General features: G+C 41.4%; 9 non-coding genes across 9 annotated transcripts; all 9 read left to right on the top strand.

The window, feature by feature from the left end:
• Nucleotides 1–2,326: 2,326 nt before the first annotated feature.
• TRNAY-GUA (transfer RNA tyrosine (anticodon GUA)) lies at nt 2,327–2,412 on the top strand. The gene is given in 2 exon segments: nt 2,327–2,363; nt 2,377–2,412. It is a non-coding gene; the product is annotated as a tRNA-Tyr (tRNA).
• A 4,430-nt stretch (nt 2,413–6,842) lies between these two features.
• Nucleotides 6,843–6,928, top strand: TRNAY-GUA (transfer RNA tyrosine (anticodon GUA)). Its single transcript is given in 2 exon segments — nt 6,843–6,879; nt 6,893–6,928. It is a non-coding gene; the product is annotated as a tRNA-Tyr (tRNA).
• A 1,833-nt stretch (nt 6,929–8,761) lies between these two features.
• On the top strand, nt 8,762–8,847 carry TRNAY-GUA (transfer RNA tyrosine (anticodon GUA)). Its single transcript is given in 2 exon segments — nt 8,762–8,798; nt 8,812–8,847. It is a non-coding gene; the product is annotated as a tRNA-Tyr (tRNA).
• Nucleotides 8,848–11,983: 3,136 nt separating this feature from the next.
• Nucleotides 11,984–12,069, top strand: TRNAY-GUA (transfer RNA tyrosine (anticodon GUA)). Its single transcript is given in 2 exon segments — nt 11,984–12,020; nt 12,034–12,069. It is a non-coding gene; the product is annotated as a tRNA-Tyr (tRNA).
• Nucleotides 12,070–19,074: 7,005 nt separating this feature from the next.
• On the top strand, nt 19,075–19,160 carry TRNAY-GUA (transfer RNA tyrosine (anticodon GUA)). Its single transcript is given in 2 exon segments — nt 19,075–19,111; nt 19,125–19,160. It is a non-coding gene; the product is annotated as a tRNA-Tyr (tRNA).
• Nucleotides 19,161–25,521: 6,361 nt separating this feature from the next.
• TRNAY-GUA (transfer RNA tyrosine (anticodon GUA)) lies at nt 25,522–25,607 on the top strand. Its single transcript is given in 2 exon segments — nt 25,522–25,558; nt 25,572–25,607. It is a non-coding gene; the product is annotated as a tRNA-Tyr (tRNA).
• Nucleotides 25,608–26,805: 1,198 nt separating this feature from the next.
• TRNAY-GUA (transfer RNA tyrosine (anticodon GUA)) lies at nt 26,806–26,891 on the top strand. The gene is given in 2 exon segments: nt 26,806–26,842; nt 26,856–26,891. It is a non-coding gene; the product is annotated as a tRNA-Tyr (tRNA).
• Nucleotides 26,892–31,968: 5,077 nt separating this feature from the next.
• On the top strand, nt 31,969–32,054 carry TRNAY-GUA (transfer RNA tyrosine (anticodon GUA)). Its single transcript is given in 2 exon segments — nt 31,969–32,005; nt 32,019–32,054. It is a non-coding gene; the product is annotated as a tRNA-Tyr (tRNA).
• Nucleotides 32,055–33,253: 1,199 nt separating this feature from the next.
• TRNAY-GUA (transfer RNA tyrosine (anticodon GUA)) lies at nt 33,254–33,339 on the top strand. Its single transcript is given in 2 exon segments — nt 33,254–33,290; nt 33,304–33,339. It is a non-coding gene; the product is annotated as a tRNA-Tyr (tRNA).
• Nucleotides 33,340–61,054: the final 27,715 nt, after the last annotated feature.

Raw genomic sequence — 61,054 nt, 5'->3', positions numbered from 1 at the left:
AGGTGTTTTTTTGATCCCCATCTCTTGCTATGAACTGGCAAAACAGCATAATCCCCTTGACAATCTTGATTTCTCAAGGAAAATGAGAGAACACTATACACCATCCAAGATATTAAAATATTGTCAAGGCCCAACGCAGCTGAATACTCTGAGGAGATGGCCTGTGAGGTGCCGCCTTTCAACTTTTCCCCCTTAGTATGGTGGTCAGTAACATGCGGGAGACTGCGGAGGGGGTCATTTTTTTAATTGGGAACTGATGTGCTTTTACTCAATTCGGGAACCTCACAAGCCAAATTTGTAGTATTTTGCACGAATTGCAAGAGATGTTTACAAGTCGACGGTTGAAGTGGAAGCTCGTATTGAGTTTGCTAGAGAATGATTTGCCAAGCCTTCGAAAGCTCAGTTGGTAGAGCGGAGGACTGTAGTGGTACAACAGGCATCCTTAGGTCGCTGGTTCAAATCCGGCTCGAAGGACTTTTGCCAAATGCAAATTTTATTGAATACTTGGAAAGTAAAATACTTGGAAAGTAATATAACAGACAATTTATAATTATATTATATTTCATCACTGAAAATAGATGCCTTTTGCTTTGAGGCTGTGGCCACGTTATGTTTCTGTCCAACACGAATCTTCATTGGTTTCATGTGAGGTGTTTTGGATCCCCATCTCTTGCTATGAACTGGCAAAACAGCAGAATCCCCTTGACAATCTTGATTTCTCAAGGGAAATGAGAGAACACTATACACCATCCAAGATATTAAAATATTGTCAAGGCCCAACGCGGCTGAATACTCTGAGGAGATGGCCTGTGAGGTGCCGCCTTTCAACTTTTCCCCCTTAGTATGGTGGTCAGTAACATGCGGGAGACTGCGGAGGGGGTCATTTTTTTAATTGGGAATTGATGTGCTTTTACTCAATTCGGGAACCTCACAAGCCAAATTTGTAGTATTTTGCACGAATTGCAAGAGATGTTTACAAGTCGACGGTTGAAGTGGAAGCTCGTATTGAGTTTGCTAGAGTTGATTTGCCAAGCCTTTGATCGCTCAGTTGGTAGAGCAGAGGACTGTAGTGGTAAAACAGGCATCCTTAGGTCGCTGGTTCAATTCTGGCTCAAAGGACTTTTGCCAAATGCACATTTTATTGAATACTTGGAAAGTAAAATACTTGGAAAGTAAAATAACAGACAATTTATAATGATATTATATTTCATCACTGAAAATAGATGCCTTTTGCTTTGAGGCTGTGGCCACGTTATTTTTCTGTCCAACACGAATCTTCATTGGTTTCCTGTCAGGTGTTTTGGATCCCCATCTCTTGCTATGAACTGGCAAAACAGCAGAATCCCCTTGACAATCTTGATTTCTCAAGGGAAATGAGAGAACACTATACACCATCCAAGATATTAAAATATTGTCAAGGCCCAACACGGCTGAATACTCTGAGGAGATGGCCTGTGAGGCGCCGCCTTTCAACTTTTCCCCCTTAGTATGGTGGTCATTAACAGGCGGGAGACTGCGAAGGGGGTCATTTTTTTAATTGGGAACTGATGTGCTTTTACTCAATTCGGGAACCTCACAAGCCAAATTTGTAGTATTTTGCACGAATTGCAAGAGATGTTTGAATGTCGACGGTTGAAGTGGAAGCTCGTATTGAGCTTGCTAGAGACTGATTTGCCAAGCCTTCGATAGCTCAGTTGGTAGAGCAGAGGACTGTAGTGGTAAAACAGGCATCCTTAGGTCACTGGTTCAAATCCAGATTGAAGGACTTTTGCCAAATGATAATTTTATTGAATACTTGGAAAGTAAAATGCTTGGAAAATAAAATAACAGACAATTTATAATTATATTATATTTCATCACTGAAAATAGATGCCTTTTGCTTTGAGGCTGTGGCCACGTTATGTTTCTGTCCAACACCAATCTTCATTGGTTTCCTGTGAGGTGATTCGGATCCCCATCTCTTGCTATGAACTGGCAAAACAGCAGAATCCCCTTGACAATCTTGATTTCTCAAGGGAAATGAGAGAACAGTATACACCATCCAAGATATTAAAATATTGTCAAGGCCCAACACGGCTGAATACTCTGAGGAGATGGCCTGTGAGGCGCCGCCTTTCAACTTTTCCCCCTTAGTATGGTGGTCAGTAACATGCGGGAGACTGCGGAGGGGGTCATTTTTTTTCATTGGGAACTGATGTGCTTTTACTCAATTCGGGAACGTCACAAGCCAAATTTGTAGTATTTTGCACGAATTGCAAGAGATGTTTACAAGTCGACGGTTGAAGTGGAAGCTCGTATTGAGTTTGCTAGAGAACAATTTGCCAAGCCTTCGATAGCTCAGTTGGTAGAGCGGAGGACTGTAGTGGTAAAACAGGCATCCTTAGGTCGCTGGTTCAAATCCGGCTCGAAGGACTTTTGCCAAATGCACATTTTATTGAATACTTGGAAAGTAAAATACGTAAAATAACAGACAATTTATAATTATATTATATTTCATCACTGAAAATAGGTGCCTTTTGCTTTGAGGCTGTGGCCACGTTATTTTTCTGTCCGACACCAATCTTCGTTGGTTTCCTGTGAGGTATTTTGGATCCCCATCTCTTGCTATGAACTGACAAAACAGCAGAGTCCCCTTGACAATCTTGATTTCTCAAGGGAAATGGGAGAACACTATACACCATCCAAGATATTAAAATATTGTCAAGGCCCAACACAGCTGAATACTCTGAGGAGATGGCCTGTGAGGCGCCGCCTTTCAACTTTTCCCCCTTAGTATGGTGGTCATTAACATGCGGGAGACTGCGGAGGGGGTCATTTTTTTAATTGGGAACTGATGTGCTTTTACTCAATTCGGGAACCTCACAAGCCAAATTTGTAGTATTTTGCACGAATTGCAAGAGATGTTTACAAGTCGACGGTTGAAGTGGAAGCTCGTATTGAGTTTGCTAGAGTTGATTTGCCAAGCCTTTGATAGCTCAGTTGGTAGAGCAGAGGACTGTAGTGGTAAAACAGGCATCCTTAGGTCGCTGGTTCAAATCTGGCTCAAAGGACTTTTGCCAAATGCACATTTTATTGAATACTTGGAAAGTAAAATACTTGGAAAGTAAAATAACAGACAATTTATAATTATATTATATTTCATCACTGAAAATAGATGCCTTTTGCTTTGAGGCTGTGGCCACGTTATTTTTCTGTCCAACACGAATCTTCATTGGTTTCCTGTCAGGTGTTTTGGATCCCCATCTCTTGCTATGAACTGGCAAAACAGCAGAATCCCCTTGACAATCTTGATTTCTCAAGGGAAATGAGAGAACACTATACACCATCCAAGATATTAAAATATTGTCAAGGCCCAACACGGCTGAATACTCTGAGGAGATGGCCTGTGAGGCGCCGCCTTTCAACTTTTCCCCCTTAGTATGGTGGTCATTAACATGCGGGAGACTGCGGAGGGGGTCATTTTTTTAATTGGGAACTGATGTGCTTTTACTCAATTCGGGAACCTCACAAGCCAAATTTGTAGTATTTTGCACGAATTGCAAGAGATGTTTGAATGTCGACGGTTGAAGTGGAAGCTCGTATTGAGCTTGCTAGACACTGATTTGCCAAGCCTTCGATAGCTCAGTTGGTAGAGCGGAGGACTGTAGTGGTAAAACAGGCATCCTTAGGTCGGTGGTTCAAATCCGGCTCGAAGGACTTTTGCCAAATGCACATTTTATTGAATACTTGGAAAGTAAAATACTTGGAAAGTAAAATAACAGACAATTTATAATTATATTATATTTCATCACTGAAAATAGATGCCTTTTGCTTTGAGGCTGTGGCCACGTTATTTTTCTGTCCGACACCAATCTTCGTTGGTTTCCTGTGAGGTGTTTTGGATCCCCATCTCTTGCTATGAACTGACAAAACAGCAGAATCCCCTTGACAATCTTGATTTCTCAAGGGAAATGGGAGAACACCATACACCATCCAAGATATTAAAATATTGTCAAGGCCGAACACTGATGAATACTCTGAGGAGATGGCCTGTGAGGCGCCGCCTTTCAACTTTCCCTCCTTAGTATGGTGGTCAGTAACATGCGGGAGACTGCAGAGGCGGTCACTTTTTTAATTGGGAACTGATGTGCGTTTACTCAATTCGGGAACCTCACAAGCCAAATTTGTAGTATTTTGCACGAATTGCAAGAGATGTTTGCATGTCGACGGTTGAAGTGGAAGCTCGAATTGAGCTTGCTAGAGAACGGTTTGTCAAGCCTTAGATAGCTCAGTTGGTAGAGGATAGGACTGTAGTGGTAAAACAGGCATCCTTAGGTCGCTGGTTCAAATCCGGCTCGAAGGACTTTTGCCAAATGCAAATTTTATTGAATACCTGGAAAGTAAAATACTTGGAAAATAACATAACAGACAATTTATAATTATATTATATTTCATCACTGAAAATAGATGCCTTTTGTTTTGAGGCTGTGGCCACATTATTTTTCTGTCCAACACCAATCTTCTTTGGTTTCCTGTGAGGTGTTTTTTTGATCCCCATCTCTTGCTATGAACTGGCAAAACAGCATAATCCCCTTGACAATCTTGATTTCTCAAGGAAAATGAGAGAACACTATACACCATCCAAGATATTAAAATATTGTCAAGGCCCAACGCAGCTGAATACTCTGAGGAGATGGCCTGTGAGGTGCCGCCTTTCAACTTTTCCCCCTTAGTATGGTGGTCAGTAACATGCGGGAGACTGCGGAGGGGGTCATTTTTTTAATTGGGAACTGATGTGCTTTTACTCAATTCGGGAACCTCACAAGCCAAATTTGTAGTATTTTGCACGAATTGCAAGAGATGTTTACAAGTCGACGGTTGAAGTGGAAGCTCGTATTGAGTTTGCTAGAGAATGATTTGCCAAGCCTTCGAAAGCTCAGTTGGTAGAGCGGAGGACTGTAGTGGTACAACAGGCATCCTTAGGTCGCTGGTTCAAATCCGGCTCGAAGGACTTTTGCCAAATGCAAATTTTATTGAATACTTGGAAAGTAAAATACTTGGAAAGTAATATAACAGACAATTTATAATTATATTATATTTCATCACTGAAAATAGATGCCTTTTGCTTTGAGGCTGTGGCCACGTTATGTTTCTGTCCAACACGAATCTTCATTGGTTTCATGTGAGGTGTTTTGGATCCCCATCTCTTGCTATGAACTGGCAAAACAGCAGAATCCCCTTGACAATCTTGATTTCTCAAGGGAAATGAGAGAACACTATACACCATCCAAGATATTAAAATATTGTCAAGGCCCAACGCGGCTGAATACTCTGAGGAGATGGCCTGTGAGGTGTCGCCTTTCAATTTTTCCCCCTTAGTATGGTGGTCAGTAACATGCGGGAGACTGCGGAGGGGGTCATTTTTTTAATTGGGAATTGATGTGCTTTTACTCAATTCGGGAACCTCACAAGCCAAATTTGTAGTATTTTGCACGAATTGCAAGAGATGTTTACAAGTCGACGGTTGAAGTGGAAGCTCGTATTGAGTTTGCTAGAGTTGATTTGCCAAGCCTTTGATCGCTCAGTTGGTAGAGCAGAGGACTGTAGTGGTAAAACAGGCATCCTTAGGTCGCTGGTCCAATTCTGGCTCAAAGGACTTTTGCCAAATGCACATTTTATTGAATACTTGGAAAGTAAAATACTTGGAAAGTAAAATAACAGACAATTTATAATTATATTATATTTCATCACTGAAAATAGATGCCTTTTGCTTTGAGGCTGTGGCCACGTTATTTTTCTGTCCAACACGAATCTTCATTGGTTTCCTGTCAGGTGTTTTGGATCCCCATCTCTTGCTATGAACTGGCAAAACAGCAGAATCCCCTTGACAATCTTGATTTCTCAAGGGAAATGAGAGAACACTATACACCATCCAAGATATTAAAATATTGTCAAGGCCCAACACGGCTGAATACTCTGAGGAGATGGCCTGTGAGGCGCCGCCTTTCAACTTTTCCCCCTTAGTATGGTGGTCATTAACAGGCGGGAGACTGCGAAGGGGGTCATTTTTTTAATTGGGAACTGATGTGCTTTTACTCAATTCGGGAACCTCACAAGCCAAATTTGTAGTATTTTGCACGAATTGCAAGAGATGTTTGAATGTCGACGGTTGAAGTGGAAGCTCGTATTGAGCTTGCTAGAGACTGATTTGCCAAGCCTTCGATAGCTCAGTTGGTAGAGCAGAGGACTGTAGTGGTAAAACAGGCATCCGTAGGTCACTGGTTCAAATCCAGATTGAAGGACTTTTGCCAAATGCAAATTTTATTGAATACTTGGAAAGTAAAATGCTTGGAAAATAAAATAACAGACAATTTATAATTATATTATATTTCATCACTGAAAATAGATGCCTTTTGCTTTGAGGCTGTGGCCACGTTATGTTTCTGTCCAACACCAATCTTCATTGGTTTCCTGTGAGGTGATTCGGATCCCCATCTCTTGCTATGAACTGGCAAAACAGCAGAATCCCCTTGACAATCTTGATTTCTCAAGGGAAATGAGAGAACAGTATACACCATCCAAGATATTAAAATATTGTCAAGGCCCAACACGGCTGAATACTCTGAGGAGATGGCCTGTGAGGCGCCGCCTTTCAACTTTTCCCCCTTAGTATGGTGGTCAGTAACATGCGGGAGACTGCGGAGGGGGTCATTTTTTTTCATTGGGAACTGATGTGCTTTTACTCAATTCGGGAACGTCACAAGCCAAATTTGTAGTATTTTGCACGAATTGCAAGAGATGTTTACAAGTCGACGGTTGAAGTGGAAGCTCGTATTGAGTTTGCTAGAGAACAATTTGCCAAGCCTTCGATAGCTCAGTTGGTAGAGCAGAGGACTGTAGTGGTAAAACAGGCATCCTTAGGTCGCTGGTTCAAATCCGGCTCGAAGGACTTTTGCCAAATGCACATTTTATTGAATACTTGGAAAGTAAAATACGTAAAATAACAGACAATTTATAATTATATTATATTTCATCACTGAAAATAGATGCCTTTTGCTTTGAGGCTGTGGCCACGTTATTTTTCTGTCCGACACCAATCTTCGTTGGTTTCCTGTGAGGTATTTTGGATCCCCATCTCTTGCTATGAACTGACAAAACAGCAGAATCCCCTTGACAATCTTGATTTCTCAAGGGAAATGGGAGAACACTATACACCATCCAAGATATTAAAATATTGTCAAGGCCCAACACAGCTGAATACTCTGAGGAGATGGCCTGTGAGGCGCCGCCTTTCAACTTTTCCCCCTTAGTATGGTGGTCATTAACATGCGGGAGACTGCGGAGGGGGTCATTTTTTTAATTGGGAACTGATGTGCTTTTACTCAATTCGGGAACCTCACAAGCCAAATTTGTAGTATTTTGCACGAATTGCAAGAGATGTTTACAAGTCGACGGTTGAAGTGGAAGCTCGTATTGAGTTTGCTAGAGTTGATTTGCCAAGCCTTTGATTGCTCAGTTGGTAGAGCAGAGGACTGTAGTGGTAAAACAGGCATCCTTAGGTATCTGGCTCAAAGGACTTTTGCCAAATGCACATTTTATTGAATACTTGGAAAGTAAAATACTTGGAAAGTAAAATAACAGACAATTTATAATTATATTATATTTCATCACTGAAAATAGATGCCTTTTGCTTTGAGGCTGTGGCCACGTTATTTTTCTGTCCAACACGAATCTTCATTGGTTTCCTGTCAGGTGTTTTGGATCCCCATCTCTTGCTATGAACTGGCAAAACAGCAGAATCCCCTTGACAATCTTGATTTCTCAAGGGAAATGAGAGAACACTATACACCATCCAAGATATTAAAATATTGTCAAGGCCCAACACGGCTGAATACTCTGAGGAGATGGCCTGTGAGGCGCCGCCTTTCAACTTTTCCCCCTTAGTATGGTGGTCATTAACATGCGGGAGACTGCGGAGGGGGTCATTTTTTAATTGGGAACTGATGTGCTTTTACTCAATTCGGGAACCTCACAAGCCAAATTTGTAGTATTTTGCACGAATTGCAAGAGATGTTTGAATGTCGACGGTTGAAGTGGAAGCTCGTATTGAGCTTGCTAGAGACTGATTTGCCAAGCCTTCGATAGCTCAGTTGGTAGAGCAGAGGACTGTAGTGGTAAAACAGGCATCCTTAGGTCGCTGGTTCAAATCCAGATTGAAGGACTTTTGCCAAATGCAAATTTTATTGAATACTTGGAAAGTAAAATGCTTGGAAAATAAAATAACAGACAATTTATAATTATATTATATTTCATCACTGAAAATAGATGCCTTTTGCTTTGAGGCTGTGGCCACGTTATGTTTCTGTCCAACACCAATCTTCATTGGTTTCCTGTGAGGTGATTCAGATCCCCATCTCTTGCTATGAACTGGCAAAACAGCAGAATCCCCTTGACAATCTTGATTTCTCAAGGGAAATGAGAGAACAGTATACACCATCCAAGATATTAAAATATTGTCAAGGCCCAACACGGCTGAATACTCTGAGGAGATGGCCTGTGAGGCGCCGCCTTTCAACTTTTCCCCCTTAGTATGGTGGTCAGTAACATGCGGGAGACTGCGGAGGGGGTCATTTTTTTTCATTGGGAACTGATGTGCTTTTACTCAATTCGGGAACGTCACAAGCCAAATTTGTAGTATTTTGCACGAATTGCAAGAGATGTTTACAAGTCGACGGTTGAAGTGGAAGCTCGTATTGAGTTTGCTAGAGAACAATTTGCCAAGCCTTCGATAGCTCAGTTGGTAGAGCGGAGGACTGTAGTGGTAAAACAGGCATCCTTAGGTCGCTGGTTCAAATCCGGCTCGAAGGACTTTTGCCAAATGCACATTTTATTGAATACTTGGAAAGTAAAATACGTAAAATAACAGACAATTTATAATTATATTATATTTCATCACTGAAAATAGATGCCTTTTGCTTTGAGGCTGTGGCCACGTTATTTTTCTGTCCGACACCAATCTTCGTTGGTTTCCTGTGAGGTATTTTGGATCCCCATCTCTTGCTATGAACTGACAAAACAGCAGAATCCCCTTGACAATCTTGATTTCTCAAGGGAAATGGGAGAACACTATACACCATCCAAGATATTAAAATATTGTCAAGGCCCAACACAGCTGAATACTCTGAGGAGATGGCCTGTGAGGCGCCGCCTTTCAACTTTTCCCCCTTAGTATGGTGGTCATTAACATGCGGGAGACTGCGGAGGGGGTCATTTTTTTAATTGGGAACTGATGTGCTTTTACTCAATTCGGGAACCTCACAAGCCAAATTTGTAGTATTTTGCACGAATTGCAAGAGATGTTTACAAGTCGACGGTTGAAGTGGAAGCTCGTATTGAGTTTGCTAGAGTTGATTTGCCAAGCCTTTGATAGCTCAGTTGGTAGAGCAGAGGACTGTAGTGGTAAAACAGGCATCCTTAGGTCGCTGGTTCAAATCTGGCTCAAAGGACTTTTGCCAAATGCACATTTTATTGAATACTTGGAAAGTAAAATACTTGGAAAGTAAAATAACAGACAATTTATAATTATATTATATTTCATCACTGAAAATAGATGCCTTTTGCTTTGAGGCTGTGGCCACGTTATTTTTCTGTCCAACACGAATCTTCATTGGTTTCCTGTCAGGTGTTTTGGATCCCCATCTCTTGCTATGAACTGGCAAAACAGCAGAATCCCCTTGACAATCTTGATTTCTCAAGGGAAATGAGAGAACACTATACACCATCCAAGATATTAAAATATTGTCAAGGCCCAACACGGCTGAATACTCTGAGGAGATGGCCTGTGAGGCGCCGCCTTTCAACTTTTCCCCCTTAGTATGGTGGTCATTAACATGCGGGAGACTGCGGAGGGGGTCATTTTTTTAATTGTGAACTGATGTGCTTTTACTCAATTCGGGAACCTCACAAGCCAAATTTGTAGTATTTTGCACGAATTGCAAGAGATGTTTACAAGTCGACGGTTGAAGTGGAAGCTCGTATTGAGTTTGCTAGAGAATGATTTGCCAAGCCTTCGAAAGCTCAGTTGGTAGAGCGGAGGACTGTAGTGGTACAACAGGCATCCTTAGGTCGCTGGTTCAAATCCGGCTCGAAGGACTTTTGCCAAATGCAAATTTTATTGAATACTTGGAAAGTAAAATACTTGGAAAGTAATATAACAGACAATTTATAATTATATTATATTTCATCACTGAAAATAGATGCCTTTTGCTTTGAGGCTGTGGCCACGTTATGTTTCTGTCCAACACGAATCTTCATTGGTTTCATGTGAGGTGTTTTGGATCCCCATCTCTTGCTATGAACTGGCAAAACAGCAGAATCCCCTTGACAATCTTGATTTCTCAAGGGAAATGAGAGAACACTATACACCATCCAAGATATTAAAATATTGTCAAGGCCCAACGCGGCTGAATACTCTGAGGAGATGGCCTGTGAGGTGCCGCCTTTCAACTTTTCCCCCTTAGTATGGTGGTCAGTAACATGCGGGAGACTGCGGAGGGGGTCATTTTTTTAATTGGGAATTGATGTGCTTTTACTCAATTCGGGAACCTCACAAGCCAAATTTGTAGTATTTTGCACGAATTGCAAGAGATGTTTACAAGTCGACGGTTGAAGTGGAAGCTCGTATTGAGTTTGCTAGAGTTGATTTGCCAAGCCTTTGATCGCTCAGTTGGTAGAGCAGAGGACTGTAGTGGTAAAACAGGCATCCTTAGGTCGCTGGTTCAATTCTGGCTCAAAGGACTTTTGCCAAATGCACATTTTATTGAATACTTGGAAAGTAAAATACTTGGAAAGTAAAATAACAGACAATTTATAATTATATTATATTTCATCACTGAAAATAGATGCCTTTTGCTTTGAGGCTGTGGCCACGTTATTTTTCTGTCCAACACGAATCTTCATTGGTTTCCTGTCAGGTGTTTTGGATCCCCATCTCTTGCTATGAACTGGCAAAACAGCAGAATCCCCTTGACAATCTTGATTTCTCAAGGGAAATGAGAGAACACTATACACCATCCAAGATATTAAAATATTGTCAAGGCCCAACACGGCTGAATACTCTGAGGAGATGGCCTGTGAGGCGCCGCCTTTCAACTTTTCCCCCTTAGTATGGTGGTCATTAACAGGCGGGAGACTGCGAAGGGGGTCATTTTTTTAATTGGGAACTGATGTGCTTTTACTCAATTCGGGAACCTCACAAGCCAAATTTGTAGTATTTTGCACGAATTGCAAGAGATGTTTGAATGTCGACGGTTGAAGTGGAAGCTCGTATTGAGCTTGCTAGAGACTGATTTGCCAAGCCTTCGATAGCTCAGTTGGTAGAGCAGCGGACTGTAGTGGTAAAACAGGCATCCTTAGGTCACTGGTTCAAATCCAGATTGAAGGACTTTTGCCAAATGCAAATTTTATTGAATACTTGGAAAGTAAAATGCTTGGAAAATAAAATAACAGACAATTTATAATTATATTATATTTCATCACTGAAAATAGATGCCTTTTGCTTTGAGGCTGTGGCCACGTTATGTTTCTGTCCAACACCAATCTTCATTGGTTTCCTGTGAGGTGATTCGGATCCCCATCTCTTGCTATGAACTGGCAAAACAGCAGAATCCCCTTGACAATCTTGATTTCTCAAGGGAAATGAGAGAACAGTATACACCATCCAAGATATTAAAATATTGTCAAGGCCCAACACGGCTGAATACTCTGAGGAGATGGCCTGTGAGGCGCCGCCTTTCAACTTTTCCCCCTTAGTATGGTGGTCAGTAACATGCGGGAGACTGCGGAGGGGGTCATTTTTTTTCATTGGGAACTGATGTGCTTTTACTCAATTCGGGAACGTCACAAGCCAAATTTGTAGTATTTTGCACGAATTGCAAGAGATGTTTACAAGTCGACGGTTGAAGTGGAAGCTCGTATTGAGTTTGCTAGAGAACGATTTGCCAAGCCTTCGATAGCTCAGTTGGTAGAGCGGAGGACTGTAGTGGTAAAACAGGCATCCTTAGGTCGCTGGTTCAAATCCGGCTCGAAGGACTTTTGCCAAATGCACATTTTATTGAATACTTGGAAAGTAAAATACATAAAATAACAGACAATTTATAATTATATTATATTTCATCACTGAAAATAGATGCCTTTTGCTTTGAGGCTGTGGCCACGTTATTTTTCTGTCCGACACCAATCTTCGTTGGTTTCCTGTGAGGTATTTTGGATCCCCATCTCTTGCTATGAACTGACAAAACAGCAGAATCCCCTTGACAATCTTGATTTCTCAAGGGAAATGGGAGAACACTATACACCATCCAAGATATTAAAATATTGTCAAGGCCCAACACAGCTGAATACTCTGAGGAGATGGCCTGTGAGGCGCCGCCTTTCAACTTTTCCCCCTTAGTATGGTGGTCATTAACATGCGGGAGACTGCGGAGGGGGTCATTTTTTTAATTGGGAACTGATGTGCTTTTACTCAATTCGGGAACCTCACAAGCCAAATTTGTAGTATTTTGCACGAATTGCAAGAGATGTTTACAAGTCGACGGTTGAAGTGGAAGCTCGTATTGAGTTTGCTAGAGTTGATTTGCCAAGCCTTTGATAGCTCAGTTGGTAGAGCAGAGGACTGTAGTGGTAAAACAGGCATCCTTAGGTCGCTGGTTCAAATCTGGCTCAAAGGACTTTTGCCAAATGCACATTTTATTGAATATTTGGAAAGTAAAATACTTGGAAAGTAAAATAACAGACAATTTATAATTATATTATATTTCATCACTGAAAATAGATGCCTTTTGCTTTGAGGCTGTGGCCACGTTATTTTTCTGTCCAACACGAATCTTCATTGGTTTCCTGTCAGGTGTTTTGGATCCCCATCTCTTGCTATGAACTGGCAAAACAGCAGAATCCCCTTGACAATCTTGATTTCTCAAGGGAAATGAGAGAACACTATACACCATCCAAGATATTAAAATATTGTCAAGGCCCAACACGGCTGAATACTCTGAGGAGATGGCCTGTGAGGCGCCGCCTTTCAACTTTTCCCCCTTAGTATGGTGGTCATTAACATGCGGGAGACTGCGGAGGGGGTCATTTTTTTAATTGGGAACTGATGTGCTTTTACTCAATTCGGGAACCTCACAAGCCAAATTTGTAGTATTTTGCACGAATTGCAAGAGATGTTTGAATGTCGACGGTTGAAGTGGAAGCTCGTATTGAGCTTGCTAGAGACTGATTTGCCAAGCCTTCGATAGCTCAGTTGGTAGAGCAGAGGACTGTAGTGGTAAAACAGGCATCCTTAGGTCGCTGGTTCAAATCCAGATTGAAGGACTTTTGCCAAATGCAAATTTTATTGAATACTTGGAAAGTAAAATGCTTGGAAAATAAAATAACAGACAATTCATAATTATATTATATTTCATCACTGAAAATAGATGCCTTTTGCTTTGAGGCTGTGGCCACGTTATGTTTCTGTCCAACACCAATCTTCATTGGTTTCCTGTGAGGTGATTCAGATCCCCATCTCTTGCTATGAACTGGCAAAACAGCAGAATCCCCTTGACAATCTTGATTTCTCAAGGGAAATGAGAGAACAGTATACACCATCCAAGATATTAAAATATTGTCAAGGCCCAACACGGCTGAATACTCTGAGGAGATGGCCTGTGAGGCGCCGCCTTTCAACTTTTCCCCCTTAGTATGGTGGTCAGTAACATGCGGGAGACTGCGGAGGGGGTCATTTTTTTTCATTGGGAACTGATGTGCTTTTACTCAATTCGGGAACGTCACAAGCCAAATTTGTAGTATTTTGCACGAATTGCAAGAGATGTTTACAAGTCGACGGTTGAAGTGGAAGCTCGTATTGAGTTTGCTAGAGGACGATTTGCCAAGCCTTCGATAGCTCAGTTGGTAGAGCAGAGGACTGTAGTGGTAAAACAGGCATCCTTAGGTCGCTGGTTCAAATCTGGCTCGAAGGACTTTTGCCAAATGCACATTTTATTGAATACTTGGAAAGTAAAATACGTAAAATAACAGACAATTTATAATTATATTATATTTCATCACTGAAAATAGATGCCTTTTGCTTTGAGGCTGTGGCCACGTTATTTTTCTGTCCGACACCAATCTTCGTTGGTTTCCTGTGAGGTATTTTGGATCCCCATCTCTTGCTATGAACTGACAAAACAGCAGAATCCCCTTGACAATCTTGATTTCTCAAGGGAAATGGGAGAACACTATACACCATCCAAGATATTAAAATATTGTCAAGGCCCAACACAGCTGAATACTCTGAGGAGATGGCCTGTGAGGCGCCGCCTTTCAACTTTTCCCCCTTAGTATGGTGGTCATTAACATGCGGGAGACTGCGGAGGGGGTCATTTTTTTAATTGGGAACTGATGTGCTTTTACTCAATTCGGGAACCTCACAAGCCAAATTTGTAGTATTTTGCACGAATTGCAAGAGATGTTTACAAGTCGACGGTTGAAGTGGAAGCTCGTATTGAGTTTGCTAGAGTTGATTTGCCAAGCCTTTGATAGCTCAGTTGGTAGAGCAGAGGACTGTAGTGGTAAAACAGGCATCCTTAGGTCGCTGGTTCAAATCTGGCTCAAAGGACTTTTGCCAAATGCACATTTTATTGAATACTTGGAAAGTAAAATACTTGGAAAGTAAAATAACAGACAATTTATAATTATATTATATTTCATCACTGAAAATAGATGCCTTTTGCTTTGAGGCTGTGGCCACGTTATTTTTCTGTCCAACACGAATCTTCATTGGTTTCCTGTCAGGTGTTTTGGATCCCCATCTCTTGCTATGAACTGGCAAAACAGCAGAATCCCCTTGACAATCTTGATTTCTCAAGGGAAATGAGAGAACACTATACACCATCCAAGATATTAAAATATTGTCAAGGCCCAACACGGCTGAATACTCTGAGGAGATGGCCTGTGAGGCGCCGCCTTTCAACTTTTCCCCCTTAGTATGGTGGTCATTAACATGCGGGAGACTGCGGAGGGGGTCATTTTTTTAATTGGGAACTGATGTGCTTTTACTCATTTCGGGAACCGCACAAGTCAAATTTGTAGTATTTTGCACGAATTGCAAGAGATGTTTGAATGTCGACGGTTGAAGTGGAAGCTCGTATTGAGCTTGCTAGACACTGATTTGCCAAGCCTTCGATAGCTCAGTTGTTAGAGCGGAGGACTGTAGTGGTAAAACAGGCATCCTTAGGTCGCTGGTTCAAATCCGGCTCGAAGGACTTTTGCCAAATGCACATTTTATTGAATACTTGGAAAGTAAAATACTTGGAAAGTAAAATAACAGACAATTTATAATTATATTATATTTCATCACTGAAAATAGATGCCTTTTGCTTTGAGGCTGTGGCCACGTTATTTTTCTGTCCGACACCAATCTTCGTTGGTTTCCTGTGAGGTGTTTTGGATCCCCATCTCTTGCTATGAACTGACAAAACAGCAGAATCCCCTTGACAATCTTGATTTCTCAAGGGAAATGGGAGAACACCATACACCATCCAAGATATTAAAATATTGTCAAGGCCGAACACTGATGAATACTCTGAGGAGATGGCCTGTGAGGCGCCGCCTTTCAACTTTCCCTCCTTAGTATGGTGGTCAGTAACATGCGGGAGACTGCAGAGGCGGTCACTTTTTTAATTGGTAACTGATGTGCGTTTACTCAATTCGGGAACCTCACAAGCCAAATTTGTAGTATTTTGCACGAATTGCAAGAGATGTTTGCATGTCGACGGTTGAAGTGGAAGCTCGAATTGAGCTTGCTAGAGAACGGTTTGTCAAGCCTTAGATAGCTCAGTTGGTAGAGGATAGGACTGTAGTGGTAAAACAGGCATCCTTAGGTCGCTGGTTCAAATCCGGCTCGAAGGACTTTTGCCAAATGCAAATTTTATTGAATACCTGGAAAGTAAAATACTTGGAAAATAACATAACAGACAATTTATAATTATATTATATTTCATCACTGAAAATAGATGCCTTTTGCTTTGAGGCTGTGGCCACATTATTTTTCTGTCCAACACCAATCTTCTTTGGTTTCCTGTGAGGTGTTTTTTTGATCCCCATCTCTTGCTATGAACTGGCAAAACAGCATAATCCCCTTGACAATCTTGATTTCTCAAGGAAAATGAGAGAACACTATACACCATCCAAGATATTAAAATATTGTCAAGGCCCAACGCAGCTGAATACTCTGAGGAGATGGCCTGTGAGGTGCCGCCTTTCAACTTTTCCCCCTTAGTATGGTGGTCAGTAACATGCGGGAGACTGCGGAGGGGGTCATTTTTTTAATTGGGAACTGATGTGCTTTTACTCAATTCGGGAACCTCACAAGCCAAATTTGTAGTATTTTGCACGAATTGCAAGAGATGTTTACAAGTCGACGGTTGAAGTGGAAGCTCGTATTGAGTTTGCTAGAGTTGATTTGCCAAGCCTTTGATAGCTCAGTTGGTAGAGCAGAGGACTGTAGTGGTAAAACAGGCATCCTTAGGTCGCTGGTTCAAATCTGGCTCAAAGGACTTTTGCCAAATGCACATTTTATTGAATACTTGGAAAGTAAAATACTTGGAAAGTAAAAAACAGACAATTTATAATTATATTATATTTCATCACTGAAAATAGATGCCTTTTGCTTTGAGGCTGTGGCCACGTTATTTTTCTGTCCAACACGAATCTTCATTGGTTTCCTGTCAGGTGTTTTGGATCCCCATCTCTTGCTATGAACTGGCAAAACAGCAGAATCCCCTTGACAATCTTGATTTCTCAAGGGAAATGAGAGAACACTATACACCATCCAAGATATTAAAATATTGTCAAGGCCCAACACGGCTGAATACTCTGAGGAGATGGCCTGTGAGGCGCCGCCTTTCAACTTTTCCCCCTTAGTATGGTGGTCATTAACATGCGGGAGACTGCGGAGGGGGTCATTTTTTTAATTGTGAACTGATGTGCTTTTACTCAATTCGGGAACCTCACAAGCCAAATTTGTAGTATTTTGCACGAATTGCAAGAGATGTTTACAAGTCGACGGTTGAAGTGGAAGCTCGTATTGAGTTTGCTAGAGAATGATTTGCCAAGCCTTCGAAAGCTCAGTTGGTAGAGCGGAGGACTGTAGTGGTACAACAGGCATCCTTAGGTCGCTGGTTCAAATCCGGCTCGAAGGACTTTTGCCAAATGCAAATTTTATTGAATACTTGGAAAGTAAAATACTTGGAAAGTAATATAACAGACAATTTATAATTATATTATATTTCATCACTGAAAATAGATGCCTTTTGCTTTGAGGCTGTGGCCACGTTATGTTTCTGTCCAACACGAATCTTCATTGGTTTCATGTGAGGTGTTTTGGATCCCCATCTCTTGCTATGAACTGGCAAAACAGCAGAATCCCCTTGACAATCTTGATTTCTCAAGGGAAATGAGAGAACACTATACACCATCCAAGATATTAAAATATTGTCAAGGCCCAACGCGGCTGAATACTCTGAGGAGATGGCCTGTGAGGTGCCGCCTTTCAACTTTTCCCCCTTAGTATGGTGGTCAGTAACATGCGGGAGACTGCGGAGGGGGTCATTTTTTTAATTGGGAATTGATGTGCTTTTACTCAATTCGGGAACCTCACAAGCCAAATTTGTAGTATTTTGCACGAATTGCAAGAGATGTTTACAAGTCGACGGTTGAAGTGGAAGCTCGTATTGAGTTTGCTAGAGTTGATTTGCCAAGCCTTTGATCGCTCAGTTGGTAGAGCAGAGGACTGTAGTGGTAAAACAGGCATCCTTAGGTCGCTGGTTCAATTCTGGCTCAAAGGACTTTTGCCAAATGCACATTTTATTGAATACTTGGAAAGTAAAATACTTGGAAAGTAAAATAACAGACAATTTATAATTATATTATATTTCATCACTGAAAATAGATGCCTTTTGCTTTGAGGCTGTGGCCACGTTATTTTTCTGTCCAACACGAATCTTCATTGGTTTCCTGTCAGGTGTTTTGGATCCCCATCTCTTGCTATGAACTGGCAAAACAGCAGAATCCCCTTGACAATCTTGATTTCTCAAGGGAAATGAGAGAACACTATACACCATCCAAGATATTAAAATATTGTCAAGGCCCAACACGGCTGAATACTCTGAGGAGATGGCCTGTGAGGCGCCGCCTTTCAACTTTTCCCCCTTAGTATGGTGGTCATTAACAGGCGGGAGACTGCGAAGGGGGTCATTTTTTTAATTGGGAACTGATGTGCTTTTACTCAATTCGGGAACCTCACAAGCCAAATTTGTAGTATTTTGCACGAATTGCAAGAGATGTTTGAATGTCGACGGTTGAAGTGGAAGCTCGTATTGAGCTTGCTAGAGACTGATTTGCCAAGCCTTCGATAGCTCAGTTGGTAGAGCAGCGGACTGTAGTGGTAAAACAGGCATCCTTAGGTCACTGGTTCAAATCCAGATTGAAGGACTTTTGCCAAATGCAAATTTTATTGAATACTTGGAAAGTAAAATGCTTGGAAAATAAAATAACAGACAATTTATAATTATATTATATTTCATCACTGAAAATAGATGCCTTTTGCTTTGAGGCTGTGGCCACGTTATGTTTCTGTCCAACACCAATCTTCATTGGTTTCCTGTGAGGTGATTCGGATCCCCATCTCTTGCTATGAACTGGCAAAACAGCAGAATCCCCTTGACAATCTTGATTTCTCAAGGGAAATGAGAGAACAGTATACACCATCCAAGATATTAAAATATTGTCAAGGCCCAACACGGCTGAATACTCTGAGGAGATGGCCTGTGAGGCGCCGCCTTTCAACTTTTCCCCCTTAGTATGGTGGTCAGTAACATGCGGGAGACTGCGGAGGCGCTCATTTTTTTAATTGGGAAACTGATGTGCTTTTACTCAATTCGGGAACGTCACAAGCCAAATTTGTAGTATTTTGCACGAATTGCAAGAGATGTTTACAAGTCGACGGTTGAAGTGGAAGCTCGTGTTGAGTTTGCTAGAGAACGATTTGCCAAGCCTTCGATAGCTCAGTTGGTAGAGCGGAGGACTGTAGTGGTAAAACAGGCATCCTTAGGTCGCTGGTTCAAATCCGGCTCGAAGGACTTTTGCCAAATGCACATTTTATTGAACACTTGGAAAGTAAAATACATAAAATAACAGACAATTTATAATTATATTATATTTCATCACTGAAAATAGATGCCTTTTGCTTTGAGGCTGTGGCCACGTTATTTTTCTGTCCGACACCAATCTTCGTTGGTTTCCTGTGAGGTATTTTGGATCCCCATCTCTTGCTATGAACTGACAAAACAGCAGAATCCCCTTGACAATCTTGATTTCTCAAGGGAAATGGGAGAACACTATACACCATCCAAGATATTAAAATATTGTCAAGGCCCAACACAGCTGAATACTCTGAGGAGATGGCCTGTGAGGCGCCGCCTTTCAACTTTTCCCCCTTAGTATGGTGGTCATTAACATGCGGGAGACTGCGGAGGGGGTCATTTTTTTAATTGGGAACTGATGTGCTTTTACTCAATTCGGGAACCTCACAAGCCAAATTTGTAGTATTTTGCACGAATTGCAAGAGATGTTTACAAGTCGACGGTTGAAGTGGAAGCTCGTATTGAGTTTGCTAGAGTTGATTTGCCAAGCCTTTGATAGCTCAGTTGGTAGAGCAGAGGACTGTAGTGGTAAAACAGGCATCCTTAGGTCGCTGGTTCAAATCTGGCTCAAAGGACTTTTGCCAAATGCACATTTTATTGAATATTTGGAAAGTAAAATACTTGGAAAGTAAAATAACAGACAATTTATAATTATATTATATTTCATCACTGAAAATAGATGCCTTTTGCTTTGAGGCTGTGGCCACGTTATTTTTCTGTCCAACACGAATCTTCATTGGTTTCCTGTCAGGTGTTTTGGATCCCCATCTCTTGCTATGAACTGGCAAAACAGCAGAATCCCCTTGACAATCTTGATTTCTCAAGGGAAATGAGAGAACACTATACACCATCCAAGATATTAAAATATTGTCAAGGCCCAACACGGCTGAATACTCTGAGGAGATGGCCTGTGAGGCGCCGCCTTTCAACTTTTCCCCCTTAGTATGGTGGTCATTAACATGCGGGAGACTGCGGAGGGGGTCATTTTTTTAATTGGGAACTGATGTGCTTTTACTCAATTCGGGAACCTCACAAGCCAAATTTGTAGTATTTTGCACGAATTGCAAGAGATGTTTGAATGTCGACGGTTGAAGTGGAAGCTCGTATTGAGCTTGCTAGAGACTGATTTGCCAAGCCTTCGATAGCTCAGTTGGTAGAGCAGAGGACTGTAGTGGTAAAACAGGCATCCTTAGGTCGCTGGTTCAAATCCAGATTGAAGGACTTTTGCCAAATGCAAATTTTATTGAATACTTGGAAAGTAAAATGCTTGGAAAATAAAATAACAGACAATTCATAATTATATTATATTTCATCACTGAAAATAGATGCCTTTTGCTTTGAGGCTGTGGCCACGTTATGTTTCTGTCCAACACCAATCTTCATTGGTTTCCTGTGAGGTGATTCAGATCCCCATCTCTTGCTATGAACTGGCAAAACAGCAGAATCCCCTTGACAATCTTGATTTCTCAAGGGAAATGAGAGAACAGTATACACCATCCAAGATATTAAAATATTGTCAAGGCCCAACACGGCTGAATACTCTGAGGAGATGGCCTGTGAGGCGCCGCCTTTCAACTTTTCCCCCTTAGTATGGTGGTCAGTAACATGCGGGAGACTGCGGAGGGGGTCATTTTTTTTCATTGGGAACTGATGTGCTTTTACTCAATTCGGGAACGTCACAAGCCAAATTTGTAGTATTTTGCACGAATTGCAAGAGATGTTTACAAGTCGACGGTTGAAGTGGAAGCTCGTATTGAGTTTGCTAGAGGACGATTTGCCAAGCCTTCGATAGCTCAGTTGGTAGAGCAGAGGACTGTAGTGGTAAAACAGGCATCCTTAGGTCGCTGGTTCAAATCTGGCTCGAAGGACTTTTGCCAAATGCACATTTTATTGAATACTTGGAAAGTAAAATACGTAAAATAACAGACAATTTATAATTATATTATATTTCATCACTGAAAATAGATGCCTTTTGCTTTGAGGCTGTGGCCACGTTATTTTTCTGTCCGACACCAATCTTCGTTGGTTTCCTGTGAGGTATTTTGGATCCCCATCTCTTGCTATGAACTGACAAAACAGCAGAATCCCCTTGACAATCTTGATTTCTCAAGGGAAATGGGAGAACACTATACACCATCCAAGATATTAAAATATTGTCAAGGCCCAACACAGCTGAATACTCTGAGGAGATGGCCTGTGAGGCGCCGCCTTTCAACTTTTCCCCCTTAGTATGGTGGTCATTAACATGCGGGAGACTGCGGAGGGGGTCATTTTTTTAATTGGGAACTGATGTGCTTTTACTCAATTCGGGAACCTCACAAGCCAAATTTGTAGTATTTTGCACGAATTGCAAGAGATGTTTACAAGTCGACGGTTGAAGTGGAAGCTCGTATTGAGTTTGATAGAGTTGATTTACCAAGCCTTCGATAGCTCAGTTGGTAGAGGGGAGGACTGTAGTGGTAAAACAGGCATCCTTAGGTCGCTGGTTCAAATCTGGCTCAAAGGACTTTTGCCAAATGCACATTTTATTGAATACTTGGAAAGTAAAATACTTGGAAAGTAAAATAACAGACAATTTATAATTATATTATATTTCATCACTGAAAATAGATGCCTTTTGCTTTGAGGCTGTGGCCACGTTATTTTTCTGTCCAACACGAATCTTCATTGGTTTCCTGTCAGGTGTTTTGGATCCCCATCTCTTGCTATGAACTGGCAAAACAGCAGAATCCCCTTGACAATCTTGATTTCTCAAGGGAAATGAGAGAACACTATACACCATCCAAGATATTAAAATATTGTCAAGGCCCAACACGGCTGAATACTCTGAGGAGATGGCCTGTGAGGCGCCGCCTTTCAACTTTTCCCCCTTAGTATGGTGGTCATTAACATGCGGGAGACTGCGGAGGGGGTCATTTTTTTAATTGGGAACTGATGTGCTTTTACTCATTTCGGGAACCGCACAAGTCAAATTTGTAGTATTTTGCACGAATTGCAAGAGATGTTTGAATGTCGACGGTTGAAGTGGAAGCTCGTATTGAGCTTGCTAGACACTGATTTGCCAAGCCTTCGATAGCTCAGTTGTTAGAGCGGAGGACTGTAGTGGTAAAACAGGCATCCTTAGGTCGCTGGTTCAAATCCGGCTCGAAGGACTTTTGCCAAATGCACATTTTATTGAATACTTGGAAAGTAAAATACTTGGAAAGTAAAATAACAGACAATTTATAATTATATTATATTTCATCACTGAAAATAGATGCCTTTTGCTTTGAGGCTGTGGCCACGTTATTTTTCTGTCCGACACCAATCTTCGTTGGTTTCCTGTGAGGTGTTTTGGATCCCCATCTCTTGCTATGAACTGACAAAACAGCAGAATCCCCTTGACAATCTTGATTTCTCAAGGGAAATGGGAGAACACCATACACCATCCAAGATATTAAAATATTGTCAAGGCCGAACACTGATGAATACTCTGAGGAGATGGCCTGTGAGGCGCCGCCTTTCAACTTTCCCTCCTTAGTATGGTGGTCAGTAACATGCGGGAGACTGCAGAGGCGGTCACTTTTTTAATTGGGAACTGATGTGCGTTTACTCAATTCGGGAACCTCACAAGCCAAATTTGTAGTATTTTGCACGAATTGCAAGAGATGTTTGCATGTCGACGGTTGAAGTGGAAGCTCGAATTGAGCTTGCTAGAGAACGGTTTGTCAAGCCTTAGATAGCTCAGTTGGTAGAGGATAGGACTGTAGTGGTAAAACAGGCATCCTTAGGTCGCTGGTTCAAATCCGGCTCGAAGGACTTTTGCCAAATGCAAATTTTATTGAATACCTGGAAAGTAAAATACTTGGAAAATAACATAACAGACAATTTATAATTATATTATATTTCATCACTGAAAATAGATGCCTTTTGCTTTGAGGCTGTGGCCACATTATTTTTCTGTCCAACACCAATCTTCTTTGGTTTCCTGTGAGGTGTTTTTTTGATCCCCATCTCTTGCTATGAACTGGCAAAACAGCATAATCCCCTTGACAATCTTGATTTCTCAAGGAAAATGAGAGAACACTATACACCATCCAAGATATTAAAATATTGTCAAGGCCCAACGCAGCTGAATACTCTGAGGAGATGGCCTGTGAGGTGCCGCCTTTCAACTTTTCCCCCTTAGTATGGTGGTCAGTAACATGCGGGAGACTGCGGAGGGGGTCATTTTTTTAATTGGGAACTGATGTGCTTTTACTCAATTCGGGAACCTCACAAGCCAAATTTGTAGTATTTTGCACGAATTGCAAGAGATGTTTACAAGTCGACGGTTGAAGTGGAAGCTCGTATTGAGTTTGCTAGAGAATGATTTGCCAAGCCTTCGAAAGCTCAGTTGGTAGAGCGGAGGACTGTAGTGGTACAACAGGCATCCTTAGGTCGCTGGTTCAAATCCGGCTCGAAGGACTTTTGCCAAATGCAAATTTTATTGAATACTTGGAAAGTAAAATACTTGGAAAGTAATATAACAGACAATTTATAATTATATTATATTTCATCACTGAAAATAGATGCCTTTTGCTTTGAGGCTGTGGCCACGTTATGTTTCTGTCCAACACGAATCTTCATTGGTTTCATGTGAGGTGTTTTGGATCCCCATCTCTTGCTATGAACTGGCAAAACAGCAGAATCCCCTTGACAATCTTGATTTCTCAAGGGAAATGAGAGAACACTATACACCATCCAAGATATTAAAATATTGTCAAGGCCCAACGCGGCTGAATACTCTGAGGAGATGGCCTGTGAGGTGCCGCCTTTCAACTTTTCCCCCTTAGTATGGTGGTCAGTAACATGCGGGAGACTGCGGAGGGGGTCATTTTTTTAATTGGGAATTGATGTGCTTTTACTCAATTCGGGAACCTCACAAGCCAAATTTGTAGTATTTTGCACGAATTGCAAGAGATGTTTACAAGTCGACGGTTGAAGTGGAAGCTCGTATTGAGTTTGCTAGAGTTGATTTGCCAAGCCTTTGATCGCTCAGTTGGTAGAGCAGAGGACTGTAGTGGTAAAACAGGCATCCTTAGGTCGCTGGTTCAATTCTGGCTCAAAGGACTTTTGCCAAATGCACATTTTATTGAATACCTGGAAAGTAAAATACTTGGAAAGTAAAATAACAGACAATTTATAATTATATTATATTTCATCACTGAAAATAGATGCCTTTTGCTTTGAGGCTGTGGCCACGTTATTTTTCTGTCCAACACGAATCTTCATTGGTTTCCTGTCAGGTGTTTTGGATCCCCATCTCTTGCTATGAACTGGCAAAACAGCAGAATCCCCTTGACAATCTTGATTTCTCAAGGGAAATGAGAGAACACTATACACCATCCAAGATATTAAAATATTGTCAAGGCCCAACACGGCTGAATACTCTGAGGAGATGGCCTGTGAGGCGCCGCCTTTCAACTTTTCCCCCTTAGTATGGTGGTCATTAACAGGCGGGAGACTGCGAAGGGGGTCATTTTTTTAATTGGGAACTGATGTGCTTTTACTCAATTCGGGAACCTCACAAGCCAAATTTGTAGTATTTTGCACGAATTGCAAGAGATGTTTGAATGTCGACGGTTGAAGTGGAAGCTCGTATTGAGCTTGCTAGAGACTGATTTGCCAAGCCTTCGATAGCTCAGTTGGTAGAGCAGAGGACTGTAGTGGTAAAACAGGCATCCTTAGGTCACTGGTTCAAATCCAGATTGAAGGACTTTTGCCAAATGCAAATTTTATTGAATACTTGGAAAGTAAAATGCTTGGAAAATAAAATAACAGACAATTTATAATTATATTATATTTCATCACTGAAAATAGATGCCTTTTGCTTTGAGGCTGTGGCCACGTTATGTTTCTGTCCAACACCAATCTTCATTGGTTTCCTGTGAGGTGATTCGGATCCCCATCTCTTGCTATGAACTGGCAAAACAGCAGAATCCCCTTGACAATCTTGATTTCTCAAGGGAAATGAGAGAACAGTATACACCATCCAAGATATTAAAATATTGTCAAGGCCCAACACGGCTGAATACTCTGAGGAGATGGCCTGTGAGGCGCCGCCTTTCAACTTTTCCCCCTTAGTATGGTGGTCAGTAACATGCGGGAGACTGCGGAGGGGGTCATTTTTTTTCATTGGGAACTGATGTGCTTTTACTCAATTCGGGAACGTCACAAGCCAAATTTGTAGTATTTTGCACGAATTGCAAGAGATGTTTACAAGTCGACGGTTGAAGTGGAAGCTCGTATTGAGTTTGCTAGAGAACGATTTGCCAAGCCTTCGATAGCTCAGTTGGTAGAGCGGAGGACTGTAGTGGTAAAACAGGCATCCTTAGGTCGCTGGTTCAAATCCGGCTCGAAGGACTTTTGCCAAATGCACATTTTATTGAATACTTGGAAAGTAAAATACGTAAAATAACAGACAATTTATAATTATATTATATTTCATCACTGAAAATAGATGCCTTTTGCTTTGAGGCTGTGGCCACGTTATTTTTCTGTCCGACACCAATCTTCGTTGGTTTCCTGTGAGGTATTTTGGATCCCCATCTCTTGCTATGAACTGACAAAACAGCAGAATCCCCTTGACAATCTTGATTTCTCAAGGGAAATGGGAGAACACTATACACCATCCAAGATATTAAAATATTGTCAAGGCCCAACACAGCTGAATACTCTGAGGAGATGGCCTGTGAGGCGCCGCCTTTCAACTTTTCCCCCTTAGTATGGTGGTCATTAACATGCGGGAGACTGCGGAGGGGGTCATTTTTTTAATTGGGAACTGATGTGCTTTTACTCAATTCGGGAACCTCACAAGCCAAATTTGTAGTATTTTGCACGAATTGCAAGAGATGTTTACAAGTCGACGGTTGAAGTGGAAGCTCGTATTGAGTTTGCTAGAGTTGATTTGCCAAGCCTTTGATAGCTCAGTTGGTAGAGCAGAGGACTGTAGTGGTAAAACAGGCATCCTTAGGTCGCTGGTTCAAATCTGGCTCAAAGGACTTTTGCCAAATGCACATTTTATTGAATACTTGGAAAGTAAAATACTTGGAAAGTAAAATAACAGACAATTTATAATTATATTATATTTCATCACTGAAAATAGATGCCTTTTGCTTTGAGGCTGTGGCCACGTTATTTTTCTGTCCAACACGAATCTTCATTGGTTTCCTGTCAGGTGTTTTGGATCCCCATCTCTTGCTATGAACTGGCAAAACAGCAGAATCCCCTTGACAATCTTGATTTCTCAAGGGAAATGAGAGAACACTATACACCATCCAAGATATTAAAATATTGTCAAGGCCCAACACGGCTGAATACTCTGAGGAGATGGCCTGTGAGGCGCCGCCTTTCAACTTTTCCCCCTTAGTATGGTGGTCATTAACATGCGGGAGACTGCGGAGGGGGTCATTTTTTTAATTGGGAACTGATGTGCTTTTACTCAATTCGGGAACCTCACAAGCCAAATTTGTAGTATTTTGCACGAATTGCAAGAGATGTTTGAATGTCGACGGTTGAAGTGGAAGCTCGTATTGAGCTTGCTAGACACTGATTTGCCAAGCCTTCGATAGCTCAGTTGGTAGAGCGGAGGACTGTAGTGGTAAAACAGGCATCCTTAGGTCGCTGGTTCAAATCCGGCTCGAAGGACTTTTGCCAAATGCACATTTTATTGAATACTTGGAAAGTAAAATACTTGGAAAGTAAAATAACAGACAATTTATAATTATATTATATTTCATCACTGAAAATAGATGCCTTTTGCTTTGAGGCTGTGGCCACGTTATTTTTCTGTCCGACACCAATCTTCGTTGGTTTCCTGTGAGGTGTTTTGGATCCCCATCTCTTGCTATGAACTGACAAAACAGCAGAATCCCCTTGACAATCTTGATTTCTCAAGGGAAATGGGAGAACACCATACACCATCCAAGATATTAAAATATTGTCAAGGCCGAACACTGATGAATACTCTGAGGAGATGGCCTGTGAGGCGCCGCCTTTCAACTTTCCCTCCTTAGTATGGTGGTCAGTAACATGCGGGAGACTGCAGAGGCGGTCACTTTTTTAATTGGGAACTGATGTGCGTTTACTCAATTCGGGAACCTCACAAGCCAAATTTGTAGTATTTTGCACGAATTGCAAGAGATGTTTGCATGTCGACGGTTGAAGTGGAAGCTCGAATTGAGCTTGCTAGAGAACGGTTTGTCAAGCCTTAGATAGCTCAGTTGGTAGAGGATAGGACTGTAGTGGTAAAACAGGCATCCTTAGGTCGCTGGTTCAAATCCGGCTCGAAGGACTTTTGCCAAATGCAAATTTTATTGAATACCTGGAAAGTAAAATACTTGGAAAATAACATAACAGACAATTTATAATTATATTATATTTCATCACTGAAAATAGATGCCTTTTGCTTTGAGGCTGTGGCCACATTATTTTTCTGTCCAACACCAATCTTCTTTGGTTTCCTGTGAGGTGTTTTTTTGATCCCCATCTCTTGCTATGAACTGGCAAAACAGCATAATCCCCTTGACAATCTTGATTTCTCAAGGAAAATGAGAGAACACTATACACCATCCAAGATATTAAAATATTGTCAAGGCCCAACGCAGCTGAATACTCTGAGGAGATGGCCTGTGAGGTGCCGCCTTTCAACTTTTCCCCCTTAGTATGGTGGTCAGTAACATGCGGGAGACTGCGGAGGGGGTCATTTTTTTAATTGGGAACTGATGTGCTTTTACTCAATTCGGGAACCTCACAAGCCAAATTTGTAGTATTTTGCACGAATTGCAAGAGATGTTTACAAGTCGACGGTTGAAGTGGAAGCTCGTATTGAGTTTGCTAGAGAATGATTTGCCAAGCCTTCGAAAGCTCAGTTGGTAGAGCGGAGGACTGTAGTGGTACAACAGGCATCCTTAGGTCGCTGGTTCAAATCCGGCTCGAAGGACTTTTGCCAAATGCAAATTTTATTGAATACTTGGAAAGTAAAATACTTGGAAAGTAATATAACAGACAATTTATAATTATATTATATTTCATCACTGAAAATAGATGCCTTTTGCTTTGAGGCTGTGGCCACGTTATGTTTCTGTCCAACACGAATCTTCATTGGTTTCATGTGAGGTGTTTTGGATCCCCATCTCTTGCTATGAACTGGCAAAACAGCAGAATCCCCTTGACAATCTTGATTTCTCAAGGGAAATGAGAGAACACTATACACCATCCAAGATATTAAAATATTGTCAAGGCCCAACGCGGCTGAATACTCTGAGGAGATGGCCTGTGAGGTGCCGCCTTTCAACTTTTCCCCCTTAGTATGGTGGTCAGTAACATGCGGGAGACTGCGGAGGGGGTCATTTTTTTAATTGGGAATTGATGTGCTTTTACTCAATTCGGGAACCTCACAAGCCAAATTTGTAGTATTTTGCACGAATTGCAAGAGATGTTTACAAGTCGACGGTTGAAGTGGAAGCTCGTATTGAGTTTGCTAGAGTTGATTTGCCAAGCCTTTGATCGCTCAGTTGGTAGAGCAGAGGACTGTAGTGGTAAAACAGGCATCCTTAGGTCGCTGGTTCAATTCTGGCTCAAAGGACTTTTGCCAAATGCACATTTTATTGAATACTTGGAAAGTAAAATACTTGGAAAGTAAAATAACAGACAATTTATAATTATATTATATTTCATCACTGAAAATAGATGCCTTTTGCTTTGAGGCTGTGGCCACGTTATTTTTCTGTCCAACACGAATCTTCATTGGTTTCCTGTCAGGTGTTTTGGATCCCCATCTCTTGCTATGAACTGGCAAAACAGCAGAATCCCCTTGACAATCTTGATTTCTCAAGGGAAATGAGAGAACACTATACACCATCCAAGATATTAAAATATTGTCAAGGCCCAACACGGCTGAATACTCTGAGGAGATGGCCTGTGAGGCGCCGCCTTTCAACTTTTCCCCCTTAGTATGGTGGTCATTAACAGGCGGGAGACTGCGAAGGGGGTCATTTTTTTAATTGGGAACTGATGTGCTTTTACTCAATTCGGGAACCTCACAAGCCAAATTTGTAGTATTTTGCACGAATTGCAAGAGATGTTTGAATGTCGACGGTTGAAGTGGAAGCTCGTATTGAGCTTGCTAGAGACTGATTTGCCAAGCCTTCGATAGCTCAGTTGGTAGAGCAGAGGACTGTAGTGGTAAAACAGGCATCCGTAGGTCACTGGTTCAAATCCAGATTGAAGGACTTTTGCCAAATGCAAATTTTATTGAATACTTGGAAAGTAAAATGCTTGGAAAATAAAATAACAGACAATTTATAATTATATTATATTTCATCACTGAAAATAGATGCCTTTTGCTTTGAGGCTGTGGCCACGTTATGTTTCTGTCCAACACCAATCTTCATTGGTTTCCTGTGAGGTGATTCGGATCCCCATCTCTTGCTATGAACTGGCAAAACAGCAGAATCCCCTTGACAATCTTGATTTCTCAAGGGAAATGAGAGAACAGTATACACCATCCAAGATATTAAAATATTGTCAAGGCCCAACACGGCTGAATACTCTGAGGAGATGGCCTGTGAGGCGCCGCCTTTCAACTTTTCCCCCTTAGTATGGTGGTCAGTAACATGCGGGAGACTGCGGAGGGGGTCATTTTTTTTCATTGGGAACTGATGTGCTTTTACTCAATTCGGGAACGTCACAAGCCAAATTTGTAGTATTTTGCACGAATTGCAAGAGATGTTTACAAGTCGACGGTTGAAGTGGAAGCTCGTATTGAGTTTGCTAGAGAACGATTTGCCAAGCCTTCGATAGCTCAGTTGTTAGAGCGGAGGACTGTAGTGGTAAAACAGGCCTCCTTAGGTCCCTGGTTCAAATCCGGCTCGAAGGACTTTTGCCAAATGCACATTTTATTGAATACTTGGAAAGTAAAATACGTAAAATAACAGACAATTTATAATTATATTATATTTCATCACTGAAAATAGATGCCTTTTGCTTTGAGGCTGTGGCCACGTTATTTTTCTGTCCGACACCAATCTTCGTTGGTTTCCTGTGAGGTATTTTGGATCCCCATCTCTTGCTATGAACTGACAAAACAGCAGAATCCCCTTGACAATCTTGATTTCTCAAGGGAAATGGGAGAACACTATACACCATCCAAGATATTAAAATATTGTCAAGGCCCAACACAGCTGAATACTCTGAGGAGATGGCCTGTGAGGCGCCGCCTTTCAACTTTTCCCCCTTAGTATGGTGGTCATTAACATGCGGGAGACTGCGGAGGGGGTCATTTTTTTAATTGGGAACTGATGTGCTTTTACTCAATTCGGGAACCTCACAAGCCAAATTTGTAGTATTTTGCACGAATTGCAAGAGATGTTTACAAGTCGACGGTTGAAGTGGAAGCTCGTATTGAGTTTGCTAGAGTTGATTTGCCAAGCCTTTGATAGCTCAGTTGGTAGAGCAGAGGACTGTAGTGGTAAAACAGGCATCCTTAGGTCGCTGGCTCAAATCTGGCTCAAAGGACTTTTGCCAAATGCACATTTTATTGAATACTTGGAAAGTAAAATACTTGGAAAGTAAAATAACAGACAATTTATAATTATATTATATTTCATCACTGAAAATAGATGCCTTTTGCTTTGAGGCTGTGGCCACGTTATTTTTCTGTCCAACACGAATCTTCATTGGTTTCCTGTCAGGTGTTTTGGATCCCCATCTCTTGCTATGAACTGGCAAAACAGCAGAATCCCCTTGACAATCTTGATTTCTCAAGGGAAATGAGAGAACACTATACACCATCCAAGATATTAAAATATTGTCAAGGCCCAACACGGCTGAATACTCTGAGGAGATGGCCTGTGAGGCGCCGCCTTTCAACTTTTCCCCCTTAGTATGGTGGTCATTAATATGCGGGAGACTGCGGAGGGGGTCATTTTTTTAATTGGGAACTGATGTGCTTTTACTCAATTCGGGAACCTCACAAGCCAAATTTGTAGTATTTTGCACGAATTGCAAGAGATGTTTGAATGTCGACGGTTGAAGTGGAAGCTCGTATTGAGCTTGCTAGAGACGGATTTGCCAAGCCTTCGATAGCTCAGTTGGTAGAGCAGAGGACTGTAGTGGTAAAACAGGCATCCTTAGGTCGCTGGTTCAAATCCAGATTGAAGGACTTTTGCCAAATGCAAATTTTATTGAATACTTGGAAAGTAAAATGCTTGGAAAATAAAATAACAGACAATTTATAATTATATTATATTTCATCACTGAAAATAGATGCCTTTTGCTTTGAGGCTGTGGCCACGTTATGTTTCTGTCCAACACCAATCTTCATTGGTTTCCTGTGAGGTGATTCAGATCCCCATCTCTTGCTATGAACTGGCAAAACAGCAGAATCCCCTTGACAATCTTGATTTCTCAAGGGAAATGAGAGAACAGTATACACCATCCAAGATATTAAAATATTGTCAAGGCCCAACACGGCTGAATACTCTGAGGAGATGGCCTGTGAGGCGCCGCCTTTCAACTTTTCCCCCTTAGTATGGTGGTCAGTAACATGCGGGAGACTGCGGAGGGGGTCATTTTTTTTCATTGGGAACTGATGTGCTTTTACTCAATTCGGGAACGTCACAAGCCAAATTTGTAGTATTTTGCACGAATTGCAAGAGATGTTTACAAGTCGACGGTTGAAGTGGAAGCTCGTATTGAGTTTGCTAGAGAACGATTTGCCAAGCCTTCGATAGCTCAGTTGGTAGAGCGGAGGACTGTAGTGGTAAAACAGGCATCCTTAGGTCGCTGGTTCAAATCCGGCTCGAAGGACTTTTGCCAAATGCACATTTTATTGAATACTTGGAAAGTAAAATACGTAAAATAACAGACAATTTATAATTATATTATATTTCATCACTGAAAATAGATGCCTTTTGCTTTGAGGCTGTGGCCACGTTATTTTTCTGTCCGACACCAATCTTCGTTGGTTTCCTGTGAGGTATTTTGGATCCCCATCTCTTGCTATGAACTGACAAAACAGCAGAATCCCCTTGACAATCTTGATTTCTCAAGGGAAATGGGAGAACACTATACACCATCCAAGATATTAAAATATTGTCAAGGCCCAACACAGCTGAATACTCTGAGGAGATGGCCTGTGAGGCGCCGCCTTTCAACTTTTCCCCCTTAGTATGGTGGTCATTAACATGCGGGAGACTGCGGAGGGGGTCATTTTTTTAATTGGGAACTGATGTGCTTTTACTCAATTCGGGAACCTCACAAGCCAAATTTGTAGTATTTTGCACGAATTGCAAGAGATGTTTACAAGTCGACGGTTGAAGTGGAAGCTCGTATTGAGTTTGCTAGAGTTGATTTGCCAAGCCTTTGATAGCTCAGTTGGTAGAGCAGAGGACTGTAGTGGTAAAACAGGCATCCTTAGGTCGCTGGTTCAAATCTGGCTCAAAGGACTTTTGCCAAATGCACATTTTATTGAATACTTGGAAAGTAAAATACTTGGAAAGTAAAATAACAGACAATTTATAATTATATTATATTTCATCACTGAAAATAGATGCCTTTTGCTTTGAGGCTGTGGCCACGTTATTTTTCTGTCCAACACGAATCTTCATTGGTTTCCTGTCAGGTGTTTTGGATCCCCATCTCTTGCTATGAACTGGCAAAACAGCAGAATCCCCTTGACAATCTTGATTTCTCAAGGGAAATGAGAGAACAGTATACACCATCCAAGATATTAAAATATTGTCAAGGCCCAACACGGCTGAATACTCTGAGGAGATGGCCTGTGAGGCGCCGCCTTTCAACTTTTCCCCCTTAGTATGGTGGTCAGTAACATGCGGGAGACTGCGGAGGGGGTCATTTTTTTTCATTGGGAACTGATGTGCTTTTACTCAATTCGGGAACGTCACGAGCCAAATTTGTAGTATTTTGCACGAATTGCAAGAGATGTTTACAAGTCGACGGTTGAAGTGGAAGCTCGTATTGAGTTTGCTAGAGAACGATTTGCCAAGCCTTCGATAGCTCAGTTGGTAGAGCGGAGGACTGTAGTGGTAAAACAGGCATCCTTAGGTCGCTGGTTCAAATCCGGCTCGAAGGACTTTTGCCAAATGCACATTTTATTGAATACTTGGAAAGTAAAATACGTAAAATAACAGACAATTTATAATTATATTATATTTCATCACTGAAAATAGATGCCTTTTGCTTTGAGGCTGTGGCCACGTTATTTTTCTGTCCGACACCAATCTTCGTTGGTTTCCTGTGAGGTATTTTGGATCCCCATCTCTTGCTATGAACTGACAAAACAGCAGAATCCCCTTGACAATCTTGATTTCTCAAGGGAAATGGGAGAACACTATACACCATCCAAGATATTAAAATATTGTCAAGGCCCAACACAGCTGAATACTCTGAGGAGATGGCCTGTGAGGCGCCGCCTTTCAACTTTTCCCCCTTAGTATGGTGGTCATTAACATGCGGGAGACTGCGGAGGGGGTCATTTTTTTAATTGGGAACTGATGTGCTTTTACTCAATTCGGGAACCTCACAAGCCAAATTTGTAGTATTTTGCACGAATTGCAAGAGATGTTTACGAGTCGACCGTTGAAGTGGAAGCTCGTATTGAGTTTGCTAGAGAATGATTTGCCAAGCCTTCGATAGCTCAGTTGGTAGAGCGGAGGACTGTAGTGGTAAAACAGGCATCCTTAGGTCGCTGGTTCAAATCCGGCTCGAAGACTTTTGCCAAATGCAAATTTTATTGAATACTTGGAAAGTAAAATACTTGGAAAGTAAAATAACAGACAATTTATAATTATATTATATTTCATCACTGAAAATAGATGCCTTTTGCTTTGAGGCTGTGGCCACGTTATTTTTCTGTCCGACACCAATCTTCGTTGGTTTCCTGTGAGGTGGTTTGGATCCCCATCTCTTGCTATGAACTGACAAAACAGCAGAATCCCCTTGACAATCTTGATTTCTCAAGGGAAATGGGAGAACACCATACACCATCCAAGATATGAAAATATTGTCAAGGCCAAACACTGATGAATACTCTGAGGAGATGGCCTGTGAGGCGCCGCCTTTCAACTTTTCCTCCTTAGTATGGTGGTCAGTAACATGCGGGAGACTGCGGAGGCGGTCATTTTTTTAATTGGGAACTGATGTGCTTTTACTCAATTCGGGAACCTCACAAGCCAAATTTGTAGTATTTTGTACGAATTGCAAGAGATGTTTGCATGTCGACGGTTGAAGTGGAAGCTCGAATTGAGCTTGCTAGAGAACGGTTTGCCAAGCCTTCGATAGCTCAGTTGGTAGAGGGGAGGACTGTAGTGGTAAAACAGGCATCCTTAGGTCGCTGGTTCAAATCCGGCTCGAAGGACTTTTGCCAAATGCAAATTTTATTGAATACTTGGAAAGTAAAATACTTGGAAAGTAAAATAACAGACAATTTATAATTATATTATATTTCATTACTGAAAATAGATGCCTTTTGCTTTGAGGCTGTGGCCACATTATTTTTCTGTCCAACACCAATCTTCTTTGGTTTCCTGTGAGGTGTTTTTTTGATCCCCATCTCTTGCTATGAACTGGCAAAACAGCATAATCCCCTTGACAATCTTGATTTCTCAAGGAAAATGAGAGAACACTATACACCATCCAAGATATTAAAATATTGTCAAGGCCCAACGCGGCTGAATACTCTGAGTAGATGGCCTGTGAGGTGCCGCCTTTCAACTTTTCCCCCTTAGTATGGTGGTCAGTAACATGCAGGAGACTGCGGAGGGGGTCATTTTTTTAATTGGGAACTGATGTGCTTTTACTCAATTCGGGAACCTCACAAGCAAAATTTGTAGTATTTTGCACAAATTGCAAGAGATGTTTACAAGTCGACGGTTGAAGTGGAAGCTCGTATTGAGTTTGCTAGAGTTGATTTGCCAAGCCTTTGATAGCTCAGTTGGTAGAGCAGAGGACTGTAGTGGTAAAACAGGCATCCTTAGGTCGCTGGTTCAAATCTGGCTCAAAGGACTTTTGCCAAATGCACATTTTATTGAATACTTGGAAAGTAAAATACTTGGAAAGTAAAATAACAGACAATTTATAATTATATTATATTTCATCACTGAAAATAGATGCCTTTTGCTTTGAGGCTGTGGCCACGTTATTTTTCTGTCCAACACGAATCTTCATTGGTTTCCTGTCAGGTGTTTTGGATCCCCATCTCTTGCTATGAACTGGCAAAACAGCAGAATCCCCTTGACAATCTTGATTTCTCAAGGGAAATGAGAGAACACTATACACCATCCAAGATATTAAAATATTGTCAAGGCCCAACACGGCTGAATACTATGAGGAGATGGCCTGTGAGGCGCCGCCTTTCAACTTTTCCCCCTTAGTATGGTGGTCATTAACATGCGGGAGACTGCGGAGGGGGTCATTTTTTTAATTGGGAACTGATGTGCTTTTACTCAATTCGGGAACCTCACAAGCCAAATTTGTAGTATTTTGCACGAATTGCAAGAGATGTTTGAATGTCGACGGTTGAAGTGGAAGCTCGTATTGAGCTTGCTAGAGACTGATTTGCCAAGCCTTCGATAGCTCAGTTGGTAGAGCAGAGGACTGTAGTGGTAAAACAGGCATCCTTAGGTCGCTGGTTCAAATCCAGATTGAAGGACTTTTGCCAAATGCAAATTTTATTGAATACTTGGAAAGTAAAATGCTTGGAAAATAAAATAACAGACAATTTATAATTATATTATATTTCATCACTGAAAATAGATGCCTTTTGCTTTGAGGCTGTGGCCACGTTATGTTTCTGTCCAACACCAATCTTCATTGGTTTCCTGTGAGGTGATTCAGATCCCCATCTCTTGCTATGAACTGGCAAAACAGCAGAATCCCCTTGACAATCTTGATTTCTCAAGGGAAATGAGAGAACAGTATACACCATCCAAGATATTAAAATATTGTCAAGGCCCAACACGGCTGAATACTCTGAGGAGATGGCCTGTGAGGCGCCGCCTTTCAACTTTTCCGCCTTAGTATGGTGGTCAGTAACATGCGGGAGACTGCGGAGGGGGTCATTTTTTTTCATTGGGAACTGATGTGCTTTTACTCAATTCGGGAACGTCACAAGCCAAATTTGTAGTATTTTGCACGAATTGCAAGAGATGTTTAAAAGTCGACGGTTGAAGTGGAAGCTCGTATTGAGTTTGCTAGAGAACAATTTGCCAAGCCTTCGATAGCTCAGTTGGTAAAACGGAGGACTGTAGTGGTAAAACAGGCATCCTTAGGTCGCTGGTTCAAATCCGGCTCGAAGGACTTTTGCCAAATGCACATTTTATTGAATACTTGGAAAGTAAAATACATAAAATAACAGACAATTTATAATTATATTATATTTCATCACTGAAAATAGATGCCTTTTGCTTTGAGGCTGTGGCCACGTTATTTTTCTGTCCGACACCAATCTTCGTTGGTTTCCTGTGAGGTATTTTGGATCCCCATCTCTTGCTATGAACTGACAAAACAGCAGAATCCCCTTGACAATCTTGATTTCTCAAGGGAAATGGGAGAACACTATACACCATCCAAGATATTAAAATATTGTCAAGGCCCAACACAGCTGAATACTCTGAGGAGATGGCCTGTGAGGCGCCGCCTTTCAACTTTTCGCCCTTAGTATGGTGGTCATTAACATGCGGGAGACTGCGGAGGGGGTCATTTTTTTAATTGGGAACTGATGTGCTTTTACTCAATTCGGGAACCTCACAAGCCAAATTTGTAGTATTTTGCACGAATTGCAAGAGATGTTTACAAGTCGACGGTTGAAGTGGAAGCTCGTATTGAGTTTGCTAGAGTTGATTTGCCAAGCCTTTGATAGCTCAGTTGGTAGAGCAGAGGACTGTAGTGGTAAAACAGGCATCCTTATGTCGCTGGTTCAAATCTGGCTCAAAGGACTTTTGCCAAATGCACATTTTATTGAATACTTGGAAAGTAAAATACTTGGAAAGTAAAATAACAGACAATTTATAATTATATTATATTTCATCACTGAAAATAGATGCCTTTTGCTTTGAGGCTGTGGCCACGTTATTTTTCTGTCCAACACGAATCTTCATTGGTTTCCTGTCAGGTGTTTTGGATCCCCATCTCTTGCTATGAACTGGCAAAACAGCAGAATCCCCTTGACAATCTTGATTTCTCAAGGGAAATGAGAGAACACTATACACCATCCAAGATATTAAAATATTGTCAAGGCCCAACACGGCTGAATACTCTGAGGAGATGGCCTGTGAGGCGCCGCCTTTCAACTTTTCCCCCTTAGTATGGTGGTCATTAACATGCGGGAGACTGCGGAGGGGGTCATTTTTTTAATTGGGAACTGATGTGCTTTTACTCAATTCGGGAACCTCACAAGCCAAATTTGTAGTATTTTGCACGAATTGCAAGAGATGTTTGAATGTCGACGGTTGAAGTGGAAGCTCGTATTGAGCTTGCTAGAGAGTGATTTGCCAAGCCTTCGATAGCTCAGTTGGTAGAGCAGAGGACTGTAGTGGTAAAACAGGCATCCTTAGGTCGCTGGTTCAAATCCAGATTGAAGGACTTTTGCCAAATGCAAAATTTATTGAATACTTGGAAAGTAAAATGCTTGGAAAATAAAATAACAGACAATTTATAATTATATTATATTTCATCACTGAAAATAGATGCCTTTTGCTTTGAGGCTGTGGCCACGTTATGTTTCTGTCCAACACCAATCTTCATTGGTTTCCTGTGAGGTGATTCGGATCCCCATCTCTTGCTATGAACTGGCAAAACAGCAGAATCCCCTTGACAATCTTGATTTCTCAAGGGAAATGAGAGAACAGTATACACCATCCAAGATATTAAAATATTGTCAAGGCCCAACACGGCTGAATACTCTGAGGAGATGGCCTGTGAGGCGCCGCCTTTCAACTTTTCCCCCTTAGTATGGTGGTCAGTAACATGCGGGAGACTGCGGAGGGGGTCATTTTTTTTCATTGGGAACTGATGTGCTTTTACTCAATTCGGGAACGTCACGAGCCAAATTTGTAGTATTTTGCACGAATTGCAAGAGATGTTTACAAGTCGACGGTTGAAGTGGAAGCTCGTATTGAGTTTGCTAGAGAACGATTTGCCAAGCCTTCGATAGCTCAGTTGGTAGAGCGGAGGACTGTAGTGGTAAAACAGGCATCCTTAGGTCGCTGGTTCAAATCCGGCTCGAAGAACTTTTGCCAAATGCACATTTTAATGAATACTTGGAAAGTAAAATACGTAAAATAACAGACAATTTATAATTATATTATATTTCATCACTGAAAATAGATGCCTTTTGCTTTGAGGCTGTGGCCACGTTATTTTTCTGTCCGACACCAATCTTCGTTGGTTTCCTGTGAGGTATTTTGGATCCCCATCTCTTGCTATGAACTGACAAAACAGCAGAATCCCCTTGACAATCTTGATTTCTCAAGGGAAATGGGAGAACACTATACACCATCCAAGATATTAAAATATTGTCAAGGCCCAACACAGCTGAATACTCTGAGGAGATGGCCTGTGAGGCGCCGCCTTTCAACTTTTCCCCCTTAGTATGGTGGTCATTAACATGCGGGAGACTGCGGAGGGGGTCATTTTTTTAATTGGGAACTGATGTGCTTTTACTCAATTCGGGAACCTCACAAGCCAAATTTGTAGTATTTTGCACGAATTACAAGAGATGTTTACGAGTCGACGGTTGAAGTGGAAGCTCGTATTGAGTTTGCTAGAGAATGATTTGCCAAGCCTTCGATAGCTCAGTTGGTAGAGCGGAGGACTGTAGTGGTAAAACAGGCATCCTTAGGTCGCTGGTTCAAATCCGGCTCGAAGACTTTTGCCAAATGCAAATTTTATTGAATACTTGGAAAGTAAAATACTTGGAAAGTAAAATAACAGACAATTTATAATTATATTATATTTCATCACTGAAAATAGATGCCTTTTGCTTTGAGGCTGTGGCCACGTTATTTTTCTGTCCGACACCAATCTTCGTTGGTTTCCTGTGAGGTGGTTTGGATCCCCATCTCTTGCTATGAACTGACAAAACAGCAGAATCCCCTTGACAATCTTGATTTCTCAAGGGAAATGGGAGAACACCATACACCATCCAAGATATGAAAATATTGTCAAGGCCAAACACTGATGAATACTCTGAGGAGATGGCCTGTGAGGCGCCGCCTTTCAACTTTTCCTCCTTAGTATGGTGGTCAGTAACATGCGGGAGACTGCGGAGGCGGTCATTTTTTTAATTGGGAACTGATGTGCTTTTACTCAATTCGGGAACCTCACAAGCCAAATTTGTAGTATTTTGTACGAATTGCAAGAGATGTTTGCATGTCGACGGTTGAAGTGGAAGCTCGAATTGAGCTTGCTAGAGAACGGTTTGCCAAGCCTTCGATAGCTCAGTTGGTAGAGGGGAGGACTGTAGTGGTAAAACAGGCATCCTTAGGTCGCTGGTTCAAATCCGGCTCGAAGGACTTTTGCCAAATGCAAATTTTATTGAATACTTGGAAAGTAAAATACTTGGAAAGTAAAATAACAGACAATTTATAATTATATTATATTTCATTACTGAAAATAGATGCCTTTTGCTTTGAGGCTGTGGCCACATTATTTTTCTGTCCAACACCAATCTTCTTTGGTTTCCTGTGAGGTGTTTTTTTGATCCCCATCTCTTGCTATGAACTGGCAAAACAGCATAATCCCCTTGACAATCTTGATTTCTCAAGGAAAATGAGAGAACACTATACACCATCCAAGATATTAAAATATTGTCAAGGCCCAACGCGGCTGAATACTCTGAGTAGATGGCCTGTGAGGTGCCGCCTTTCAACTTTTCCCCCTTAGTATGGTGGTCAGTAACATGCAGGAGACTGCGGAGGGGGTCATTTTTTTAATTGGGAACTGATGTGCTTTTACTCAATTCGGGAACCTCACAAGCAAAATTTGTAGTATTTTGCACGAATTGCAAGAGATGTTTACAAGTCGACGGTTGAAGTGGAAGCTCGTATTGAGTTTGCTAGAGAATGATTTGCCAAGCCTTCGATAGCTCAGTTGGTAGAGCGGAGGACTGTAGTGGTAAAACAGGCATCCTTAGGTCGCTGGTTCAAATCCGGCTCAAAGTACTTTTGCCAAATGCACATTTTATTGAATACTTGGAAAGTAAAATACTTGGAAAGTAAAATAACAGACAATTTATAATTATATTATATTTCATCACTGAAAATAGATGCCTTTTGCTTTGAGGCTGTGGCCACGTTATGTTTCTGTTCAACCCCAATCTTCATTGGTTTCCTGTGAGGTGTTTTGGATCCCCATCTCTTGCTATGAACTGGCAAAACAGCAGAATCCCCTTGACAATCTTGATTTCTCAAGGGAAATGAGAGAACACTATACACCATCCAAGATATTAAAATATTGTCAAGGCCCAACACGGCTGAATACTCTGAGGAGATGGCCTGTGAGGCTCCGCCTTTCAACTTTTCCCCCTTAGTATGGTGGTCAGTAACATGCGGGAGACTGCGGAGGCGCTCATTTTTTTAATTGGGAAACTGATGTGCTTTTACTCAATTCGGGAACCTCACAAGCCAAATTAGTAGTATTTTGCACGAATTGCAAGAGATGTTTGCATGTCGACGGTTGAAGTGGAAGCTCGAATTGAGCTTGCTAGAGAATGGTTTGCCGATCCTTCAATAGCTCAGTTGGTACAGGGGAGTGTAGTGGTAAAACAGGCATCCTTAGGTCGCTGGTTCAAATCCGGCTCGAAGGACTTTTGCCAAATGCACATTTTATTGAATACTTGGAAAGTAAAATACTTGGAAAATAACATAACAGACAATTTATAATTATATTATATTTCATCACTGAAAATAGATGCCTTTTGCTTTGAGGCTGTGGCCACGTTATTTTTCTGTCCAACACCAATCTTCTTTGGTTTCCTGTGAGGTGTTTTTTTGATCCCCATCTCTTGCTATGAACTGGCAAAACAGCAGAATCCCCTTGACAATCTTTATTTCTCAAGGAAAATGAGAGAACACTATACACCATCCAAGATATTAAAATATTGTCAAGGCCCAACACGGCTGAATACTCTGAGGAGATGGCCTGTGAGGCGCGCCTTTCAACTTTTCCCCCTTAGTATGGTGGTCAGTAACATGCGGGAGACTGCGGAGGGGGTCATTTTTTTAATTGGGAACTGATGTGCTTTTACTCAATTCGGGAACCTCACAAGCCAAATTTGTAGTATTTTGCACGAATTGCAATAGATGTTTGCATGTCGACGGTTGAAGTGGAAGCTCGTATTGAGCTTGCTAGAGACTGATTTGCCAATCCTTCGATAGCTCAGTTGGTAGAGCGGAGGACTGTCGTGGTTAAACAGGCATCCTTAGGTCGCTGGTTGAAATCCGGATTGAAGGACTTTTGCCAAATGCAAATTTTATTGAATACTTGGAAAGTAAAATACTTGGAAAATAAAATAACAGACAATTTATAATTATATTATATTTCATCACTGAAAATAGATGCCTTTTGCTTTGAGGCTGTGGCCACGTTATGTTTCTGTCCGACACCAATCTTCGTTGGTTTCCTGTGAGGTGTTTTGGATCCCCATCTCTTGCTATGAACTGACAAAACAGCAGAATCCCCTTGACAATCTTGATTTCTCAAGGGAAATGGGAGAACACTATACACCATCGAAGATATTAAAATATTGTCAAGGCCCAACACGGCTGAATACTCTGAGGAGATGGCCTGTGAGGCGCGCCTTTCAACTTTTCCCCCTTAGTATGGTGGTCAGTAACATGCGGGAGACTGCGGAGGGGGTCATTTTTTTAATTGGGAACTGATGTGCTTTTACTCAATTCGGGAACCTCACAAGCCAAATTTGTAGTATTTTGCACGAATTGCAAGAGATGTTTACAAGTCGACGGTTGAAGTGGAAGCTCGTATTGAGTTTGCTAGAGAATGATTTGCCAAGCCTTCGATAGCTCGTCGCTGGTTCAAATCCGGCTCAAAGGACTTTTGCCAAATGCACATTTTATTGAATACTTGGAAAGTAAAATACTTGGAAAGTAAAATAACAGACAATTTATAATTATATTATATTTCATCACTGAAAATAGATGCCTTTTGCTTTGAGGCTGTGGCCACGTTATTTTTCTGTCCAACACGAATCTTCATTGGTTTCCTGTGAGGTGTTTTGGATCCCCATCTCTTGCTATGAACTGGCAAAACAGCAGAATCCCCTTGACAATCTTGATTTCTCAAGGGGAATGAGAGAACACTATACACCATCCAAGATATTAAAATATTGTCAAGGCCCAACGCGGCTGAATACTCTGAGGAGATGGCCTGTGAGGTGCCGCCTTTCAACTTTTCCTCCTTAGTATGGTGGTCAGTAACATGCGGGAGACTGCTGAGGGGGTCATTTTTTTAATTGTGAACTGATGTGCTTTTACTCAATTCGGGAACCTCACAAGCCAAATTTGTAGTATTTTGCACGAATTGCAAGAGATGTTTGAATGTCGACGGTTGAAGTGGAAGCTCGTATTGAGTTCGCTAGAATTGATTTGCCAAGCCTTTGATAGCTCAGTTGGTAGAGTGGAGGACTGTAGTGGTAAAACAGGCATCCTTAGGTCGCTGGTTCAAATCCGGCTCAAAGTACTTTTGCCAAATGCACATTTTATTGAATACTTGGAAAGTAAAATACTTGGAAAGTAAAATAACAGACAATTTATAATTATATTATATTTCATCACTGAAAATAGATGCCTTTTGCTTTGAGGCTGTGGCCACGTTATTTTTCTGTCCAACACGAATCTTCATTGGTTTCCTGTCAGGTGTTTTGGATCCCCATCTCTTGCTATGAACTGGCAAAACAGCAGAATCCCCTTGACAATCTTGATTTCTCAAGGGAAATGAGAGAACACTATACACCATCCAAGATATTAAAATATTGTCAAGGCCCAACACGGCTGAATACTCTGAGGAGATGGCCTGTGAGGCGCCGCCTTTCAACTTTTCCCCCTTAGTATGGTGGTCATTAACATGCGGGAGACTGCGGAGGGGGTCATTTTTTTAATTGGGAACTGATGTGCTTTTACTCAATTCGGGAACCTCACAAGCCAAATTTGTAGTATTTTGCACGAATTGCAAGAGATGTTTACAAGTCGACGGTTGAAGTGGAAGCTCGTATTGAGTTTGCTAGAGAACGATTTGCCAAGCCTTCGATAGCTCAGTTGGTAGAGCGGAGGACTGTAGTGGTAAAACAGGCATCCTTAGGTCGCTGTTACAAATCCGGCTCGAAGGAATTTCGCCAAATGCACATTGTATTGAATACTTGGAAAGTAAAATACTTGGAAAGTAAAATAACAGACAATTTATAATTATATTATATTTCATCACTGAAAATAGATGCCTTTTGCTTTGAGGCTGTGGCCACGTTATTTTTCTGTCCGACACCAATCTTCGTTGGTTTCCTGTGAGGTATTTTGGATCCCCATATCTTGCTATGAACTGAAAAAACAGCAGAATCCCCTTGACAATCTTGATTTCTCAAGGGAAATGGGAGAACACTATACACCATCCAAGATATTAAATTATTGTCAAGGCCGAACACTAATGAATACTCTGAGGAGATGGCCTGTGAGGCGCCGCCTTTCAACTTTTCCTCCTTTGTATGGTGGTCAGTAACATGCGGGAGACTGCGGAGGGGGTCATTTTTTTAATTGGGAACTGATGTGCTTTTACTCAATTCGGGAACCTCACAAGCCAAATTTGTAGTATTTTGCACGAATTGCAAGAGATGTTTACAAGTCGACGGTTGAAGTGGAAGCTCGTATTGAGTTTGCTAGAAAATGATTTGCCAAGCCTTCGATAGCTCAGTTGGTAGAGCAGAGGACTGTAGTGGTACAACAGGCATCCTTAGGTCGCTGGTTCAAATCTGGCTCGAAGGACTTTTGCCAAATGCAAATTTTATTGAATACTTGGAAAGTAAAATACTTGGAAAGTAAAATAACAGACAATTTATAATTATATTATATTTCATCACTGAAAATAGATGCCTTTTGCTTTGAGGCTGTGGCCACGTTATGTTTCTGTCCAACACGAATCTTCATTGGTTTCATGTGAGGTGTTTTGGATCCCCATCTCTTGCTATGAACTGGCAAAACAGCAGAATCCCCTTGACAATCTTGATTTCTCAAGGGAAATGAGAGAACACTATACACCATCCAAGATATTAAAATATTGTCAAGGCCCAACACGGCTGAATACTCTGAGGAGATGGCCTGTGAGGCGCCGCCTTTCAACTTTTCGCCCCTTAGTATGGTGGTCAGTAACATGCGGGAGACTGCGGAGGGGGTAATTTTTTTAATTGGGAACTGATGTGCTTTTACTCAATTCGGGAACCTCACAAGCCAAATTTGTAGTATTTTGCACGAATTGCAAGAGATGTTTACAAGTCGACGGTTGAAGTGGAGGCTCGTATTGAGTTTGCTAGAGAATGATTTGCCAAGCGTTTGATCGCTCAGTTGGTTGAGCAGAGGACTGTAGTGGTAAAACAGGCATCCTTAGGTTGCTGGTTCAAATCCGGCTCGAAGGACTTTTGCCAAATGCAAATTTTATTGAATACTTGGAAAGTAAAATACTTGGAAAGTAAAATAACAGACAATTTATAATTATATTATATTTCATCACTGAAAATAGATGCCTTTTGCTTTGAGGCTGTGGCCACGTTATGTTTCTGTCCAACACCAATCTTCATTGTTTTCCTGTGAGGTGTTTTGGATCCCCATCTCTTGCTATGAACTGGCAAAACAGCAGAATCCCCTTGACAATCTTGATTTCTCAAGGGAAATGGGAGAACACTATACACCATCCAAGATATTAAAATATTGTCAAGGCCGAACACTGATGAATACTCTGAGGAGATGGCCTGTGAGGCGCCGCCTTTCAACTTTTCCTCCTTAGTATGGCGGTCAGTAACATGCGGGAGACTGCGGAGGGGGTCATTTTTTTAATTGGGAACTGATGTGCTTTTACTCAATTCGGGAACCTCACAAGCCAAATTTGTAGTATTTTGCACGAATTGCAATAGATGTTTGCATGTCGACGGTTGAAGTGGAAGCTCGTATTGAGCTTGCTAGAGACTGATTTGCCAAGCCTTTGATAGCTCAGTTGGTAGAGCGGAGGACTGTAGTGGTAAAACAGGCATCCTTAGGTCGCTGGTTGAAATCCGGATTGAAGGACTTTTGCCAAATGCAAATTTTATTGAATACTTGGAAAGTAAAATACTTGGAAAGTAAAATAACAGACAATTTATAATTATATTATATTTCATCACTGAAAATAGATGCCTTTTGCTTTGAGGCTGTGGCCACGTTATGTTTCTGTTCAACCCCAATCTTCATTGGTTTCCTGTGAGGTGTTTTGGATCCCCATCTCTTGCTATGAACTGGCAAAACAGCAGAATCCCCTTGACAATCTTGATTTCTCAAGGGAAATGAGAGAACACTATACACCATCCAAGATATTAAAATATTGTCAAGGCCCAACACGGCTGAATACTCTGAGGAGATGGCCTGTGAGGCGCCGCCTTTCAACTTTTCCCCCTTAGTATGGTGGTCAGTAACATGCGGGAGACTGCGGAGGCGCTCATTTTTTTAATTGGGAAACTGATGTGCTTTTACTCAATTCGGGAACCTCACAAGCCAAATTAGTAGTATTTTGCACGAATTGCAAGAGATGTTTGCATGTCGACGGTTGAAGTGGAAGCTCGAATTGAGCTTGCTAGAGAATGGTTTGCCGATCCTTCGATAGCTCAGTTGGTACAGGGGAGTGTAGTGGTAAAACAGGCATTCTTAGGTCGCTGGTTCAAATCCGGCTCGAAGGACTTTTGCCAAATGCACATTTTATTGAATACTTGGAAAGTAAAATACTTGGAAAATAACATAACAGACAATTTATAATTATATTATATTTCATCACTGAAAATAGATGCCTTTTGCTTTGAGGCTGTGGCCACGTTATTTTTCTGTCCAACACCAATCTTCTTTGGTTTCCTGTGAGGTGTTTTTTTGATCCCCATCTCTTGCTATGAACTGGCAAAACAGCAGAATCCCCTTGACAATCTTTATTTCTCAAGGAAAATGAGAGAACACTATACACCATCCAAGATATTAAAATATTGTCAAGGCCCAACACGGCTGAATACTCTGAGGAGATGGCCTGTGAGGCGCGCCTTTCAACTTTTCCCCCTTAGTATGGTGGTCAGTAACATGCGGGAGACTGCGGAGGGGGTCATTTTTTTAATTGGGAACTGATGTGCTTTTACTCAATTCGGGAACCTCACAAGCCAAATTTGTAGTATTTTGCACGAATTGCAATAGATGTTTGCATGTCGACGGTTGAAGTGGAAGCTCGTATTGAGCTTGCTAGAGACTGATTTGCCAATCCTTCGATAGCTCAGTTGGTAGAGCGGAGGACTGTCGTGGTTAAACAGGCATCCTTAGGTCGCTGGTTGAAATCCGGATTGAAGGACTTTTGCCAAATGCAAATTTTATTGAATACTTGGAAAGTAAAATACTTGGAAAATAAAATAACAGACAATTTATAATTATATTATATTTCATCACTGAAAATAGATGCCTTTTGCTTTGAGGCTGTGGCCACGTTATGTTTCTGTCCGACACCAATCTTCGTTGGTTTCCTGTGAGGTGTTTTGGATCCCCATCTCTTGCTATGAACTGACAAAACAGCAGAATCCCCTTGACAATCTTGATTTCTCAAGGGAAATGGGAGAACACTATACACCATCGAAGATATTAAAATATTGTCAAGGCCCAACACGGCTGAATACTCTGAGGAGATGGCCTGTGAGGCGCGCCTTTCAACTTTTCCCCCTTAGTATGGTGGTCAGTAACATGCGGGAGACTGCGGAGGGGGTCATTTTTTTAATTGGGAACTGATGTGCTTTTACTCAATTCGGGAACCTCACAAGCCAAATTTGTAGTATTTTGCACGAATTGCAAGAGATGTTTACAAGTCGACGGTTGAAGTGGAAGCTCGTATTGAGTTTGCTAGAGAATGATTTGCCAAGCCTTCGATAGCTCGTCGCTGGTTCAAATCCGGCTCAAAGGACTTTTGCCAAATGCACATTTTATTGAATACTTGGAAAGTAAAATACTTGGAAAGTAAAATAACAGACAATTTATAATTATATTATATTTCATCACTGAAAATAGATGCCTTTTGCTTTGAGGCTGTGGCCACGTTATTTTTCTGTCCAACACGAATCTTCATTGGTTTCCTGTGAGGTGTTTTGGATCCCCATCTCTTGCTATGAACTGGCAAAACAGCAGAATCCCCTTGACAATCTTGATTTCTCAAGGGGAATGAGAGAACACTATACACCATCCAAGATATTAAAATATTGTCAAGGCCCAACGCGGCTGAATACTCTGAGGAGATGGCCTGTGAGGTGCCGCCTTTCAACTTTTCCTCCTTAGTATGGTGGTCAGTAACATGCGGGAGACTGCTGAGGGGGTCATTTTTTTAATTGTGAACTGATGTGCTTTTACTCAATTCGGGAACCTCACAAGCCAAATTTGTAGTATTTTGCACGAATTGCAAGAGATGTTTGAATGTCGACGGTTGAAGTGGAAGCTCGTATTGAGTTCGCTAGAATTGATTTGCCAAGCCTTTGATAGCTCAGTTGGTAGAGTGGAGGACTGTAGTGGTAAAACAGGCATCCTTAGGTCGCTGGTTCAAATCCGGCTCAAAGTACTTTTGCCAAATGCACATTTTATTGAATACTTGGAAAGTAAAATACTTGGAAAGTAAAATAACAGACAATTTATAATTATATTATATTTCATCACTGAAAATAGATGCCTTTTGCTTTGAGGCTGTGGCCACGTTATTTTTCTGTCCAACACGAATCTTCATTGGTTTCCTGTCAGGTGTTTTGGATCCCCATCTCTTGCTATGAACTGGCAAAACAGCAGAATCCCCTTGACAATCTTGATTTCTCAAGGGAAATGAGAGAACACTATACACCATCCAAGATATTAAAATATTGTCAAGGCCCAACACGGCTGAATACTCTGAGGAGATGGCCTGTGAGGCGCCGCCTTTCAACTTTTCCCCCTTAGTATGGTGGTCATTAACATGCGGGAGACTGCGGAGGGGGTCATTTTTTTAATTGGGAACTGATGTGCTTTTACTCAATTCGGGAACCTCACAAGCCAAATTTGTAGTATTTTGCACGAATTGCAAGAGATGTTTACAAGTCGACGGTTGAAGTGGAACCTCGTATTGAGTTTGCTAGAGAATGATTTGCCAAGCCTTCGAAAGCTCAGTTGGTAGAGCGGAGGACTGTAGTGGTAAAACAGGCATCCTTAGGTCGCTGGTTCAAATCCGGCTCGAAGGACTTTTGCCAAATGCAAATTTTATTGAATACTTGGAAAGTGAAATACTTGGAAAATAAAATAACAGACAATTTATAATTATATTATATTTCATCACTGAAAATAGATGCCTTTTGCTTTGAGGCTGTGGCCACGTTATGTTTCTGTCCAACACCAATCTTCATTGGTTGCCTGTGAGGTGTTTCGGATCCCCATCTCTTGCTATGAACTGGCAAAACAGCAGAATCCCCTTGACAATCTTGATTTCTCAAGGGAAATGAGAGAACAGTATACACCATCCAAGATATTAAAATATTGTCAAGGCCCAACACAGCTGAATACTCTGAGGAGATGGCCTGTGAGTCGCCGCCTTTCAACTTTTCCCCCTTAGTATGGTGGTCAGTAACATGCGGGAGACTGCGGAGGGGGTCATTTTTTTAATTGGGAACTGATGTGCTTTTACTCAATTCGGGAACGTCACAAGCCAAATTTGTAGTATTTTGCACGAATTGCAAGAGATGTTTACAAGTCGACGGTTGAAGTGGAAGCTCGTATTGAGTTTGCTAGAGAACGATTTGCCAAGCCTTCGATAGCTCAGTTGGTAGAGCGGAGGACTGTAGTGGTAAAACAGGCATCCTTAGGTCGCTGTTACAAATCCGGCTCGAAGGAATTTCGCCAAATGCACATTGTATTGAATACTTGGAAAGTAAAATACTTGGAAAGTAAAATAACAGACAATTTATAATTATATTATATTTCATCACTGAAAATAGATGCCTTTTGCTTTGAGGCTGTGGCCACGTTATTTTTCTGTCCGACACCAATCTTCGTTGGTTTCCTGTGAGGTATTTTGGATCCCCATATCTTGCTATGAACTGAAAAAACAGCAGAATCCCCTTGACAATCTTGATTTCTCAAGGGAAATGGGAGAACACTATACACCATCCAAGATATTAAATTATTGTCAAGGCCGAACACTAATGAATACTCTGAGGAGATGGCCTGTGAGGCGCCGCCTTTCAACTTTTCCTCCTTTGTATGGTGGTCAGTAACATGCGGGAGACTGCGGAGGGGGTCATTTTTTTAATTGGGAACTGATGTGCTTTTACTCAATTCGGGAACCTCACAAGCCAAATTTGTAGTATTTTGCACGAATTGCAAGAGATGTTTACAAGTCGACGGTTGAAGTGGAAGCTCGTATTGAGTTTGCTAGAAAATGATTTGCCAAGCCTTCGATAGCTCAGTTGGTAGAGCAGAGGACTGTAGTGGTACAACATGCATCCTTAGGTCGCTGGTTCAAATCTGGCTCGAAGGACTTTTGCCAAATGCAAATTTTATTGAATACTTGGAAAGTAAAATACTTGGAAAGTAAAATAACAGACAATTTATAATTATATTATATTTCATCACTGAAAATAGATGCCTTTTGCTTTGAGGCTGTGGCCACGTTATGTTTCTGTCCAACACGAATCTTCATTGGTTTCATGTGAGGTGTTTTGGATCCCCATCTCTTGCTATGAACTGGCAAAACAGCAGAATCCCCTTGACAATCTTGATTTCTCAAGGGAAATGAGAGAACACTATACACCATCCAAGATATTAAAATATTGTCAAGGCCCAACATGGCTGAATACTCTGAGGAGATGGCCTGTGAGGCGCCGCCTTTCAACTTTTCGCCCCTTAGTATGGTGGTCAGTAACATGCGGGAGACTGGGGAGGGGGTAATTTTTTTAATTGGGAACTGATGTGCTTTTACTCAATTCGGGAACCTCACAAGCCAAATTTGTAGTATTTTGCACGAATTGCAAGAGATGTTTACAAGTCGACGGTTGAAGTGGAGGCTCGTATTGAGTTTGCTAGAGAATGATTTGCCAAGCGTTTGATCGCTCAGTTGGTTGAGCAGAGGACTGTAGTGGTAAAACAGGCATCCTTAGGTTGCTGGTTCAAATCCGGCTCGAAGGACTTTTGCCAAATGCAAATTTTATTGAATACTTGGAAAGTAAAATACTTGGAAAGTAAAATAACAGACAATTTATAATTATATTATATTTCATCACTGAAAATAGATGCCTTTTGCTTTGAGGCTGTGGCCACGTTATGTTTCTGTCCAACACCAATCTTCATTGTTTTCCTGTGAGGTGTTTTGGATCCCCATCTCTTGCTATGAACTGGCAAAACAGCAGAATCCCCTTGACAATCTTGATTTCTCAAGGGAAATGGGAGAACACTATACACCATCCAAGATATTAAAATATTGTCAAGGCCGAACACTGATGAATACTCTGAGGAGATGGCCTGTGAGGCGCCGCCTTTCAACTTTTCCTCCTTAGTATGGCGGTCAGTAACATGCGGGAGACTGCGGAGGGGGTCATTTTTTTAATTGGGAACTGATGTGCTTTTACTCAATTCGGGAACCTCACAAGCCAAATTTGTAGTATTTTGCACGAATTGCAATAGATGTTTGCATGTCGACGGTTGAAGTGGAAGCTCGTATTGAGCTTGCTAGAGACTGATTTGCCAAGCCATTGATAGCTCAGTTGGTAGAGCGGAGGACTGTAGTGGTAAAACAGGCATCCTTAGGTCGCTGGTTGAAATCCGGATTGAAGGACTTTTGCCAAATGCAAATTTTATTGAATACTTGGAAAGTAAAATACTTGGAAAGTAAAATAACAGACAATTTATAATTATATTATATTTCATCACTGAAAATAGATGCCTTTTGCTTTGAGGCTGTGGCCACGTTATGTTTCTGTTCCACCCCAATCTTCATTGGTTTCCTGTGAGGTGTTTTGGATCCCCATCTCTTGCTATGAACTGGCAAAATAGCAGAATCCCCTTGACAATCTTGATTTCTCAAGGGAAATGAGAGAACACTATACACCATCCAAGATATTAAAATATTGTCAAGGCCCAACACGGCTGAATACTCTGAGGAGATGGCCTGTGAGGCGCCGCCTTTCAACTTTTCCCCCTTAGTATGGTGGTCAGTAACATGCGGGAGACTGCGGAGGCGCTCATTTTTTTAATTGGGAAACTGATGTGCTTTTACTCAATTCGGGAACCTCACAAGCCAAATTAGTAGTATTTTGCACGAATTGCAAGAGATGTTTGCATGTCGACGGTTGAAGTGGAAGCTCGAATTGAGCTTGCTAGAGAATGGTTTGCCGATCCTTCGATAGCTCAGTTGGTACAGGGGAGTGTAGTGGTAAAACAGGCATCCTTAGGTCGCTGGTTCAAATCCGGCTCGAAGGACTTTTGCCAAATGCACATTTTATTGAATACTTGGAAAGTAAAATACTTGGAAAATAACATAACAGACAATTTATAATTATATTATATTTCATCACTGAAAATAGATGCCTTTTGCTTTGAGGCTGTGGCCACGTTATTTTTCTGTCCAACACCAATCTTCTTTGGTTTCCTGTGAGGTGTTTTTTTGATCCCCATCTCTTGCTATGAACTGGCAAAACAGCAGAATCCCCTTGACAATCTTTATTTCTCAAGGAAAATGAGAGAACACTATACACCATCCAAGATATTAAAATATTGTCAAGGCCCAACACGGCTGAATACTCTGAGGAGATGGCCTGTGAGGCGCGCCTTTCAACTTTTCCCCCTTAGTATGGTGGTCAGTAACATGCGGGAGACTGCGGAGGGGGTCATTTTTTTAATTGGGAACTGATGTGCTTTTACTCAATTCGGGAACCTCACAAGCCAAATTTGTAGTATTTTGCACGAATTGCAATAGATGTTTGCATGTCGACGGTTGAAGTGGAAGCTCGTATTGAGCTTGCTAGAGACTGATTTGCCAATCCTTCGATAGCTCAGTTGGTAGAGCGGAGGACTGTCGTGGTTAAACAGGCATCCTTAGGTCGCTGGTTGAAATCCGGATTGAAGGACTTTTGCCAAATGCAAATTTTATTGAATACTTGGAAAGTAAAATACTTGGAAAATAAAATAACAGACAATTTATAATTATATTATATTTCATCACTGAAAATAGATGCCTTTTGCTTTGAGGCTGTGGCCACGTTATGTTTCTGTCCGACACCAATCTTCGTTGGTTTCCTGTGAGGTGTTTTGGATCCCCATCTCTTGCTATGAACTGACAAAACAGCAGAATCCCCTTGACAATCTTGATTTCTCAAGGGAAATGGGAGAACACTATACACCATCGAAGATATTAAAATATTGTCAAGGCCCAACACGGCTGAATACTCTGAGGAGATGGCCTGTGAGGCGCGCCTTTCAACTTTTCCCCCTTAGTATGGTGGTCAGTAACATGCGGGAGACTGCGGAGGGGGTCATTTTTTTAATTGGGAACTGATGTGCTTTTACTCAATTCGGGAACCTCACAAGCCAAATTTGTAGTATTTTGCACGAATTGCAAGAGATGTTTACAAGTCGACGGTTGAAGTGGAAGCTCGTATTGAGTTTGCTAGAGAATGATTTGCCAAGCCTTCGATAGCTCGTCGCTGGTTCAAATCCGGCTCAAAGGACTTTTGCCAAATGCACATTTTATTGAATACTTGGAAAGTAAAATACTTGGAAAGTAAAATAACAGACAATTTATAATTATATTATATTTCATCACTGAAAATAGATGCCTTTTGCTTTGAGGCTGTGGCCACGTTATTTTTCTGTCCAACACGAATCTTCATTGGTTTCCTGTGAGGTGTTTTGGATCCCCATCTCTTGCTATGAACTGGCAAAACAGCAGAATCCCCTTGACAATCTTGATTTCTCAAGGGGAATGAGAGAACACTATACACCATCCAAGATATTAAAATATTGTCAAGGCCCAACGCGGCTGAATACTCTGAGGAGATGGCCTGTGAGGTGCCGCCTTTCAACTTTTCCTCCTTAGTATGGTGGTCAGTAACATGCGGGAGACTGCTGAGGGGGTCATTTTTTTAATTGTGAACTGATGTGCTTTTACTCAATTCGGGAACCTCACAAGCCAAATTTGTAGTATTTTGCACGAATTGCAAGAGATGTTTGAATGTCGACGGTTGAAGTGGAAGCTCGTATTGAGTTCGCTAGAATTGATTTGCCAAGCCTTTGATAGCTCAGTTGGTAGAGTGGAGGACTGTAGTGGTAAAACAGGCATCCTTAGGTCGCTGGTTCAAATCCGGCTCAAAGTACTTTTGCCAAATGCACATTTTATTGAATACTTGGAAAGTAAAATACTTGGAAAGTAAAATAACAGACAATTTATAATTATATTATATTTCATCACTGAAAATAGATGCCTTTTGCTTTGAGGCTGTGGCCACGTTATTTTTCTGTCCAACACGAATCTTCATTGGTTTCCTGTCAGGTGTTTTGGATCCCCATCTCTTGCTATGAACTGGCAAAACAGCAGAATCCCCTTGACAATCTTGATTTCTCAAGGGAAATGAGAGAACACTATACACCATCCAAGATATTAAAATATTGTCAAGGCCCAACACGGCTGAATACTCTGAGGAGATGGCCTGTGAGGCGCCGCCTTTCAACTTTTCCCCCTTAGTATGGTGGTCATTAACATGCGGGAGACTGCGGAGGGGGTCATTTTTTTAATTGGGAACTGATGTGCTTTTACTCAATTCGGGAACCTCACAAGCCAAATTTGTAGTATTTTGCACGAATTGCAAGAGATGTTTACAAGTCGACGGTTGAAGTGGAACCTCGTATTGAGTTTGCTAGAGAATGATTTGCCAAGCCTTCGAAAGCTCAGTTGGTAGAGCGGAGGACTGTAGTGGTAAAACAGGCATCCTTAGGTCGCTGGTTCAAATCCGGCTCGAAGGACTTTTGCCAAATGCAAATTTTATTGAATACTTGGAAAGTGAAATACTTGGAAAATAAAATAACAGACAATTTATAATTATATTATATTTCATCACTGAAAATAGATGCCTTTTGCTTTGAGGCTGTGGCCACGTTATGTTTCTGTCCAACACCAATCTTCATTGGTTGCCTGTGAGGTGTTTCGGATCCCCATCTCTTGCTATGAACTGGCAAAACAGCAGAATCCCCTTGACAATCTTGATTTCTCAAGGGAAATGAGAGAACAGTATACACCATCCAAGATATTAAAATATTGTCAAGGCCCAACACAGCTGAATACTCTGAGGAGATGGCCTGTGAGTCGCCGCCTTTCAACTTTTCCCCCTTAGTATGGTGGTCAGTAACATGCGGGAGACTGCGGAGGGGGTCATTTTTTTAATTGGGAACTGATGTGCTTTTACTCAATTCGGGAACGTCACAAGCCAAATTTGTAGTATTTTGCACGAATTGCAAGAGATGTTTACAAGTCGACGGTTGAAGTGGAAGCTCGTATTGAGTTTGCTAGAGAACGATTTGCCAAGCCTTCGATAGCTCAGTTGGTAGAGCGGAGGACTGTAGTGGTAAAACAGGCATCCTTAGGTCGCTGTTACAAATCCGGCTCGAAGGAATTTCGCCAAATGCACATTGTATTGAATACTTGGAAAGTAAAATACTTGGAAAGTAAAATAACAGACAATTTATAATTATATTATATTTCATCACTGAAAATAGATGCCTTTTGCTTTGAGGCTGTGGCCACGTTATTTTTCTGTCCGACACCAATCTTCGTTGGTTTCCTGTGAGGTATTTTGGATCCCCATATCTTGCTATGAACTGAAAAAACAGCAGAATCCCCTTGACAATCTTGATTTCTCAAGGGAAATGGGAGAACACTATACACCATCCAAGATATTAAATTATTGTCAAGGCCGAACACTAATGAATACTCTGAGGAGATGGCCTGTGAGGCGCCGCCTTTCAACTTTTCCTCCTTTGTATGGTGGTCAGTAACATGCGGGAGACTGCGGAGGGGGTCATTTTTTTAATTGGGAACTGATGTGCTTTTACTGAATTCGGGAACCTCACAAGCCAAATTTGTAGTATTTTGCACGAATTGCAAGAGATGTTTACAAGTCGACGGTTGAAGTGGAAGCTCGTATTGAGTTTGCTAGAAAATGATTTGCCAAGCCTTCGATAGCTCAGTTGGTAGAGCAGAGGACTGTAGTGGTACAACAGGCATCCTTAGGTCGCTGGTTCAAATCTGGCTCGAAGGACTTTTGCCAAATGCAAATTTTATTGAATACTTGGAAAGTAAAATACTTGGAAAGTAAAATAACAGACAATTTATAATTATATTATATTTCATCACTGAAAATAGATGCCTTTTGCTTTGAGGCTGTGGCCACGTTATGTTTCTGTCCAACACAAATCTTCATTGGTTTCATGTGAGGTGTTTTGGATCCCCATCTCTTGCTATGAACTGGCAAAACAGCAGAATCCCCTTGACAATCTTGATTTCTCAAGGGAAATGAGAGAACACTATACACCATCCAAGATATTAAAATATTGTCAAGGCCCAACACGGCTGAATACTCTGAGGAGATGGCCTGTGAGGCGCCGCCTTTCAACTTTTCGCCCCTTAGTATGGTGGTCAGTAACATGCGGGAGACTGCGGAGGGGGTAATTTTTTTAATTGGGAACTGATGTGCTTTTACTCAATTCGGGAACCTCACAAGCCAAATTTGTAGTATTTTGCACGAATTGCAAGAGATGTTTACAAGTCGACGGTTGAAGTGGAGGCTCGTATTGAGTTTGCTAGAGAATGATTTGCCAAGCGTTTGATCGCTCAGTTGGTTGAGCAGAGGACTGTAGTGGTAAAACAGGCATCCTTAGGTTGCTGGTTCAAATCCGGCTCGAAGGACTTTTGCCAAATGCAAATTTTATTGAATACTTGGAAAGTAAAATACTTGGAAAGTAAAATAACAGACAATTTATAATTATATTATATTTCATCACTGAAAATAGATGCCTTTTGCTTTGAGGCTGTGGCCACGTTATGTTTCTGTCCAACACCAATCTTCATTGTTTTCCTGTGAGGTGTTTTGGATCCCCATCTCTTGCTATGAACTGGCAAAACAGCAGAATCCCCTTGACAATCTTGATTTCTCAAGGGAAATGGGAGAACACTATACACCATCCAAGATATTAAAATATTGTCAAGGCCGAACACTGATGAATACTCTGAGGAGATGGCCTGTGAGGCGCCGCCTTTCAACTTTTCCTCCTTAGTATGGCGGTCAGTAACATGCGGGAGACTGCGGAGGGGGTCATTTTTTTAATTGGGAACTGATGTGCTTTTACTCAATTCGGGAACCTCACAAGCCAAATTTGTAGTATTTTGCACGAATTGCAATAGATGTTTGCATGTCGACGGTTGAAGTGGAAGCTCGTATTGAGCTTGCTAGAGACTGATTTGCCAAGCCTTTGATAGCTCAGTTGGTAGAGCGGAGGACTGTAGTGGTAAAACAGGCATCCTTAGGTCGCTGGTTGAAATCCGGATTGAAGGACTTTTGCCAAATGCAAATTTTATTGAATACTTGGAAAGTAAAATACTTGGAAAGTAAAATAACAGACAATTTATAATTATATTATATTTCATCACTGAAAATAGATGCCTTTTGCTTTGAGGCTGTGGCCACGTTATGTTTCTGTTCAACCCCAATCTTCATTGGTTTCCTGTGAGGTGTTTTGGATCCCCATCTCTTGCTATGAACTGGCAAAACAGCAGAATCCCCTTGACAATCTTGATTTCTCAAGGGAAATGAGAGAACACTATACACCATCCAAGATATTAAAATATTGTCAAGGCCCAACACGGCTGAATACTCTGAGGAGATGGCCTGTGAGGCGCCGCCTTTCAACTTTTCCCCCTTAGTATGGTGGTCAGTAACATGCGGGAGACTGCGGAGGCGCTCATTTTTTTAATTGGGAAACTGATGTGCTTTTACTCAATTCGGGAACCTCACAAGCCAAATTAGTAGTATTTTGCACGAATTGCAAGAGATGTTTGCATGTCGACGGTTGAAGTGGAAGCTCGAATTGAGCTTGCTAGAGAATGGTTTGCCGATCCTTCGATAGCTCAGTTGGTACAGGGGAGTGTAGTGGTAAAACAGGCATCCTTAGGTCGCTGGTTCAAATCCGGCTCGAAGGACTTTTGCCAAATGCACATTTTATTGAATACTTGGAAAGTAAAATACTTGGAAAATAACATAACAGACAATTTATAATTATATTATATTTCATCACTGAAAATAGATGCCTTTTGCTTTGAGGCTGTGGCCACGTTATTTTTCTGTCCAACACCAATCTTCTTTGGTTTCCTGTGAGGTGTTTTTTTGATCCCCATCTCTTGCTATGAACTGGCAAAACAGCAGAATCCCCTTGACAATCTTTATTTCTCAAGGAAAATGAGAGAACACTATACACCATCCAAGATATTAAAATATTGTCAAGGCCCAACACGGCTGAATACTCTGAGGAGATGGCCTGTGAGGCGCGCCTTTCAACTTTTCCCCCTTAGTATGGTGGTCAGTAACATGCGGGAGACTGCGGAGGGGGTCATTTTTTTAATTGGGAACTGATGTGCTTTTACTCAATTCGGGAACCTCACAAGCCAAATTTGTAGTATTTTGCACGAATTGCAATAGATGTTTGCATGTCGACGGTTGAAGTGGAAGCTCGTATTGAGCTTGCTAGAGACTGATTTGCCAATCCTTCGATAGCTCAGTTAGTAGAGCGGAGGACTGTCGTGGTTAAACAGGCATCCTTAGGTCGCTGGTTGAAATCCGGATTGAAGGACTTTTGCCAAATGCAAATTTTATTGAATACTTGGAAAGTAAAATACTTGGAAAATAAAATAACAGACAATTTATAATTATATTATATTTCATCACTGAAAATAGATGCCTTTTGCTTTGAGGCTGTGGCCACGTTATGTTTCTGTCCGACACCAATCTTCGTTGGTTTCCTGTGAGGTGTTTTGGATCATCATCTCGTGCTATGAACTGACAAAACAGCAGAATCCCCTTGACAATCTTGATTTCTCAAGGGAAATGGGAGAACACTATACACCATCGAAGATATTAAAATATTGTCAAGGCCCAACACGGCTGAATACTCTGAGGAGATGGCCTGTGAGGCGCGCCTTTCAACTTTTCCCCCTTAGTATGGTGGTCAGTAACATGCGGGAGACTGCGGAGGGGGTCATTTTTTTAATTGGGAACTGATGTGCTTTTACTCAATTCGGGAACCTCACAAGCCAAATTTGTAGTATTTTGCACGAATTGCAAGAGATGTTTACAAGTCGACGGTTGAAGTGGAAGCTCGTATTGAGTTTGCTAGAGAATGATTTGCCAAGCCTTCGATAGCTCGTCGCTGGTTCAAATCCGGCTCAAAGGACTTTTGCCAAATGCACATTTTATTGAATACTTGGAAAGTAAAATACTTGGAAAGTAAAATAACAGACAATTTATAATTATATTATATTTCATCACTGAAAATAGATGCCTTTTGCTTTGAGGCTGTGGCCACGTTATTTTTCTGTCCAACACGAATCTTCATTGGTTTCCTGTGAGGTGTTTTGGATCCCCATCTCTTGCTATGAACTGGCAAAACAGCAGAATCCCCTTGACAATCTTGATTTCTCAAGGGGAATGAGAGAACACTATACACCATCCAAGATATTAAAATATTGTCAAGGCCCAACGCGGCTGAATACTCTGAGGAGATGGCCTGTGAGGTGCCGCCTTTCAACTTTTCCTCCTTAGTATGGTGGTCAGTAACATGCGGGAGACTGCTGAGGGGGTCATTTTTTTAATTGTGAACTGATGTGCTTTTACTCAATTCGGGAACCTCACAAGCCAAATTTGTAGTATTTTGCACGAATTGCAAGAGATGTTTGAATGTTGACGGTTGAAGTGGAAGCTCGTATTGAGTTCGCTAGAATTGATTTGCCAAGCCTTTGATAGCTCAGTTGGTAGAGTGGAGGACTGTAGTGGTAAAACAGGCATACTTAGGTCGCTGGTTCAAATCCGGCTCAAAGTACTTTTGCCAAATGCACATTTTATTGAATACTTGGAAAGTAAAATACTTGGAAAGTAAAATAACAGACAATTTATAATTATATTATATTTCATCACTGAAAATAGATGCCTTTTGCTTTGAGGCTGTGGCCACGTTATTTTTCTGTCCAACACGAATCTTCATTGGTTTCCTGTCAGGTGTTTTGGATCCCCATCTCTTGCTATGAACTGGCAAAACAGCAGAATCCCCTTGACAATCTTGATTTCTCAAGGGAAATGAGAGAACACTATACACCATCCAAGATATTAAAATATTGTCAAGGCCCAACACGGCTGAATACTCTGAGGAGATGGCCTGTGAGGCGCCGCCTTTCAACTTTTCCCCCTTAGTATGGTGGTCATTAACATGCGGGAGACTGCGGAGGGGGTCATTTTTTTAATTGGGAACTGATGTGCTTTTACTCAATTCGGGAACCTCACAAGCCAAATTTGTAGTATTTTGCACGAATTGCAAGAGATGTTTACAAGTCGACGGTTGAAGTGGAACCTCGTATTGAGTTTGCTAGAGAATGATTTGCCAAGCCTTCGAAAGCTCAGTTGGTAGAGCGGAGGACTGTAGTGGTAAAACAGGCATCCTTAGGTCGCTGGTTCAAATCCGGCTCGAAGGACTTTTGCCAAATGCAAATTTTATTGAATACTTGGAAAGTGAAATACTTGGAAAATAAAATAACAGACAATTTATAATTATATTATATTTCATCACTGAAAATAGATGCCTTTTGCTTTGAGGCTGTGGCCACGTTATGTTTCTGTCCAACACCAATCTTCATTGGTTGCCTGTGAGGTGTTTCGGATCCCCATCTCTTGCTATGAACTGGCAAAACAGCAGAATCCCCTTGACAATCTTGATTTCTCAAGGGAAATGAGAGAACAGTATACACCATCCAAGATATTAAAATATTGTCAAGGCCCAACACAGCTGAATACTCTGAGGAGATGGCCTGTGAGTCGCCGCCTTTCAACTTTTCCCCCTTAGTATGGTGGTCAGTAACATGCGGGAGACTGCGGAGGGGGTCATTTTTTTAATTGGGAACTGATGTGCTTTTACTCAATTCGGGAACGTCACAAGCCAAATTTGTAGTATTTTGCACGAATTGCAAGAGATGTTTACAAGTCGACGGTTGAAGTGGAAGCTCGTATTGAGTTTGCTAGAGAACGATTTGCCAAGCCTTCGATAGCTCAGTTGGTAGAGCGGAGGACTGTAGTGGTAAAACAGGCATCCTTAGGTCGCTGTTACAAATCCGGCTCGAAGGAATTTCGCCAAATGCACATTGTATTGAATACTTGGAAAGTAAAATACTTGGAAAGTAAAATAACAGACAATTTATAATTATATTATATTTCATCACTGAAAATAGATGCCTTTTGCTTTGAGGCTGTGGCCACGTTATTTTTCTGT

Source organism: Ambystoma mexicanum, chromosome 1p, assembly GCF_040938575.1.
Source record: "Ambystoma mexicanum isolate Mex_15411 chromosome 1p, UKY_AmexF1_1, whole genome shotgun sequence".
In the NCBI taxonomy this organism is placed as follows: domain Eukaryota; kingdom Metazoa; phylum Chordata; class Amphibia; order Caudata; family Ambystomatidae; genus Ambystoma; species Ambystoma mexicanum.
The sequence above is the reverse complement of the archived record's forward strand: the minus strand, read 5'-3'. Positions and strand labels throughout refer to the sequence as shown.